This window comes from Lactuca serriola, chromosome 1, assembly GCF_051521515.1.
Source record: "Lactuca serriola cultivar US96UC23 chromosome 1, Lser_US96UC23_V15, whole genome shotgun sequence".
Taxonomy (NCBI): Eukaryota; Viridiplantae; Streptophyta; class Magnoliopsida; order Asterales; family Asteraceae; genus Lactuca; species Lactuca serriola.
The window spans coordinates 240,360,381-240,432,469 of record NC_136408.1 but is presented as its reverse complement, the minus strand read 5'-3'; positions in this window follow the sequence as shown (position 1 = coordinate 240,432,469).

The window sequence follows — 72,089 nt, the reverse complement described above, 5'->3', positions numbered from 1 at the left end:
AGGTCAATAAGTATTGTTTTCTAGAAGTTTAGCTGGTTTCTAAATACATGTCAAAGCTAGTGGGAGCATAAATGTTATGCTGGAATGGACATAATCATCATGTTAGTGGGAGCATGATTATTATTTAAGTATTGCAAGTTGGCAATATTAATTATAGAAAACCAAAAGTTTCACCTTTGCAAAGTTGCACGGGTAGAAAAGTTGTTTTTTCTATAATTAAGGGAGAGAATGTTATACTTCGTTTCCAATATGAATGCTTAGATTGAGAAATTTTAATTGAATTTAGTCAAGGGTATATTAATTATTTGCATTCTCAAAATACGATTATGATTACGACATCCCTCTTCATAGTTTGAATTTTGAGAACACGACAAATAGAAATATTATGACAATATTATAGCAAGAAACTGGTAAAGTATCATGTTTTTCATTATGAATCATATCCCACATGCTTCGGGTATAGGAATGATTGCATATGCTGTAATATTCGACCGTTCTAAAATTTTCCAAATGCCTGGGTCATTTAGATGGAAAAAGGAAATAGAACCAGTTTTGACTAAAATAATTAAACAACTGCCAAGGACAATCTAAGGTTCGCCAAGGATTGGTCACTTGTGGACAGTTGAAAGTATAGTCATGGATGGACCATATTGACTTTTTTATGAATAGATAAGATTGCATTTAGAATGAGTTGTCATATGGAAAATATGGAAATGTTTCTATATTGGGAGTTAGATATCGAGAATAAATGTCTAGATTAGAAACTTTTATGCAGGAAGGATGTTCAAAGGAATGTACTTTGAATGTGAGACTTCATGACTATGGAATTGTCTTGTAACAATATCGAATAGAGCACTTTGTGATTTCATTGGCAAAGTCTTGGTGACTTTGACGTCGTGACATTATGAAAGGACTGTTGCATAAAATGTTAGAATCTAACATATTCTAGTAGTGGCGAGAATTTTGTATTCTTACACTAATGGATTAGGAATTGTGAAATGAGTGTGAATGAAAATGTTATTCAATTATACTATTTCACAAAGTAAGGACCATAGGTAAACATAGTGTGCATGCTAAGAGCATGGGACAATTACTGTTATAATTCAAGTAATAAGTTGATTACCCGAAAGGAGTTTTATTTATACTGGAAAGTTTGGGGCCATATTGGGTTCGATTATTCTGGTGTTTCACTTTGCATGTTTTGGCTTCCTGAATAATAAGATTATTTTAACATTCCACAGTCGCTCATACTTTGGGAGTAGGTATGAAAGAATATTGTCATGAATTGGTTTGTAGATTGCCTAAAGTGTATTAGACATAGCAAATGTTTGCTGCAACGTTCATGAGTGTTTATGAATATGATTTGAGCATTGGATTAAACCCACGCTCACTTGGATCGCTTCATGGATTTTATCACGAGTGATTGGTGAGACGATAATATCTTATACTCTTGAAACCGAGATGTGTAAGTTGTATCTTGCGAGTCGGTTACACATTGATAATATGTAAACGCACTAGTAACTTGGCGTAATAAAACATATTGTTGTGTGTAATTCGGTGAGTGAGTGTAAACAAGCATTGAGTCAAAGTTTATCCGTTCCTTTTACCTAAAGTGGGATAAAAGCAATATTTGCAGGCTCCTCGATAATTTAGTGATGACACCTAAAGTGCTTGGCCAAGCCGGGACTAGGTTGATGTGTTCACTTGTAAGTCTGTTGTTAGTCGTCATAAATCGGAAGTCGGGAAACAATATATGGACAAAGATAAATGATTTAAATCCATGTCTCAGTTCATACGATAGCTAGAATGGAGGAATATACGATCCCTTATCTAAAGGACACACTATATGATAAGATCAGAGTTGACAGTGGCTTTTGAAAGCTACGATTGCGGATCAGGATCTGAAGTCATATGTAGAATAGTTATTAGACTTATGCAAGTGGGAGACTTTTGGATTAGTGTCAAAGTCCATAACTATTTTGGTATGTACTTGACCTTATGGTGCATGGTCCTTTTTTGTTGTCTTCACCAAAGCAAATTGATAGGATGAATTATGGAGAGAGAGGATTAATTATGATTTATTAATATATTATAAGAATAATACATGAAAGGAGAAACCATATTGTTTAATTAATATTAGTAAAGAATTAATAAGAATTAATTTTGTGGCTAAAATACGTTAATTAAATAAAGGGGACCAGAACTGTCAATTGTGTAATAGGTTGATATTGGGCTAATGGACTCCATAAAGGATGGAGTGGATGAAATCTATGGGGAAACCCATGAGAATTCGTCCAAGGCCTCTAAGGAGGGAGCCCGTGGGCTGCTTAGCACCTAAGCAGTCAAATTAGGGTTTCCTTGTTAGATAACACTAATAGCCTCACATATTTAAGGACCCATAGGGCACCAAAAACGTAACTAACTGATTCCTTAGGGTTTCTAGATGGTTTTGGGTGCCTCATCTCTTCTCCTTCTTCATCCTCTTGCTCTTGGTGTTTGTGAGCCATTAGAGGTGTGACATTTGTGACACTAAGCTTTCTAAAGCCATTACAAGGAAGATTTGAGATTTTTATTGCTACATAACAATCAAGGTAAGATCTAAAACCTATTCTTATGTTAATATTGATTCTCACATGCTAGATCTAGGGTTTAAAGTCTTGGATGAATGCATGTACAATAGAGAAACCTAGATCCAAGCATTAGGGTTTACATGAGCACATAGGATGTTCTTATGGATAAAACCCATCAAAAATACTATTCTACCCCTACATGGTCTCCGTATACCCCGTCTTGACCAAACCCTTAAGTCAAATGAAGTCAACACTTGAGTCAACAATGCATCTTGACCTGCCTCATCGAGTTCATCTATGTGACTCGCCGAGTCCCCTCGTTCCTTTAGAAAAGTTTGAAAACCCAACTTAAATCGTTGAGTTATCTCATCAACTTGTTGAGTTACTAATGTCCAGACTCATCGAGGAAAAGCCTAGCTGACTCGTCGAGTTGGCTCATCAACTCATCGAGTCCCTTAAGTCTCTTTTCTTATTCAGACATTTTAAGGTAAATTTACAACCCCAAACTCTATATTTAGCCTCCCAAGGCTGATATACCACATAAAGTTGCAAGCTTTACATCAATGCATGACAATTAGGGCTTGAATTGCCAAAACTGTTGGATTAGATGTCTAAGCCCATAACTATTATTGATATATATTCGACCCGAGAGTAACATGGTCCATTTGGGTTGCACTTCACTGGAACAATTTATATAGATAGTCTTTTTAGAATCGTAAGTTTATGATTTATATTAATACATTATAAGTTCTAATATATTAATATGGAATCATATTATTTAATTAGTATTGATCAAGAATTAATTTAGAATTAATTTAGTGATAAAAAGGAACTAATTAAATATGGACTCTTATATATATATATAACATGGGCCAAGTTCATTTAGGTTGGGCTAAGATTGCATGGATAGTCCATGGAGTTTTAACCCATGGATCCTATGGAAATGAAAGGTAATGGTTATTAGGGTTTACATGAATGTAACATTAATTCTCCATACTATATAAAGATGTCTTTGGCACATGAAATGGCACTAGTGTGTGAGAAAACAAGAGTGAGCCAATTTCTAGTGTGCTTACTATTCTCTCAAGATTTCCAAGGTGTTTTTGGTGATTTGTGATTCCACTTGAGGCTTCCACACTATTGGGGCTAAGCTCTTAAAGTTCAAGACTTCAAGCTTCATCAAAAGGTATGTCATCTAACTAGGCTTTTGTAGTATAGGTGCTTCATGTTATGCTAGTTAGGATGAAACCTTGGAATATTAAATATTTGAATATATAATAGAGAAAATGTAGATCTAAGGTTTATATGGTTGCATGTACACCATAGGAGTGTTAAAATGCTCAAAACCCATTAGTGGTATAAGTGCCTAGGCTTGTTTTCAGTTATACTTGATGCAACTTATCTTCCAAAACCAAGAAACTGTTCAGACTGAAAACTCAACGAGTTCTAGCCAAAAACTCGATGAGTTCATGAGTTATAGCATGAACTCAACGAGTTCCTTATAGAAATCGACGAGTTGGCCTTCCAGTTTGTAGTTTTTCAATGTTTTTGCCTGAAATTGGACTAGAATCATTACCTTAAACTGTTTTGGAGTTATATAACCTGTTTTTGATGTGGTAATGATTATGGTAAACAAATTTCAAGGTTATTATCAAAATTTCATGTTTTGTATGTGTTTATGTAATTCTTGAAATTGTTGATATGATTGTTCATACACTTATGGGTTTTGGTAGATCATAGGAATTATTTGCAAAATAGTTTGTTAGTTAATTCTTGATCTAAACGTATTTTAATGGTGTCCATAATTTGTCCTCAATTTATGGATTACCAAAAGTCATTTCTTTTAAGGATCCATTAAAATTCATAGGTTACACAATTGAAGAGTCTTTTTGTCTTATAAACTCCATAACTTGTCCTCAAGTTATGGATGTTCAAGGGTCTCTTCATTAAAATTTTAAAACCATAATTAAAGTCATAAGTTAAAAAAATCCAAAAGTTTTTGAATACTTCAAAAACTTGCCCTCAAGTTTTGGAAATTGTAAAGTCTCACACACACTTTAATTCCAAACCCTAGAGTTTTAAAAGTTAAAATTCAACATTTATACTTTATAGTATTATAAGTTAATAATATATTAATATATATATATATATATATATATATATATATATATATATATATATATATTGATTCAGTAGCACCAAGTAAATAGATAAGTTCATTAAGGGTCATGTCATAGTTTGTTTCATAGTAGTCCCAACGGAAACTCACTATGTGACTTAGAAAGTGATTGAACAACCAACTTTCTCAAGACTTTGACACTCAACTACCCCGGCTTGTCAATATGTGACTTCATCTCCAAGATGTGAGCACACATATTCCTTGAACTTGTGGGTTACGGAGAATAGTTGGAGGAGGTGGAGGAAATGAAGTATGATTTCCGTGAACCAATCGCGAGAAATCATTTTCGTTAGGAAAGCTTGTTCCAAGAGATTTAGGAAGATCATAGTTGTCTGGACCAGACATCTACAATGGGAGAAATTCATGTTAGTTAATTTAAATCCTTAATATATCACCCAATATGAAATACTAAGGTTAGGACCCAACACAATATTTTATAACTTGGAAGAGGGATGTCGTACTCCAAGCTATAAAATATTTGAAGGTAGGTGAATGACGAGTCACCAATTTCCACCACGAAAAACGAAATAATTTATTAGGTTGTAATTGGATTTGAAACTCCTAGATCTTTTTGAGATTCATTGAACTTTTCAATGGCATGTTTCAATCTCGATTGTGCCCTCTCAACTTTTGTGATTAGGATGCCGACGATCACAAAACAAGGTGTGAATAATCATGCAAATATACTTGGTAGCCTTAATATTTATCATTTAATCGAGGTGTCGGTTAAGCATACACGCTCCACTAACGACTTAAGCAAAGTGCAAAGTGTAATTTCATGGGTTAGCACCAAATTCACATTTTCCTAAAGTAACTAAGATTGGGAATTTATAAAAGGCTTAGTTACTTTATATTTATCATTATACTTATAATGAAAATTATACTCCTTGTCCTACCCGTTCGGCTAAGGACCCTCCACCAGTCAAGGAAGCGGTGGGTGAGAGTGGACACCAGTTAAGCTGTCATTTTATAGGCAACAACCTTATACCCCCCTTATAGACCGGCTTCGTGAATGAGGCCTGCTAACGGTAAGACTGACTTGATCTTATATATATATATATATATATATATATATATATATATATATATATATATATATAATGACAGCTTAATGGGTGTCCACTCTCACCCACCGCTTCCTTGACTGGTGGAGGGTCCTTAGCCGAACGGGTAGGACAAGGAGTATAATTTTCATTATAAGTATAATGATAAATATAAAGTAACTAAGCCTTTTATAAATTCCCAATCTTAGTTACTTTAGGAAAATGTGAATTTGGTGCTAACCCATGAAATTACACTTTGCACTTTGCTTAAGTCGTTAGTGGAGCATGTATGCTTATCCGACACCTCGATTAAATGATAAATATTAAGGCTACCAAGTATATTTGCATGATTATTCACACCTTGTTTTGTGATCGTCGGCATCCTAATCACAAAAGTTGAGAGGGCACAATCGAGATTGAAACATGCCATTGAAAAGTTCAATGAATCTCAAAAAGATCTAGGAGTTTCAAATCCAATTACAACCTAATAAATTATTTCGTTTTTCATGGTGGAAATTGGTGAATCGTCATTCACCTACCTTCAAATATTTTATAGCTTAGAGTACGACATCCCTCTTCCAAGTTATAAAATATTGTGTTGGGTCCTAACCTTAGTATTTCATATTGGGTGATATATTAAGGATTTAAATCAACTAACATGAATTTCTCCCATTGTAGATGTCTGGTCCAGACAACTATGATCTTCATAAATCTCTTGGAACAAGCTTTCCTAATGAAAATGATTTCTCGCGATTGGTTCACGGAAATCATACTTCATTTCCTCCACCTCCTCCAACTATTCTCCGTAACCCACAAGTTCAAGGTCTATGTGTGCTCACATCTTGGAGATGAAGTCACATATTGACAAGCCGGGGTAGTTGAGTGTCAAAGTCTTGAGAAAGTTGGTTGTTCAATCACTTTCTAAGTCACATAGTGAGTTTCCGTTGGGACTACTATGAAACAAACTATGACATGACCCTTAATGAACTTATCTATTTACTTGGTGCTACTGAATCAACAATGATTTGATGCACTGGTAAGCACTGGTAAAGCAAATTTGATTAGAAGATCAATTTCCCAAACTTCCATGAACTTTGACAATGGTAACATTGGATATCCAGAAAAAGCTTTTTCTTCCCAATGGAAAGGGATCGACCATAGTCAACTCGGTTGACCAAATGGTAAAGATAAATAGTACGTCTGAGATAGTCCTATGCACCCTTACCAAAGAGTCCATATGTTTCTATTGGAAGGGGCATTGGTTGCGAAGCTGCTTTAACTACTTAAAGTATCTGAGAGAAGGAAGAATCAAAAAGTTTGACTCTGCTTCAGGATCAAGCAAGGGGAAGGAAGCTTAAAAGAAGAGTATGCTAAATCTGACCGCGAAGATGGATTTCAATCGCATTGTTCGAAGATCAGATTCTTGCGCTACTACTTAGAAGTTATGATAGATTGCTAGGAAATATGTAATAGCATAGTCTTTCATTTAAAGTTGCATTGTAAGGAAAAAGTTTTTCTACATTTATAAATTAATAAAATTTTGTTTTATTTTATTATATCTCCTTGCAATGACATTTATGAAAAATTGATGTTTGTATGTTTCTAGCAATAATGGAAATATGAATTTAATTCTTTCATTTGTGGTAGTGTCTAAATTTACCAAATTAGGAATGATTCTCATCACCCAAGTTTCAATTGGACAGAAACTTCGAATCGTGGAAGTCGTATGATGAATCAGAATTTCCATATTTGGAAAATTAAGACTAATTCCTTGTTCACATGTATGTGTGAGTCAAGTGAAGGACAAAGGAATCGAGTATACATTCTTGTGCACAGGTCAAGTCCACCACAAAAGATCGATAAGAGTATTCGTCATGATTTACTAAAGTTTAGTAAATATGGTTATACTTACAAGTTTAATTATAATTTTTGAAGCATTAGAAAAGTTTTGATGAATGGCAGAACGAATCAGAAGAATCAAATTTGGCAGAAAGATAAAAGTTCTCAAACCTAAAAAGATGGGTGAGTACTTTAGTATAATGTTTTATGATCATCTTAATGATTGTGAGACCATATCACAATTCATCCTCTAGGGAGATCTTAGTGCATTCTTATGGCTAAGAAGAGGAGCCATGCATTACTGAAATAGTTAAATCAAGAAGGTGATACATACTTCGTTCCAAAAACAAGTCTTAGAGTCATACTCCAAGATTGTAATTTGAGTGACACGTCTTAAATAAGGTTTATTAACACTTTTCAAATGTAAAAGTAAAATGTGTCCTACTCTTGTATATTTGAAATTGGTAAGTTGTGATGTTTTAGATAAAACAGAGACCAATATAGGCCAATTGTGTGAAGTGTTTGACTTGATAAGAATCCGCACTATCTCTTGAATATTTGTTTGTCAAGGAATGGGTATTGGCAAGAGAGTCTTATATGTCAAGAGGACAATAGGAATCTGAAAGATATTGAAAGATTATAATCTAGAATAAAACCTTTAGTTTATCACTAGCACAAGACTTGAAGTTTATAACCTATCGTGTTGACATATTCCTATTTCTGTTCCCATTCCAGTTAAAGTTGGCTTTGCATATGAGTTCTGAGAGTTCTCAATTGGTTGCATAGCAACTTGGAAGCAATGGCAAGACCTTGTGCTACCAGGTGGCAAGAAGTTAAGACTACACAAATTCAATCCATACGAGTTTGGATTTGTCACTAACCTTGTCTTGTGATTTTGGTTTTGACAAATTCACATGGATAGGAACACATACACCATAAAATCTAAGTGTCATAAGGTTTCTCTCCGATTCATGAAAATGACGATGACGAAGCACTTTCACTAAGTAGATTTTATGTAGATACCAATTGTGATATTTGCATTCTCAAAGTCTTTAGTGGAGCGCATGTAGTTAACCGACACACTAACATATACTTGTGAGAAATGGAAAAGGTCTAAACAATTGAGACTATGATTATGCCATCCCTTTTCATAGTTCTAAAGTTGTTTAGACACACATGTGAGCTATCTAAGGAAAGGAGTTTGATTTTGATAAAGTTTTATCAAAGAATCTCATATCAGAAATTTGAACTTTGGTAAGAATGTCAATAAAGTATTGATTTCTAGATGTCCAACTGATTTCTGAGTACATGTCAAATCTAGTGGGAGCATAAGTGTTATGCTAATAATCATAATGTTAGTGGGAGCATGATAATTATAATAAGTGTTGCAAGTTAGCAATGTTTATTATAGAAACCAAAAGTTTCAATAGGGAAAAAGTTGTTTTGCTATAATTAAGGGAGATGAAATTGTACTTCATTTCACGTTTAAAAGCTTAGATTGAGATTTAATCATCTTTAGTCAAGGATACATATATGAATTTTGTGTTCGTATGGTTCAACATGAGGAAATTCTATGTAAATTGCATTCTCAAATTCGATTCTGATTACAATATCCCTCTTCATAGTCGAATTATGAAAACATGGCAAATAAAAAAAATTGTAGGAAAAGACTAATCTAGAATCATGTCTTTATGTGAGACATCATGAATCGTGTCCCATATGCTTCGGATATACGATCGATTGCATGTGCTGTAATATTCATACGTTCTAAATTCTTCCATATACCTATGGTATTAAGAGGGAAAAGTACTAGAACTAGATATGACTAATATTATTAAGCAATTGTCGAGGACAATCTAAGGTTTACCAAAGATTGGTTGCTCAGGGACAGTTGGATGTATAGTGTTAATTTTGGAAGGACTATATTGACATGTTTTGATAGGAGGCAACTCTTATTCAGAAGTGATAGTCAAAATGGGAATATGGAAATCTATCTATGGGTGGAAACTATTGAATCTGTGTAAGATTAGAAAACTTAATGCAAGAAGAATGTTCAAAGCAATGTACTTTGAATACGAGACTTCGTTTCCATGGATTGGATCTCCATTGGAATACTTTGTAATGTTTGTTGACAAGTCTTTGTGACTTTGTGCATAATCATTAATGAGGATCAGTGCATATAAGTTTAAAATCTATCAGATTTCGGTAAATAGCAGGAATTTGGAATTCTTGCATTTGCGGTAAGGATTTGGGATTATGAAATGAGAATCATTGGAATTATGTTCAATCGGTCTATTTCACAAAGTAAAGATCATAGAAAAACTTAGTGTGCATACTTGGTGTATGGCATAACTAATGTTTGGACAAACATAATGTGAATACTTGGTGTATGGCACAACTATTGTTTGGATAAACATAGTGTACATGCTTAGAGCATGGCATGACTAGTGTTTTGATTCAAGTATAAACTTGATTAGTTGAAAAATTATATCATGAATAACGTGTAATAAATATTGTGATAGATAAAGGTGTTCTATTTATATTCATAAGTTCTGAGACCATATTGGATTCGATTATTCTTGTGTTTCATTTTGCATGTTTTGACTTCTAGAACAACTAGGTCATTCTTCCCGAAATACTAAGTTATTCAAACCATCCACAGTCGGTCATATTTTGGAAGTAGATATGAATCAAGACTGTCATGAAGTTGGCTTGTAGATGTCTATGATGTTGGACATAGCAAGAGTTGCTAGAACACTCATGAGTGGTCATAAGTTCTGAGTATTGGATTAAACCCACGCTCATTTGACTCACTTCATTGATTTTATCACGAGTGATCTTTAGACGATAATATCTTATATTCTGCAAACCAAGAGATATGAGTTGTTGACTATGAGTTGGTTATATATTGATTGCCTGAAAAGGCATTGGTAACTCGATGTTATAAAACGTGCCTTTGTGTATGATTCGAAAAGTAGTAGAACAAGCATATGAGTCGAAGTTTATCCATTCTTATTAACCTTGGATGGATAAAAGCAATATATGTGGGCCCCTCGATGATTTAGTGATGACACCTCGAAGTGCTTGGCCAAGCCTGGATGTGATTTGATTTGTTCACATAGACGGCCGTCATAAATCGGAAATTGGGAAACAACAAATAGACAGAGTGAATGATTATAATCCATGTCTCAGTCCATATGATATCTAGAATGGAGGAATATATGATCCCTTATCTAATGGACATGTCATTTGACTAGGCTTGAGTTCGGCAGCGGCTTTAAGAGATGCGATTGCTAGTCGAGATCTTGGAGTCATATGCAATAATGGTTTTAGACTTATCCAAGTGGGAGACTGTTGGATTAAATGTCTAAGCCCATAAGTATTATTCGTATGTATTAGACCCGAGAGTAGCATGGTCCATTTGGGTTCCACTTCATCGGAACAATTTATATGGATTATCTTTTGAGAATAGTAAGTTTATGATTTATATTAGTATATTATAAGTTCTCATATATTAATATGGAATCATATTATTTAATTAGTATGGATCAATAATTAATTTAGAATTAGTTTAGTGATCAAAAGGAACTAATTAAATATGGACTCTTATATAAATATGATGGGTTTTGAGCATTCTAACACTCCTAAGTGTACATGCAACCCTAAATACCTTGGATCTATGTTTTCTCTATTATACATGCAAATAAGAACATCCAAGGTATTATCCTAATCTACCATACAAAAACAATGAGTGTAACAAGATAGAATACATACCTCTTTGATGTAGAAAGTCTTCATGAAGCTTGAGTGCCTAGCCCCAATATTGTGGAAGCCTCAAATGGAATCACAATCACCAAAACACTTAGAATAACTTGAGAGAATTCTACAACTCATGAAATCGGCTAGCCCTTTCACTTCACACTCTAGTGAGATCCTAGTTGCCGATTTGGTCAAGAATAAGATGCTTATATAGTTAGGGTTACACCATGTAAACCCTAATTGACATGGCCTTTCATTTCCATGATCGATGGGCACAAATACACCATGGAGCATCCATGGACCATCCTATGGGTTTTAGCCCAACTTGATTATCCATGGAGCATTAGCCCACTATATAAGTATGGATGATTTACACAATCAACCCATATATTTAATTAGTCTTCTTTTGATCACTTAATTAATCCTAGATTAATTCTTGATCAATACTAATTAAATAATCTTATTATTCTTATTATTAATATACTAGTACTTATAATATATTAATAACCATAAGTGTTTTATTTCTCTCATTATAGTCTATCCAAGTGCATGATGGTATGCAACCCAAATGGACCATGCCGGGTCGGGTCAAGTCTTACCAATTATAGTTATGGACTTAGACATTAATCCAACAGTCTCCCACTTGGATAAGTCTAAAACTATTATTGCGTATGACTTCAGGAACCAACTGGCAATCGTAGCTCTCAAAAGCTTCTGTCGAACTCTGACCTTGTAGATGAACTCTGACCTTTGTCAGTGACTTGTCCATTAGATAAGGGATCATATATTCCTCCATTCTAGATATCATATGGACTGAGACATGGATTATAATCATTCTCTCTGTCCATTTGTTGTTTCCCGATTTCCGATTTATGACGACTGACTAATTGAACAAATCAAATCAGTCCTGGCCCGGCCGAGCACTTCCATTTGTCATCATCAAATCATCGAGGGGCCCACAGATATCGCTTTTATCCCGAAGGTAAAAGGAACGGATAAACTTCGACTCATATGGCTTGTTCTACTACTTGTTGAATCATACACAAAGGCACGTTTTATAGCACCGAGTTACCAAATGCGTTTTCGTGCAATCAATGTACTATCAACTCATAGTAACAACTCATATCTCTAGGTTTGAAGAATATAAGATATTATCGTCTCATTATCACTCGTGATAAAATCCATGAAGTGATTCCAATGAGCGCGGGTTGAATCCAATACTCAGAACTTATGAGCACTCATGAGTGTTGTAGCCCTTTGTCCAACACCTTAGACCTCTACAAGCCAACTCATGACAGTCTTAATTCATATCTACTTCCAACATATGACCGACTGTGGATGGTTTGAATAACTTAGTCATTCCGAAAGAATAACCTAGTTTATTCGGGAAGTCAAAACATGCAAAATGAAACACAATAATAATAGAATCCAATATGGTCTCAGAACTTATGAATATAAATAAAACACCTTTTATTTATCACCATATGATTACACATTATTCATTATATACTGTTTCAGCTATCAACTTTATTCTTGAATTTAACACAATAGTTGTCCCATGCTCCAAGCATGTACACTATGTTTTCTTAAACACTAGTCATGCCATACACCAAGTATGCATACTATGTTTGTCTATGATCTTTACTTTGTGAAATAGATCAATTGAACATAACTTCAATGATTCTCTTTTCACACTCCCAAATCCTTACTGCAAATGCAAGAATTCCAAATTCATGCCATTTACTGAAATCTGTTAGATTCTAAACTTATATGCATTGATCCTCTTGTAATGATTATGCACAAAGTCATAAAGACTTGACAACAAACATGACAGATCATTCCAAAGGAGATCAACTCCTTGGAAACATCCTTCTTGCATTAAGTTTCCTTAATCTTACACAGATTAAAAATTCCAACTTTGAAACATTTCCAGATTCCATTTTGACTATCACTTCTGAACAAGAGTTGCCTCCTTACAGAATATGTCAATATGGTCCTTCCAGAATTATCACTATACTTCCAACTGTCCTTGAGCAACCAATCTTTGGTAAAACTTAGATTGTCCTCGACAATTGTTTAATCCTTTTAGTCATATCCAGTTCTAAACCTTTTCCCTTCTTAATGCCCCAGGCATTTGGAAAATTTTAGAACGGATAATTATAGCACATGTAATCGATCCTATATCCGAAGCATATGGGACACGATTCATGATGTCTCACATAAAGACTAAACCAGTCTTTTGCTATAATATGTCCATTTCAATTTGCCAAGTTCTCATAATTCAGATTATGAAAAGGGCAAAAGGGATGCCGTAATCATAATCGAATTTTAGAACGCAAATAATGGACCCATATACAGAATTTCCTTATGTTGAGCCATTCCAACATGAAATTCATATATATATCCTAGACTAAATGATTAAAACCTCATGATCTAAGCTTAAAGATTTGAGACTAAATGATTAAAACCTCACGATCTAAGCTTATAGATTTGAGATGAAGTATAATTTCCTCTCCCTTAATTATAGCAAAACAACTTTTTCCCAATTGAAACTTTTGTTTTCTATAATTAACATTGCTAACTTGCAATACTTATCATAATCATCATGCTCCCACTAACATGATGATTATTAGCATAACACTTATGCTCCCACTAGCTTTGACATGTACTCAGAAATCAGCTAGACTTCTAGAAATCAATTACTTCACTAACTTTCTTACCAAAGTTCAGATTTCTGATACTAGATTGTTTTGATAAAACTTTATCAAAAATCATACACCTTCCCTTAGATAGCACACTTGTGTGTCTAAACAGTTATGAAGAGGTATGCCATAATCATAATGGTTAGACCTTTTTGCCACTTCTCACAAGTCCATATTAGTGTGCCGGTTAACCACACGCGCTCGACTAACGACTTTGAGAATGCAAATATCACAATTGTTATCTAGATAAAATCTACTTAGTGAAAGTGTTTCCTCACCATCATTTTCATGAATCGGAGAGAAACCTTATGACACTTAGATTTATATGGTGTATGAGTTCCTACCCATATGAATTTGTCAAAACCATAATCACAAGCCAAAGATAATGACAAATCCAAACTCATATGGACTGAACTCAATCTTAATTTCTTGCCACCTAGCAGCTCAAGGGCCTGCCATTGCTTCCAAGTTGTTTGTGCAACACTTTGAGGACTCTAAGAACTCATATGCAAAGCCAACTTTAACTGGAATGGGCAAAGATATGTCAACACGATAGGTTATAAACCTCAAGTCGTGTGCTAGTGAAGAACTTCAGGTTCTATTCTTGATTAGTTCTTGAGACTTTCAAGACCTTTAAGACTCCTACTGTCCTCTTGACCTATAAGACACCCTTGTCAAACAACCAAGAGATAGTGTGGATTCTTATCAAGACAAACACTTCACACAATTGGCCTAAGTTGGTCTTTGTTTTATCCAAAACATCACAACTTACCAATTTCAAATGTACAAGAATAGAAAACTTTTACTTTTACATTTGACAAGTGTTTTAAACCTTCTTTAAGACATGTCACTCAAATTACAATCTTGGAATATGACTCTAAGACTTGTATTGAAACGAAGTATGACTCATCTTCTTGATTTAACCATTTCAACAATTCAAGATCCCTCTTCTTAGTCATAAGAATGCACTAAGATTTCCTTAGAGAACTAATTGTGATATGGTTTCTTAATCATTAAGATGATCACAAAACTGATACTAAAGTACTCTCCCATCTTTTCAGATTTGAGAAACTTTTATCCTTCTGCCTAATTTGATTCTTCTTATTCGCTCTGCCTTACATTGGAACCTTTTTTCCAATGTCTCAGAGTTACACTTAAGCATGTAAGTATAATCATATTTACTGAGCTTTAGTAAACTATGACGAATAGTCTTATCAAACTTTTATGGTGGACTTAATCAGTGCACAAGAATGTGTAATCGATCCTTTAGTCCTTTACTTGACTCACACATCCATGTGAACAAGTACTTAGTCTTAATTTTCCAATACTTCAAGGTTCTCATTCATCATGCTATACAACTTGCATGATTCCAAGTTTCAGTCCAATTGAGACTTGGGTGATGAGAATCTTTCCTTTATTTGGTAAATTTAGACATTACCACAAATGAAAGAATCAATTTCATATTTCCACTCTTGCTCTTAATGGAATCATATAACCAACAATTTTTCCTCAAATGCCATTGTAAGGATATTTTAAAATAAATAAAATCAAAAATTTTTCTTTTATTTTAAAACTTTGTGGAAAAACTTATCCTTACAATCCATATGAAAACTTGTTGTTACCTATTCCTAAGCAATATCTCATAACTCCTAAGAAGTAGCTCAAGAATCCGATCTTCAAACTATGCGATAGAAATCCATCTACGCCATCAGATTCAGCATATTCTTTCTTTAAGTTTCTTCACTTTTCTTTGATTCTTAAAACATCACCATGTGACCCAGTCACATCATGTATCAAGAATCTCAGAATAGAAACTTAACAGAGTTAGATAGTGGACTTTACCTGAAGTAGAGTAAAACTTATTGACTTCAACATCCTTAGATAAATTTGGCAGATTCGTAACCAATGTCCCTTCCTTTTGCAATATAAACATATGGACCCTTTGATAATGGTACACGGGACTATCACAGACTTAGTTTTTCTCTTTACCATTTGGTCAACCGAGTTGACTATGGCCGACCCCTTTCCATTGGAAAGAGAATGCTTTTCTGGATTTCCTGTGTCACTAATGTCCATCAAGTTTTAAGGAAGTTGATCTTAACAAATAGATAAGATCATTAAGGGTCTTGTCATAGTCTGTTTCATAGGTGCTCCAAAAGAACTCACTATGCGACTTAGAAAGTAGTTGAACCACCAACTTTCTCAAGACTTTGACACCCAACTCTCCCGGCTTGTCAATATGTGACTACCTCTCCAAGATGTGATCACACCTAGACCTTGCCTTGCCAATAGGGCTTGAGTGACCTTAAACTTTTCAAGAACATGTGGGTTAGGGAGAATAGTTGGAGGAGGTGAAAGATGTATGATTTCCAAGGGACATCATCTTCATTTAGGAAAGCTTGTTTCAAGAGATTTGGGAAGATCATAAATGTCTAAACCAGACATCTTTTGGGAGATATTCAAGATAGTTGATTTAAAGTCCTTAATATGACACCCAATATGAAATATTAAGGCTAGGACCCAACAAACTATTTTATAACTTAGAAGAGGTATGCCGTAATCCAAGCTATAAAATATTTGAAGGTAGGTGAATGACGATTCACCAATTTCCACCAAGATAAACAAAATGTATTATTAGGTTTTAATTGGTTTTGAAACTCCTAGATCTTTGAGATTCATTGAACTGTTCAAAGGCATGTTTCAATCTCGAGTGTGCCCTTCAGGTTTTGTGACTGGGATGCCGAGGATCATAAAACAAGGTGTGAAGTAACAATGCAAATCACTTGGTACCCTTAATAAATTACCCCTCAATCGATGTGCCGGTTAACCACACACGCTCCATCGATACTATGATAAATATTAAGTCACCCTTTACCTACCTTGTTAAGTCCAAGTTAGTGTGCCGGTTAACCACACACGCTCCACTAACGACTTAGACAAAGTCTAAAGTGTAATTTCATGGATTAGCACCTTATTCACATTTTTCCTAAGTAACTAAGATTGGGTATTATTAAGAGTTTAGTTACTTAGTATTATCATTAATACTTTTAATGAAGGGAGAATTCTAGTCTTGTCAAACCTGTCACACCCCAAAACCAAGAATGGCGGAAACGTTCTGGGGCGGAGGACGTCATGTATAGTATCAACAACAATGCAAAGTAGTAAACAAGCAACAACATCATCCATTGCATTAATAAAATAATTATTATACAATTGTATTCTGTCAAATTTTGATAAACACTAAAGCATAAATCAAAATGAAAGATAAGTCTTGAATAAGCTTCATCTTCCTTTCTCCTTGCATCGGTACCTGTCTATGATGACCTGAGGATACAAGTAATTTTGAAAGCGAGTATCAGCTATAAGCTGGTGAGATCATAAGTATTAATGTGTCTTAATTTGTGAAAACTTATAATTTCTAAGACTAGACATTGCTTTGAAAGAAAGCTAGTTTAAGTATGAAAATGTTTGTAACTCAGCTGAAAATTATTGAAAATCCCTAGAAATCCCTATGATTCCTATTAGTAACAAAAGAAGTCTTCTACCAAGACTTAACTATTCTGGGTGTAGTCTTCTACCAAGACCTAACTGTTCTGAATGTAGTCTTCTACCAAGACCCAACTGTTCTGAATATTACCCTTTTGTACTAGGGTAACTATCAATGTTAACTTTAAGCCATCCGTAGATGTACTCTTACCTCTGTTGCAAGCAGCTGGGTATAGGAATAGTCAATCCCTTAATTGTGCACCTGTAATGGTACCAACCGTTTGACATCCGTGGATGTACTTTTACCTCTGTAGCTAACAGAGATTCTAGGAATGGTCAATCCCTCAATACGTATCCTTTGGTACTAGGATAATAATCCATTCTATCTCGTCGATTATGTGATTTTATCACAAGGTAAAGATAAGAACACGGATTCGATAACAGAGTCGATACATATAAAATGTAATAGGACTCCTACTGATATATCAATGCACATGTACCCCTACAAGTATAATAATGTAAATATTATAGTAGAGTCCGGTAAAGTTCTACGTGTACTGGCTAGAATGTGTGTTCTCCCCATCTAGTAAGTATTGTTACGTAAGCGTTCTAGTATATCTGTATATGTATTGTTTCTAGTATATCTGTATATGTATTGTTTCTAGTATATCTGTATATGTATTGTTTCTAGTATATCTGTACGTGTATTGTTTCTAGTATATCTGTATATGTATTGTTTCTAGTATATCTGTACGTGTATTGTTTCTAGTATATCTGTATATGTATTGTTTCTAGTATATCTGTACGTGTATTGTTTCTAGTATATCTGTATATGTATTGTTTCTAGTATATCTGTACGTGTATTGTTTCTATTATATCTGTATATGTATTGTTTCTAGTATATCTGTACGTGTATTGTTTCTAGTATATCTGTATATGTATTGTTTCTAGTATCTTCCTGAACTACCCCTATGGTAGCTTTCTAGTAATCTAAGTGGTATGTATGGACGTGGATGTATACCCTTACTACCCAAGGGCATAGGATGAACTGGAAAGACCCTTTATGACTATATATGTACACATGATATATAACAAATCTTTAAACGACCTTCGGACGAATACCCAATGTCCCACCAGACCACATCTCAAGGCGCGAAAAGGAAATAGGGTGGATAGTCTTCCTAAGTCTTTTAAACATTCCTTATATAACTATACATATAGAGGCATGCAATTTATAATAAAATAAAAGCACAAGTAAGTTTTGTAAAACATTTGAAACAGGAATATTATTTTAAGAGAAGATCGACTTGATGTCAATCCATAAAGCAATTTGAAGGAATAAGTATAATAAAACAGTTTTGAGTATAAAGAACATTTGTTTGATAAAACAGTATAAGTACAAGGAACACTTGTTTGAAAATACAGTTGTAAATGGGTTTGAAATATGATGACAGAGTAAGAAGTACAGTGTAATAAGTAGTTGAAAACATATAAAATGTTTATAAAAATCTTTTGAAGGAAAACTATTTGGTAAAACGGCTAATGAATAGCCAAATCTTTTGAATGCTGTATATTAATCACATGTGATTGATGTAATAAGTAATATAATCCAACTTACTAATCACATGTGATTGACATAATAAGTAGCATGATTCTACTTGTATCCCCCCCCATAAAACATTTGAAATAGTTTAAAACATTAGTTAAGGGGTATGAACGTACCTGCAGTAAGTGACTGGAATTAAACGGGCTGTTATCGTACGGAAGGATCGGACAAGTGCTTGGTGTCAAGTGATGACTTAGACACACACAATGATCCTAATTACATATGAAGACATATGTATATAAATAATTAGTGATTATAACACTAATTATACAAGTAATAACATTTAAGCGCGAGGACAACACTTTTGGTCAAGTGCTAGGAGGCAAATGGGTTGCAATAAAGGAGTGCAATGCCCCTAATGGAAGTTTAAGGTCAAAAGACCATAATCATTAGAGTTTACGGCCCAGGGGAGTAGGCTCCTGGCCGTAAACTCTCAAACAAGTCATGAGATGGTGCATAGAAGTACTACAACTTTAGAGGGGAAATGCTTCAAGGCTAGGCAAGAGTTTAAGGCACCATATTGACTCCTAAGGGGAGTTTACGGCCCAAAGACTCTTTTCCCTTGGAGTTTACGGCCGTAAACTCCCTTGGGAGGGTTCTTGTTGTCTTTTCAAGTGGCTAACAATTCTAGGAACAAGTCTAGGCTTCAATATTTGGATTAAGGGAGGTTTAAGGAACTAAATGGGACCATTTGATGGAGTTTACAGCCATAGAACTCTTTGGGCCGTAAACTCCCTCACACATGAGGTCCTAAGAATTTTAACTAGTCCATATCTCCTCTAAGTACTTGCCCTAAAAGTTTCTTAGCCTATGGAAGTGTTTAGGGTGTCCTTTGACCCCATTTAAGGAGTTTACGGCCCAAGAAATACTCTTGGCCGTAAACTCTCAAACACTTATGCTTTTTATGATTTTCCTTGGTCCTAAACCCATTAAGGTGCATGCTAAAAATGAAGACTAAGCCCTAGGAAGAGTTTGAAGGGGTTTTGGCCCTAAATCTTGGAGTTTACGGCCTAAGGAGCATCTTGGCCGTAAACTCCCTTCCAAAGTGGGTTTCTAATTGTTTTGTTGGTCTAGAACACTTGTTTAAGGCTTCTAGGTTTTGTTCTAAGGCTAAAGGATCACTAGGCACTCATTTGTGCCCTTTACTTGGAGTTTACGGCCCAAGAGGTGGTTCCTTGGCCGTAAACTCCTCAAACTAAGTGATTTTGATTTGCTTCTAGCCTCTAATGATCATTCATAAAGCCCTTAGTTAGTTGCCTAATACGGAAATGGGACTATGTGGCCTTTAGGCTTGATTTTGGAGTTTACTCCCCAAGAACGTTCTTGGGCGGTAAACTCCCGGATCTAGTGTTTTGGACATGTAAACAATGTTATAAAGCATATAACAAGTATTAAAACACATTTAGGGAAGTAGACTCACAATCTGGGATGAAAACCCGAAGATCCGTGAGAGAGTATTTGGCTTTTCTCTAAATGGAAATCAAATAATGAACCAATTTGGTTCAAAATTCTATTTATAGTCCAGAGATTTTTGGCAGAAAATATTTCTATTCTCGGAGTGGATTCTAATGACCTAGAGTAATGGAATTATAGTGTTGCACAAAATCCTAATGCACCCACTCTCCTAATAACTCCTTAGGTGTAAAACCCTAAAACTGCCAAACTTACTCCAAAAGTTTGAATTCTCATTGTAACTGCTCTACTTCTATTGGATTGAAATGGTTTGATTTGAATGGAAAATTTCGGGTTGTCACATCATCCCCCTGTTAAAGGGAATTTCGTCCCGAAATTAGAATTTAGGCATGGAAGTATACACAAATGATCGAGACGTGAGGAGGAAACTTCCTAATCGATTGGTTCTAGCGCACTTAAGTGAAATCGGGCTCTCGGTTGGTATCCCAACGAACCTTCACTAGTTGGCGATGGCGTTGCTTCGTCCACTTGACCTCTCAGTCGAGGGTCACTACGGTTCTGATACAAAGGCGAGGATCTTGACGAGTGGACTTGGAAGAGTTCAAACAGAAAGGTATGGTTTCATGATCGAGATGCGAAAAGTAGAAAGTACGCTACTAAGTTCGCGGAGTAGGTCTAGTTTGTGCGAGGCACAGGACAGATTCTGATAAGAATCCCGGAGGTCCTGTCAAATTGGGATTTTTAGCTTTTCACGCTTTATGCAGCGTATTAAGCCATTCTCAGAGTGAGTTATCCTAAAGAACTTGGTCACTCACTCGGAAACTCAAAGGTTCCATTTCTTGTGTAACTTCCCAGTCAAAGGTCATCCCTTGCTGGGTCAAAGTCGTACGAGTATCTGAAGCTTGCGAGGAGTTCTGAATGAACTAAGGCGGTAGGTCGGTAAGACCTAACATTTGGCGAAAGCTGTCGGCTTCTCTGGTGTCGATGAATACTCAATGTTTTTGGCAAACTGAGAGAGTACCCAAAATTTCCCACATTACTAACAGTGTGTCCTAGAAATTTGACTCTTCAATTTCCAAACCTCGTGCCTAGAGAACTTTGCTAAAAGTTCCTCTGTAGGAAATGTTTTCATCGGTTTTCTTCTTACTACGAGGGTAGATAAGTAAGTCATTTCATGGAGAAATGACGAATCGATCCTAAGTACGAAAGACGTAACCCTATTTATTTAGCTCATGAAAACCATGGGCGTACTGGTCCTATCCGAAAGGTATCACTATGGACTCGAGGCGTCCGCATCGAATTCGGAAGATAGTCTCCCAGACATCCTTCCCTAACACATCGAACTGGTGATTTTCGGATCTTAGGTCCATTCCTGGAAGTAGATTATTTCCTTACGTGTGCTCAACCATTTTGTCTATGTGAGGCAGAGCTAATGATTTCTATAAAAATCTTGACGGATTCCTCGATAACCGAGGCACATACGATGCGATCCATCGATCTCTGGAAGAATCTAACCGGGGTTCTCTAGGGTGAGAAACCTAGTCTTCTAATTCTATTTCTGTGTAATTCGCCAAGTTGTTCGTATTGTTCTTGCATCTCCGTGGGTGTTTAAACTATAGGGTGATCTGTTTTCGGGAGTTGTACTGGGTTCTAAGTTTACTTACATGACGATGTGATTACTCGTATACTTAGGCAGTTTCTCCGTCCTGAAGTCCATTTTAGAATTCATACATGGATTTATGATCACAATTTCGTGTATACGAGTCGTATATAATTAAGATTGAAAAGGTAGTCGAATAACTGATTCTTCCTTACCCTCATATCCCAAGGAGGAAATGAGTTAAGGCGGAATCATCAATTCTAAACCTGTAGAACCTTGATTATATAACACTCGTATGTATACCTTCCTCAGTGATAGATCATCCGCATGAATCCCTGTACTGAACTTTGACGTACTGCACGAGTGGCACTTTGGGGATTTCTTCGAAAAGAAATTTACTAAGAGGTACTCCGGGAATGAGTACTTCGGCATTCTGTTATGACAGCTTCGCTGGAAAAGTGATCTAGAAGTTAGGGACGTACGTATGAAGCTGTTTTCGTGAGGATCAAATTTTAAATCGAGTCGTATGATAATGTCGGAATCATACAGAAACTTTTAAAGACATTAGAATTAACATAAGGCGGTTACAGACAAAACACAACTATGCAACCATGAACAGAGTTACAGTACTTTAGATTTACCACCAGACTATTGCTGCGAATAAGATATACTACAAAAGACAAGTATACGCAGCACGAGAATTCCTATACAGACAGGATCTCGCAAAAGGTAAGACTCTAGTTGCACTAGTTCTAGATAGTTTATAAGTCTGTCACAACGAAACGCGTTAAATATATTAACGTGGTTCCTGAGCAGGCTCTCCTGCGGCTGTGATCCTGAGAATTTTCCCATCTGCGCCAGAATTCTGCGTTATCGGGCAATCCCTCTTGAAGTGCCCTGTCTCACCACATTGGTGACATGACTGGCTAGTACTAGCTTTGGTGACGGGATTTCGGTGCTTAGCTAGTGTTATGTGGACACGAGTGCCTTCCTCGTTACTCCACCTCGAAAATTGCTTCTTGAATCGTTCTGCGTTATAACTCAACTTGTGCGCAGGGTTAGTCTCGATGAAAGGTACTTGAGTGACGGGTCGTTTCGGTGCTCCACAGTCACGAGCATGATGCCCTATATTCAGGCAATTGCAACATTGCATCTCATGGCAAGTCCCATGATGATGGGAACTACACTTCTCACACTTAGGGAGTTTTCCCTCATATGACCTGCGCGGTATGGGAACGACAGGGGTTTCCACTTGCTGTTGTGGTATAGCCAGCTTTTGGGCTCTCTTGCGTTCCTTTCGGGCTTGACGCTTTCGTTTCTTGTTCTCTGCTTTCTGACTTTGCAAGCCCGGAACTGTTACTGTTGGGTGACTTCCTGGATGGATATCACGATTGGGAACTTCATTCCCGTCAGCAGCATTGACCGTGTTGATAGCGCTACGGTGTGTCATGACCGCGGTTACTGCAGCCACTACGGCAGCTGTAAATACCGTTTGAAAGGTAGCGGCGTCCATCGGGAAAGTAGAGGTCTCGTTGCTTGGCTGGTTGTTTCCGGATGACGACATGATTCTGTAACATGAAAGAGTAAAGATTTGTAAGCGATTCTGGTTGACCCTGATGTACTTAGATTGTTCATGAAAAGAGTAAGAGTATGATCTCGAAAGTTCGACCTACATCCCTATGATGCAGTCCTGGTTAAAGAATGAAAGTATGTTCGCGAAGGCTTGACCTACATCCCTATGATGCAGTCCTAGTACGGAATGGGAGTATGTTCGTAGAATGGTCTCAAGACGACTGTCGTTCGAACTGAGGTATCGTGGGTTGGTGAATAACAGGATCCAACCACTGAAAGAGACTTGGAAGTGTCTCTTGGAATAACTCATCACATTCCAATGACTTGACTAAAGTATGATTCAGATAGACTCCAATGAAAGTAAGATAAAAGTACTTGGATGAAGAATGACTCAAAAGTTAGCCGGCTGTCAATACCTTGGATATTCACGATGTAAAGATTCAAGAAAATGACCTTGCAAAGGTCTTACATTATATCCACAGAAGATAGTTCCTGACAGCATAAAGACCTAACTAAAGTACTTACGGAACAAGATAATTTCATAGAAAATGCCACATCGGGCATAGACAGAAAAACATGATTTCCTTTTATAAGGGAAAAAATAAAGTAAAGCGTCTACTACGGCGACGGTCATCCCTCTGTTGAACTCTTAGTTCAACCAATTGACGTTCCACGTCAAGTAGGTGTCTTTCGCACCCCATCTGGCGTACTCGGAGCTCTAAGACTACGGCTCGTGATTCAGCCAGTGTTTGCAACAGGATTTCATGGTTTCTCTCTGATCTCTCGTGAGCATCCTCTAGATGAATGGTGTGGAGGGTATGCATTCCAGCATAGGCGACTACTTCTGTAGTCTGACGTAGGGCTGTCCTGCCTTGAATCTCATTTCTGGCCTCTCTGCGGACCAAGATTGGCAAGACTATATCTGCTAAGCCCTCGTTGCTCAAGTCGTAGAAACTTCGGTCGCCGCCAAATAGCATAAACTGATTTTGTCCTTGGCTCCCTGTTCCCAAGCATTCCACTCGCTCAGGGTCAGGCCATGAAAAGCCGGAAGAGGGTTAGGAATTGAAACGGGAGCTACTCGGGGTAGATTCTCAACCTCTGGCTCGGGGTTAGTATCATACGAAAGGTCTTTGTCATGGTGATCATCCAAGGGGATAGGATGATCATTCTCTGGTTCTTCTCCAAACCAACCAGCTATGACTTCATTCGGAAGATACTGGTTGTCAAGGGGATGGAGTCCAGTTATGATTTCTATGCGAGAATTTAGGGTAAGAAGCTAATTATTAGACGAACTATCTAGATAATTATTTGGGAAACCTTCATTAGTTACAATGCTATTTGTGAAGTGCATACCAGCTATGTGTAATCTAAACAGGATAGACCTTCGAATAAGTGACCTTAATTCCTTATTCACACAGAATAGGGGTAAGGCAAAATTATCACAGATTCTGAGTCTATAACATCCTAATTACATGTAGCCTCAGTGTATCCACTTAGCAACTATTCAATCTAGTAATGAAGATCCCATTTTAATTCTCAAGTATAAAGTACTTATAGTAACACCAAATACTCCTATAGTATTTTAAATTTATTGTTATGTTCTATTGTTCTCATTGTGGTAGGGTTGGTAAGATTTTAGCATTGTTGCAACCACACACTTAAACTTAGGCACATGCTAGTCAACCCTCGGATAATATAGGTGATCAGGCTATATCTTCCCAGTTTTGACCATATGTCTCTAAGCCCACTTGTGTTGCCCAACAATCGTAATTCTTTTGTACTGTCCTAATGACATTGATTTTTGTATGAATGCAGCACGTATACTTACTTAAATATTTTACTATTTAAAGTATAAACTCTTGGTCAGAGTATTTTTAATCCCTTATGTATTTATAGTTAGTATATCTTTTATGGGTTGATATACTTAATTCACTATAAACAATGCTCTGATACCAATCTGTCACACCCCAAAACCAAGAATGGCGGAAACGTTCTGGGGCGGAGGACGTCATGTATAGTATCAACAACAATGCAAAGTAGTAAACAAGCAACAACATCATCCATTGCATTAATAAAATAATTATTATACAATTGTATTCTGTCAAATTTTGATAAACACTAAAGCATAAATCAAAATGAAAGATAAGTCTTGAATAAGCTTCATCTTCCTTTCTCCTTGCATCGGTACCTGTCTATGATGACCTGAGGATACAAGTAATTTTGAAAGCGAGTATCAGCTATAAGCTGGTGAGATCATAAGTATTAATGTGTCTTAATTTGTGAAAACTTATAATTTCTAAGACTAGACATTGCTTTGAAAGAAAGCTAGTTTAAGTATGAAAATGTTTGTAACTCAGCTGAAAATGTTTGAAAATCCCTAGAAATCCCTATGATTCCTATTAGTAACAAAAGGAGTCTTCTACCAAGACTTAACTGTTCTGGGTGTAGTCTTCTACCAAGACCTAACTGTTCTGAATGTAGTCTTCTACCAAGACCCAACTGTTCTGAATATTACCCTTTTGTACTAGGGTAACTATCAATGTTAACTTTAAGCCATCCGTAGATGTACTCTTACCTCTGTTGCGAGCAGCTGGGTATAGGAATAGTCAATCCCTTAATTGTGCACCTGTAATGGTACCAACCGTTTGACATCCGTGGATGTACTTTTACCTCTGTAGCTAACAGAGATTCTAGGAATGGTCAATCCCTCAATACGTATCCTTTGGTACTAGGATAATAATCCATTCTATCTCGTCGATTATGTGATTTTATCACAAGGTAAAGATAAGAACACGGATTCGATAACAGAGTCGATACATATAAAATGTAATAGGACTCCTACTGATATATCAATGCACAAGTACCCCTACAAGTATAATAATGTAAATATTATAGTAGAGTCCGGTAAAGTTCTACGTGTACTGGCTAGAATGTGTGTTCTCCCCATCTAGTAAGTATTGTTACGTAAGCGTTCTAGTATATCTGTATATGTATTGTTTCTAGTATATCTGTATATGTATTGTTTCTAGTATATCTGTATATGTATTGTTTCTAGTATATCTGTACGTGTATTGTTTCTAGTATATCTGTATATGTAGTGTTTCTAGTATATCTGTACGTGTATTGTTTCTAGTATATCTGTATATGTATTGTTTCTAGTATATCTGTACGTGTATTGTTTCTAGTATATCTGTACGTGTATTGTTTCTAGTATATCTGTATATGTATTGTTTCTAGTATATCTGTACGTGTATTGTTTCTAGTATATCTGTATATGTATTGTTTCTAGTGTATATGTACGTGTATTGTTTCTAGTATATCTGTATATGTATTGTTTCTAGTATATCTGTATATGTATTGTTTCTAGTATATCTGTATATGTATTTTTTCTAGTATCTTCCTGAACTACCCCTATGGTAGCTTTCTAGTAATCTAAGTGGTACGTATGGACGTGGATGTATACCCTTACTACCCAAGGGCATAGGATGAACTGGAAAGAACCTTTATGACTATATATGTACACATGATATATAACAAATCTTTAAACGACCTTCGGACGAATACCCAATGTCCCACCAGACCACATCTCAAGGCGCGAAAAGGAAATAGGGTGGATAGTCTTCCTAAGTCTTTTAAACATTCCTTATATAACTATACATATAGAGGCATGCAATTTATAATAAAATAAAAGCACAAGTAAGTTTTGTAAAACATTTGAAACAGGAATATTATTTTAAGAGAAGATCGACTTGATGTCAATCCATAAAGCAATTTGAAGGAATAAGTATAATAAAACAGTTTTGAGTATAAAGAACATTTGTTTGATAAAACAGTATAAGTACAAGGAACACTTGTTTGAAAATACAGTTGTAAATGGGTTTGAAATATGATGACAGAGTAAGAAGTACAGTGTAATAAGTAGTTGAAAACATATAAAATGTTTATAAAAATCTTTTGAAGGAAAACTATTTGGTAAAACGGCTAATGAATAGCCAAATCTTTTGAATGCTATATATTAATCACATGTGATTGATGTAATAAGTAATATAATCCAACTTACTAATCACATGTGATTGACATAATAAGTAGCATGATTCTACTTGTATCCCCCCCATAAAACATTTGAAATAGTTTAAAACATTAGTTAAGGGGTATGAACTCACCTGCAGTAAGTGACTGGAATTAAATGGGCTGTTATCGTACGGAAGGATCGGACAAGTGCTTGGTGTCAAGTGATGACTTAGACACACACAATGATCCTAATTACATATGAAGACATATGTATATAAATAATTAGTGATTATAACACTAATTATACAAGTAATAACATTTAAGCGCGAGGACAACACTTTTGGTCAAGTGCTAGGAGGCAAATGGGTTGCAATAAAGGAGTGCAATGCCCCTAATGGAAGTTTAAGGTCAAAAGACCATAATCATTAGAGTTTACGGCCCAGGGGAGTAGGCTCCTGGCCGTAAACTCTCAAACAAGTCATGAGATGGTGCATAGAAGTACTACAACTTTAGAGGGGAAATGCTTCAAGGCTAGGGAAGAGTTTAAGGCACCATACTGACTCCTAAGGGGAGTTTACGGCCCAAAGACTCTTTTCCCTTGGAGTTTATGGCCGTAAACTCCCTTGGGAGGGTTCTTGTTGTCTTTTCAAGTGGCTAACAATTCTAGGAACAAGTCTAGGCTTCAATATTTGGATTAAGGGAGGTTTAAGGAACTAAATGGGACCATTTGATGGAGTTTACGGCCATAGAACTCTTTGGGTCGTAAACTCCCTCACACATGAGGTCCTAAGAATTTTAACTAGTCCATATCTCCTCTAAGTACTTGCCCTAAAAGTTTCTTAGCCTATGGAAGTGTTTAGGGTGTCCTTTGACCCCATTTAAGGAGTTTACGGCCCAAGAAATACTCTTGGCCGTAAACTCTCAAACACTTATGCTTTTTATGATTTTCCTTGGTCCTAAACCCATTAAGGTGCATGCTAAAAATGAAGACTAAGCCCTAGGAAGAGTTTGAAGGGGTTTTGGCCCTAAATCTTGGAGTTTACGGCCTAAGGAGCATCTTGGCCGTAAACTCCCTTCCAAAGTGGGTTTCTAATTGTTTTGTTGGTCTAGAACACTTGTTTAAGGCTTCTAGGTTTTGTTCTAAGGCTAAAGGATCACTAGGCACTCATTTGTGCCCTTTACTTGGAGTTTACGGCCCAAGAGGTGGTTCCTTGGCCGTAAACTCCTCAAACTAAGTGATTTTGATTTGCTTCTAGCCTCTAATGATCATTCATAAAGCCCTTAGTTAGTTGCCTAATACGGAAATGGGACTATGTGGCCTTTAGGCTTGATTTTGGAGTTTACTCCCCAAGAACGTTCTTGGGCGGTAAACTCCCGGATCTAGTGTTTTGGACATGTAAACAATGTTATAAAGAATATAACAAGTATTAAAACACATTTAGGGAAGTAGACTCACAATCTGGGATGAAAACCCGAAGATCCGTGAGAGAGTATTTGGCTTTTCTCTAAATGGAAATCAAATAATGAACCAATTTGGTTCAGAATTCTATTTATAGTCCAGAGATTTTTGGCAGAAAATATTTCTATTCTCGGAGTGGATTCTAATGACCTAGAGTAATGGAATTATAGTGTTGCACAAAATCCTAATGCACCCACTCTCCTAATAACTCCTTAGGTGTAAAACCCTAAAACTGCCAAACTTACTCCAAAAGTTTGAATTCTCATTGTAACTGCTCTACTTTTATTGGATTGAAATGGTTTGATTTGAATGGAAAATTTCGGGTTGTCACAAAACCCGTTCGGCTAACGACCCTCCACCAGTCAAGCAAGCGGTGGGTGAGAGTGGACACCCATTAAATTGCCATTTTATAGGCAACAACCTTATACCCACCTTATAGACCGGCTTCGTGAATGAGGCGTACTAGCGGTAAGACTGACTTTACTCTTATACATATATATATATATATATATATATATATATATATATTGTTAACTTATAATATTATAAAGTATAAGGGTTGAATTTTAACTTTTAAAATTCTAAGGGCTAACTTGGAATTAAAGTATTCATAAGTGAAAACTTTTCAAATTCCAAAACTTGAGGGCAAGTTTTGAAACTATTCAAAACTAATTAATTCCATAACTTATGTGTTTAAAGTAGTTTTAATCCAAAAACTCTTCAAGTTCCATAACTTGAGGACAAGTTATGGAAGACTTTAAACTAATAAAAGAACTAACTTTTTCTTTATTTTATAACTTATGGATTTAATTATGGTTACATATTTTTCTTTAATGAAGTGACTCTTGAACTTCCATAACTTGAGGACAAGTTATGGAGTCATAAAAAAAATATTCAATGACACAAGACTCTTCATTTTGTAACCATTGCCAACTTTTATGAATTTTATGAGTCTCTAATGTGACTCTTCATGTAACTTGAGGGCAAGTTACACAAACACATTTTATACTCAAATCTTAGATTAAAATGGATTGAAAACAACTATTTCAATTAACTTTTCTATTAATCTAAGCAACTCATAAGAACAAGATAATTCAAATCAAACTTTTTTCACGTAATTAGTCTAAACCTTAATCTAATACAAAACATGAATCTATTGACAATTATCTTTGAAAATGGATTAGCATGAACATTACCACATCAAAAACCAGTTTATAAGTTCAAAAACAACTTAGGGTAATGTTCCTAGTCCATTTCTAGCCAAAAACGTCGAATATATGCTGTCTGGGGCTCCTACTCGGCGAGTGCATGAACCTACTCGGCGAGTAGGATGATTTTACTCATGGACTCGGCGAGTTCATCAGTGGACTCGGCGAGTCCAGTGCCCAGAAAGCCAGAAAATCGAGTTTTTCAGCATTTTTCAGCAATTTGCATCAAGTATAAGAGAAAGCAAGCCTAGGCTCTGATACCACTGATGGGTTTTGAGCATTCTAACACTCCTAAGTGTACATGCAACCCTAAATACCTTGGATCTATGTTTTCTCTATTATACATGCAAATAAGAACATCCAAGGTATTATCCTAATCTAGCATACAAAAACAATGAGTGTAACAAGATAGAATACATACCTCTTTGATGTAGAAAGTCTTCATGAAGCTTGAGTGCCTAGCCCCAATATTGTGGAAGCCTCAAATGGAATCACAATCACCAAAACACTTAGAATAACTTGAGAGAATTCTACAACTCATGAAATCGGCTAGCCCTTTCACTTCACACTCTAGTGAGATCCTGGTTGCCGATTTGGTCAAGAATAAGATGCTTATATAGTTAGGGTTACACCATGTAAACCCTAATTGACATGGCCTTTCATTTCCATGATCCATGGGTACAAATACACCATGGAGCATCCATGGACCATCCTATGGGTTTTAGCCCAACTTGATTATCCATGGAGCATTAGCCCACTATACAAGTATGGATGATTTACACAATCAACCCATATATTTAATTAGTCTTCTTTTGATCACTTAATTAATCCTAGATTAATTCTTGATCAATACTAATTAAATAATCTTATTATTCTTATTATTAATATACTAGAACTTATAATATATTAATAACCATAAGTGTTTTATTTCTCTCATTATAGTCTATCCAAGTGCATGATGGTATGCAACCCAAATGGACCATGCCGGGTCGGGTCAAGTCTTACCAATTATAGTTATGGACTTAGACATTAATCCAACAATATATACAACATGGGCCAAGTTCATTTAGTTTGGGCTCAGCTTGCATGGATTGTCCATGGAGTTTTAACCCATGGATCCTATGGAAATGAAAGGTCATGGGTATTAGGGTTTACATGAATGTAACCCTAATTCTCCATACTATATAAAGAGGTCTTTGGCACATGAAATGGCACTAGTGTGTGAGAAAACAAGAGTTGGCCAATTTCTATTGTGCTTACTATTCTCTCAAGATTTCCAAGTTGTTTTTGGTGATTTTTGATTCCACTTGAGGCTTCCACACTGTTGGGGCTAAGCTCTTAAAGTTCAAGACTTCAATATTCATCAAAAGGTATGTCATCTAACTAGGCTTTTGTAGTATAGGTGCTTCATATTATGCTAGTTAGGATGAAACCTTGGAATATTCAATATTTGTATGTATAATAGAGAAAACATTGATCCAAGGTTTATAGGGTTGCATGTACACCATAGAAGTGTTAGAATGCTCAAAACCCTTCAAAAAAAACTTCCATTTAGGCTCATAATCATGAAAGCTCTTCTATTAGCTGGAGAAAGCTGGAACCTTTGGGCTCTAGGGACCTCACAATGTCCAGATCTGAAGTCTCAATCACTTGATAAGCTCAACACACTCAAAGCCTCAAGGATAGATGGAATAAGCCCTAAAACTCCATAAAATTAGATATAACCAAACTAGTGAGCAAGGTGGAGACCTTTTACCTTCAACAAAAGCTCTAGATGAATTAACACCAGATCCAACAGTCTCTTCTCGATCCTTGCTTTGATACTCCACTCTTCTCTTCAAAAAGTGCACTAAAGTGCCTAAAGATTAGCTTTTTTTCTCTCTCTCTCTCTCTCTCTCTCTCTCTCTTTCTTTCTCTCTCTCCCTCTCTCTCTCTCTTAGCTTAATATAGCTGATTAGAGTTTCACACAGGGGAGTAACGTAGCTGGTGAGGCGGAAATGAGGGCTTAAGGTCCTTAAAATAGGACCGAACCCTGGAGAATTAGGGTTTCCTCTCACAACGCCAAGTCGCCGAATTGGTCTCTCCGACTCGTCGAGTTGGTCATAAAACCCACATGGTCAATGCGCCTCTACTTGATGAGTTGGGGCATCCAACTCGTCGAGTTGCTCAAACTACTGAAAAAAATGTATAAATATTGTACCTGGGAGTCGGGATGTTACATGTTTCAAGAAGTTTCTTATTTCGGGATTATAGACAATAAATAGATCAAGTAAAGGCCTTGCGCTTAAAAAATAGGGTTTAGACCCTATTCAATGCTGATAATATTTGTTATGTAATCTAAGCCCTTGTTTTGTGTTTTAGAGTCGAAGGGTAAAATGGGAAAGTTGATGTTTCAGACTTCATTCATTAGTTAAGGATATTAGTTCGGTGTGTTTTAATTCAAAAGTAATTAGATATAGTTATGGAGTCATTAATACCTTTCTGTGGATATAAAGACCTCCAAAAATGGAGTTGCAATGCATAAACTTCTGGTTGTTTGAAACTGAAATGGATATGGGCGGAAAATCGTTGTTACGGAATGGGTATCAGAGCCCACGACGTGGCAGTCACCATGTCATGTCGAAGCGTGGCCATGAAACGGAGATCAGTCATGCGCAAACCCATGATTTTTTAGGGTTTTCAAAGTATTTAAGCATAAGGATCCGACTTTTTATCCATTTAATCAGCGTCCATCACCCCCAGAACCCCTTCACAGACACCTTAGCCTCTACCTTTAAGATTTGAGCTTCAGCTCTCTTGTCTCTCCTATTTTGGGTGCTTTTTATGGTATTTTAATGAAGTTTAAAGATTAAGAAGGTATTTTTGGTTGCAAGAAATGATGTGTAATGCACGGTTCCCAGGTAAATTACTTAAATTTCTAAGTGATAAATTATTTTGAACGGTGGCATGTTATGAGGGGCGTAGCTTGTTAAAACATAGACATAGAGTATTGAGCCTATTTAAGAACTTTTAACCTCATGCCCTCTTCTATCATCAGTCTCCAGACGTTCCCTGGAAACCCTAGCCCCTTTTAAGGAGTATTGAGTCTTTTATGTGTTTTGGTGTGTTTTTTTTCTATATCTTGAAGAAAGAAGAACTGTAACACCGTAAATTTCAAGACAAAATTTTCATTTTAAATAATCATTTTATTCTTAGAACACTTGTTAAAAATCTCATTGATAATCAAATTACAAAACATAGCTCCATTTTCACTTGCATAGAAAACCAGGATCCTCCAAAATATGACTCTTGCTCTGGTGTGTACAATCAAGCCGGTGCCGTACCGTGATACTGAAAGAAACCTGAAAACAACATAACACAAAACACTGTAGGCACAAAGCTTAGTGAGTTCCCCAAAATACCACACACATAACACATATAAGCCACTCAAGGCTATAACTCTATGGGTTCGTGCACCCAAAATCTGTGAACCCTCAGGTTCTAACTCTGTGAACCTTCCGGTTCTAACTCTAGGAACCCTTCGGTTCCAACTCTGCAAACATGCACAGCATAAATCACATAGAAATAATGCAGTACAACACATAACATACATAGCATACAAATACTCTGTCACATAACTCTGGTTACCTACTCAAGGTAAAGTATAATGAGAAGACTCACCTGGCAAGCAAAAAGCAGATATCTCCATACTCGGATCTTGAACTCGCCACCGCCTAACACGTAAGGCAAAACTCTCATGACTATAACTCTCGAGACTAGAATCAATCCTCTCAATGCACCCTCTTAAGGGTAAAAGACTATTTTACCCCTCTCTTGGCCCAAAGGCCACATCGCTGACCAAACCCTAAAAGTCAACGGTCAACCCTTGGTCAAAATCAAAGTCCTCAGTAAAAGTCAACCCCTGACTGACCCTACTCGCCGAGTCAACTCTATGACTCGCCGAGTTTCTATAATCAGAACTTCACTCAATCTGTGACCTAACTCGCCGAGTCACTCCGAGACATGCTGAGTCCAACAACTCTGAGTCCACTCGCACACAACTCACCGAGTCATCCCTTGACTCACCGATTCTCGACTCCACTAGGGAATATCGGGACTCTTCGACAAGACTCGCCGAGTCCAAGACTATCATCAACCTACTCGCCGAGTTGTTCATACAACTCGCCGAGTTCCAGGCCATCTTCATCCAACTCGTCGAGTACATCCATGTGACTCGCCGAGTACCACCGGTCTGAATCCATTCAGAAGCATTCTAGGCCATGCAATTGCTCCAAAACATAGATCTAGCCTCCTACCACTCATCCATCACGTAAAGTGGCAAACTTTACGTGAATCCAAAGAGATCTAGGCCATTTGCACATTGGGCTAGGGTTTGGGACATGAAAGCTTCACTAAACACTCCAACACAGGGACTTTCATGCTCTCTGATTCTTCTCCCTTCCAGATCTGAGGTAGCAACCTTAGATCTAACCTCTAGACTTCCCATTACATCTATAGACAAGTTCCCACAAACCCCAAAATGAAGAAACACATAATAACAGCCCAATAACGAGATATTACCTCCAAGAGATGCCCCAACTGCAATGTAATTCGAATCCAAGCAAAGCCCCTTGCTCCAAGCCTTCAATCTCCCAAAATTCCTTCAACAATTACTTCTCCAAGCTCCAATCCACTGAACAATGGTGCTCAACCCCGAGAATTAGGGTTTTCTCCAATCAGCGCCTACTCGCCGAGTCCTCCTCACTGACTCGCCGAGTCGGCTACTTAGCACGCGACCCAGTCGCGACTCTATTCGCCGAGTCCATCCATGGACTCGCCGAGTCACTCTTTCACAACTTACTCTTTTAGCCCTTCAACTCTACTCTTGATATTTCAGGATGTTACAATTCTCCCCCACTTAAATTAGGCTTCGTCCTCGAAGCCTATGGCAACTCAACTCCAAAATACTCCCACGACGCGCCACCTGGCCCTAACTGGACCAGATTCCTCAAAGCATAACCATCGAACTCGAACTCACTTCCTCTTTCCTTGCGGTGTCCTGACCACCGTCTCAAACCGGGCACCGGCTGTACCCTCTGATAATCACACTCAACAATCGAGAATTACCCGAGATGTATCACTGCTCCAAATCTCAACAACCGCTCGACCCATAAGGGCTAGAAAGCCATGAACCATCGGATCCCCGATCCTCATCCCACTTTATCCATTCCGTGCTGACAGAAAGACCCACTCTTCAATCTCAGAGCAACTCCCACGAGTTCTCCTCTTGCAATCACATACGCATGCTGAACTTGACCAGTACCCTCGGGTTGGGAAAAACCCGATGCACTGATGATATCCTCCAACATCCCCCCAGGATGAACCACTAGTACATATCCAATACCCTGATCAGAATCAAGCTGGGAGTCCCCGACTCCCTCCCTGCATTCATCCTGAGACTCTTGGCCCTACTCTCGCGGAACCCCTTCCGCATCCTCAGCAGACATCCCAACATGATGTCATTCCATACCACTGTCACAGACACAATGTTCAACCACCATACTCAAAATCATCCACTCTCACTACTACTTTCACTTCCGTGAACCAACACTCCCCCCCTCCCCCCCCGGGGGTTACATACCTTTCTCTTCCCTTACCCAGGGAAACCACTAGCCAACCTTGCCACTACTCCATGTATCACACATGCTCTGGATCTGCTCACAAGGGCCCTCGGGTCCATGCGCTACCTCTCCCCAAAAAATGAGGGTCCGACACCTCCTCCCATACAACAGCTCAAAGGGTGGCATACAAATGCACTAATGATGGCTGTTGATATAGGACAACACAACCATAGATAAATACGTGTCGCAACTCCCTCCGAGATCTAATACACATGCCCGAAGCATGTCTTCGAGTGTCTGAATCGCTCGTTCGCTCTGAAGTGTCCTCAGACATCATCATGATCCAAATAACCCACTAACTTCCTCCCCGTGACCACTATCCCGGCCCAGGGACGCGCAAGTCACAAAATTCTCTTTTCCTAATGCGAGAAAATACAATCCAACCGAGGATCGCCTAAACTCTGATCTCTGGTTTCTGTTGCGCATCTCACCGCATCTCCCGACAGAGACGGTGACCCCAGTCTCGCCCCCGGTTCCACACCCAGGCTCCAGAACTCAATACTAGGGATACTCAAGCCCAAAACTCTTCCACATCATACACTGATCGGAGATCATTACATCATCACATTCTCTTGCCATCTAGTGAGTACTACGGCTCCCCGCAATATCACAACACCCTCTGACTAGTGAGTACTACGGCTCCCCACAGTATCACAACACCCTCTGACTAGTGAGTACTATGGCTCCCCGCAATATCACAACACTCTCTGACTAGTGAGTACTACGGCTCCCCGCAGTATCACAACACTCTCTGACTAGTGAGTACTACGGCTCCCCGCAGTATCACAACACTCTCTGACTAGTGAGTACTACGGCTCCCCGCAGTATCACAACACCCTCTGACTCCACTAGCTCATGCTCCGCAGACTATCACAGGCAGCTACCCATACTCGGCTCGAATACACATTCCAGACTCTGGAAGCAATCGACATATCAAAATGCCCACCCTTGCGAAGTTCCATTCTCTTAATAATCTCCCTGGATGCCCATACTCGAAGGGCTCCCACTAGATCCGTAGATACCTGATACACCACAAATCGTTTCAACTCAAGATTTACGAGTAACTCCGAAATAAAGGTATCATACCCGGATACCTCAGAATATCCCAACAGAACATCACAAGATCCTGCCACAACCACTGATTCCCTTACTCCCAATACCATACACTCACGACAATACATTTCCCTTGAATCCCATAATAATTTCTGATATCACACGATGCGCAACTTCAGTGCATCCAAACACTCAATTGGAATACAAGGAATGCGCTAACCCTTCAGAACACACTGATGATCCTCCGAAACCCTTTCCACTACCACTCAAAATTCAAGCAAGAATACACATCCTAGCCCGAGAATTGGCTACTCGATAATCGGCTACCCATATCTCAACCCAGAAGTTGTCAACAGCCCATACCATCATTACGAGCCTTCCACTCGAGACGACTCTGACCACCATCAGATTCCTGATCATTGAACACCCGCCGTGGAGACACCCATCCTTCTCTTAGACATATATCACATGCATTATCTCGCCCTGCACCTTCCTTAATCACCCATGACCCTGATCTCATGAATTCAAGCCGCAGGTTCTGCATCCAACCCCTAACCGCTCTTGCACTAATCTATGGTTCTCTCAATAAACCACCCAGTTCTCCCCCACTTAGGGTTCGAACCATCAATATCTGACACATCAACAACCTCACGAACTATTTCCACCAGCAATAACGCACCTGCCCCTGGAAAGTGCTACGCAACACCCGATAATCCCCTTTAAGGAAATTAATCGATCTCATAACTCTGATCCTTAGATGAACTCCTCAAGAACTTTTCGCCACGACTGCCTCTAGTCGTTCCAAATCTCGTACCAATCAAGTACCAAACAACTCAACTGCTCAATAACATCCCTGGCTCATAGACCGAACCACAAAATCATCGTACCCCTCACCTCAACTCATCAAACGTCGCTCCAACACCGGGATCATCCCAAGAATAGGGACCCACTCCCATTTTCAACACCCAACATAGATAGAAAACTCTCTACACTGCTAAAATCGACTGAACTCCCCACTGATACCACTATAACACATCCTACTATACTCAAATAGGTGTGGTGTGGTCCTCGACTATCTCAGTCCCAACTGACTATCTGCTCATGACAAATCACTGCCTCGCGGCACACATGCTACCTGATACTCTGGAAGAAATCATCATCAATAACGACCTGCAGGGTTTACCCCCAAACCCAAAACTAAAACATCAGGCCTTTCATGTTCCGCACACGAACATAAATAGCACCACTCACATAGAAGGTGACCTCTCCTCTATCGACTGATTGCTCAACTCAGACCGAAATTCTCCTCTCCCTCTAACTCCTCACCAAAATACTCTGATAGGCTCTCGACTTCCCTCTCGAGGGACGCCTCTCCAAATTCAATCATGGCCTACAGGCCTAAAACCCATAGCGTCCAATCTCTACCTCATCAATCATGACCGGATAACCAGAGAATCACAAGCATCATTCACTACGAACCATGGTACTCATCCCATGACATCTCTTCTCAATATGCTCCGGTGTATGGTACCCAAACCATAGCATCACTACTCCATCTGCTCCGATGTATGATACTCGAACCATAACATCACTCCTCAATCTGCTTCGATGTATGGTACTCAACCATATCATCACTCCTCAATCTGCTCCGATGTATGGTACTCAACCATAACATCACTCTTCAATCCGCTCCAATGTATGGTACTTGAACCATAACATCACTCCTCAATCTGCTCTGATGTATGGTACTCGAACCATACATCACTCCTTAATACGCTCATTAGAATCTTCAGAATACTCCCTGTATCAAGTATGGGTCCTCTGCTTTCAGTAGTACGGGCCCATACTACCTGCCACATCTACCCATACTTTCCACACGGACTATCCCGGGGCTCCTAAGTAGCTGCTCGACCTTCTCGTTCACCAATTCCATCGCGCGCTCGCTCCCCAGCGAAATTCTCTACCCTGCCAGTGCACTCATCTGGCTAAGGTTACTCCCTAGGCTCTTCTCAGATTCCCACACTTCTCTGCCATCAGCTGCTGAAGAGCTCCTAATGATGCCAGCCATCTACCTCCTGAATATCGTCATATTCACTTGGTAGCTGACTCCCATCATCGAGAGTTCCACAAAGCACGAAGCAAGCAGCATTCGAGCATCGAAGAATATATATGACTCACTCTGGGTGATAACTCCGCTTGCTCTGCTCATCCTCGGAAGTACCACCGAACTCTGCAACTCTTCCCCTCGCGGGCTCTAACTATTCTTTCTCTAAGTACTACAGTACTCATCTAGGGATCTTCCCTAGATTACTCCTCTACTCAAATCCCCTAAAGGATTCCAATCAAATATTCTCACCCATCACATACTCAAAAGCACGACGCATATCACAGCAATTCCTAGGCTAAGGCATCACAAATCAGGCCACTCTAGTCCTAATATATGGAATACCTAGCCTGTCTCTAGCATGCAATAATATCTCATAAAGTGCATCATAAATATCTCATAACACAAAAGTAAGGGTATTTTGGGAAATCACCGTTCGGGCTCTGGCTGATTGTACACACTGCTCTTTCTCGTTTTCTCTTTGAACTCTTATTCGCTTTAGAAAATTATTTCTTTGAAAACTTTTCTTACTTCCTCAGTTTGAGTCCAGAATTACCCGAAGGCGCATCCGAATCCCTCAAACCAAGGCTCTGATACCAACTTGTAACACCGTAAATTTCAAGACAAAATTTTCATTTTAAATAATCATTTTATTCTTAGAACACTTGTTAAAAATCTCATTCATAATCAAATTACAAAACATAGCTCCATTTTCACTTGCATAGAAAACCAGGATCCTCCAAAATATGACTCTTGCTCTGGTGTGTACAATCAAGTCGGTGCCGTACCGTGATACTGAAAGAAACCTGAAAACAACATAACACAAAACACTGTAAGCACGAAGCTTAGTGAGTTCCCCAAAATACCACACACATAACACATATAAGCCACTCGAGGCTATAACTCTATGGGTCCGTGCACCCAAACTCTGTGAACCCTCAGGTTCTAACTCTGTGAACCTTCCGGTTCTAACTCTAGGAACCCTTCGGTTCCAACTCTGCAAACATGCACATCATAAATCACATAGAAATAATGCAGTACAACACATAACATACATAGCATACAAATACTCTGTCACATAACTCTGGTTACCTACTCAAGGTAAAGTATAGTGAGAAGACTCACCTGGCAAGCAAAAAGCAGATATCTCCATACTCGGATCTCGAACTCGCCACCGCCTAACACGTAAGGAAAAACTCTCATGACTATAACTCTCGAGATTAGAATCAATCCTCTCAATGCACCCTCTTAAGGGTAAAAGACTATTTTACCCCTCTCTTGGCCCAAAGGCCACATCGCTGACCAAACCCTCAAAGTCAACGGTCAACCCTTGGTCAAAATCAAAGTCCTCAGTCAAAGTCAACCCCTGACTGACCCTACTCGCCGAGTCAACTCTATGACTCGCCGAGTTTCTATAATCAGAACTTCACTCAATCCGCGACCTAACTCGCCGAGTCACTCCGAGACTCGCCGAGTCCAACAACTCTGAGTCCACTCGCACACAACTCACCGAGTCATCCCTTGACTCACCGATTCTCCACTCCACTAGGGACTATCGGGACTCTTCGACAAGACTCGCTGAGTCCAAGAACAGACTCGCCGAGTCCAAGACTATCATCAACCTACTCGCCGAGTTGTTCATATAACTCGCCGAGTTCCAGGCCATCTTCATCCAACTCGTCGAGTACACCCATGTGACTCGCCGAGTACCACCGGTCTGAATCCATTCAGAAGCATTCCAGGCCATGCAATTGCTCCAAAACAGAGATCTAGCCTCCTACCACTCATCCATCACGTAAAGTGGCAAACTTTACGTGAATCCAAAGAGATCTAGACCATTTGCACATTGGGCTAGGGTTTGGGACATGAAAGCTTCACTAAACACTCGAACACAGGGACTTTCATGCTCTTTGATTCTTCTCCCTTCCAGATCTGAGGTAGCAACCTCAGATCTAACCTCTAGACTTCCCATTACATCCATAGACAAGTTCCCAAAAACCCCAAAATGAAGAAACACATAATAACAGCCCAAGAACGAGATATTACCTCCAAGAGATGCCCCAACTGCAATGTAATTCGAATCCAAGCAAAGCCCCTTGCTCCAAGCCTTCAATCTCCCAAAATTCCTTAAACAATTACTTCTCTAAGCTCCAATCCACTCAACAATGGTGCTTCAGCGCGATTTAGGGTTTTCTGGGGCTCAAGGGGTGATAAGGAGGCTGGGAGGAAAACATAATGTTCTTTATATAGGGCTCAACCCCGAGAATTAGGGTTTTCTCCAATCAGCGCCTACTCGCCGAGTCCTCCTCACTGACTCGCCGAGTCGGCTACTTAGCACGCGACCCAGTCACGACTCTACTCGCCGAGTCCATCCATGGACTCGCCGAGTCACTCTTTCACAACTTACTCTTTTATCCCTTCAACTCTACTCTTGATATTTCGGGATGTTACAAGAACCCTTTGGAGAAGCACTTGTTGATTCGAAGCTCGTGGATCCAGAATCTACTCACCTTGATCATCCTCTTGGAGGTATAAAGTCTCAACCTTGCTGATTCATCTGTTAGATCTAGATAGTTAGTGTTTTGGGGTATTTTGGTCCCTTGATTTGATTTATGTGAGTATAAGCTACTCCAAAAGCATAGGATAGTAGATTGTGATGTTTTTTGAAGTCCCTAATGCATAAAAATGGCATTATGATGGCTTTAACTCAACCATGCATGAGTGGATGTTCATATTGTGAAGTTAGAAGGTTAGAAATTAGTTTTGGGCCTCTTTGAGCCATTCAAAGCTATCAAGTTGATGGATTTATCATTTAAGGTGTTTCCCAAGAGTAAGATCTGTGATTTTAACATTTGGACTTAAGGCATTTAGTTATTAATGTGATTTTTGGCCATCAGGGGAGTACACAGGGCGTAAATATGCGTACGCCCATCGTACTGTGTTCCAAGCCGTTTTTTCCCTTATTGTTAAAGCTTATACACGGAGCATAAAAGGTTGTACGCTTAACGTACTCGCATAAGGAGCTTTCGGTTATTATCTGGGCCTTGGGGTTAGTTTGGGTCATTATTTGGGCCTTAGGTTTAGATTTGACAATTTTGGGCCTTGGGGTTGGTTTGGGCCATTATGGGCCTTTGCTTGTTGCACCTAGTGTATGAAGGGTAAAAGGCTCTTTTACCCTTTATAAGAGGGATTACATTTTGGGCTATTGGTTGCGGTTTATTACCCTAAATAGTGAGTAGAGTTGGTTTGAGTATTTTCAGTGTGAGGAGCCGTTGTAGCAGTAGGTTGCGCGTGATTGCTTATCGTTAGATTAAGGTGAGTCTTCTCATAGTGTTTTGGCGAGTTAAAGCCCCCAATGCTTTCCCATTGATTATTGTTATTAGAATGCTAGTTGTTTGTGTGACTCTTGCATGTATTATGTGTATTTGTATGTATATTGGGAGGGGCCTGATGCCAGGCGAGGCCTAATGAGTGTATTGAGTGCGGCCCATCGCATGTTATAGACAACTTTGTACTGGGCGGGGCCCAATGCCAGGAGAGACCCGATGGATAATGGGTGAGGCACGTTGTATGTATGGTATGTGGTATTTTGGGGAAACTCACTAAGCTTTGTTCCTACGGTTGAAGTATATGGTTTAAGTACTTCTAGTTTGAAGGGGAAGGGCCCGGCCTGATCGTAGCACATCCACCCATGTTTTGCATATTTATGATTTTGGGATTGTACTCTGATAACTATTTTCAAATTAGCATACCTTTTTATGCTTGATATGAATTTTTGATGGATTTTGGTTGACATAATAATGAAAATTTTATTCATGTTTTTTGGGATGTTACAAGTTGGTATCAGAGACTTGGTTTGAGGGATTCAGACACACTCTCAGGGGTCTCTAAACTCAAACTAAGAATTTGGTAAAATTTTAGTAAAATGAAATTATTTATGAAAAAGATTTCTACTAGAAAGAAGGGGTGTGATTCATGCAATAAGTCGTGCTCAAGTAAGTTTTCTTATAAAAGCCATACATTTTTGTTTGACTCAGTACACAAATATATGAATATCATGCTAGATTAGGGTTAAGGATCTGCTCAGGATTTTATGATAGGAGAGATGCATTGTATGGTTACTATATAAGCCCCTAGATCTACATGCTAGTGTGGATTACGAATGATATGTTAGGATAGCTTGTTAGGCAGTGCTCTAGTTAGAACTCGACGCTCGAATGCTACTTGCTTTGTTATTTTAAGAACAACTACTAATACTAGTTAACTATTAAACGAATATGCTAGTTACATATTGCAGAAATTAAATAATTTTAGAAGGTTAGGTTTAACTCTATTGCACAAATCTTGTTTGAGTCCAACAGTTGTAGTGTAAGACCTTGCATTCAAAGAACTATCTAGTGTCTGTGGCATGTAATCATATTCGTAAGGTACTTAGCGGGTGTTAGTCGGGGTTTCTTCTTTAGCTGATGGCCGAAAGTGGTGGGAAGGGAATCCTAAGAGAACCTAGGGAGCATGTTAGCATTAGCAAATGCGTTGTTTAGGGAACTACTTAGGGGAATCAGGAAGACACTTGAGTAATGTAAGGATAGGTGTGGAAGGTAGTATTGGGCCCATACTTCCGGACTAGCTTCTACCCCAAGGGGTCGAAGGTCAGATTTGCATCCTATCTTCTTGTGGACAGAGCCCACAATTGGCTGGAGGAGGTGAACTTTGCTTTAATAGGCGAGGCAGTTGAGACGATGTCTTAGGATGAATTTTTTATGAGATTCACAGCTGATTTTATGCCCATGATTAAGGTTTAACAACTAGAGATGGAGTTTTAGGACCTTTTCCAGACTACCGAGACCATAACAGAGATTACCACCATATTTCGTGAGAGGGACTTATTGGTTCTGCAGTATGTGGCCGACGAGGAGATGAAGAAGGCTCGGTGCCACGATATGTTGAAGGATGAGATATGAGATTTTGTATGTATGTCTAGATACAACACATTGGATAACATGATAGCTTGGGCTCACGAGCGGAAGATTCACCTAGAGACTGTGTGGAAGAGAAAGTCAGTTAAAATGCAGGTATCTGAGGAATTTGGGAAGAAGCCCAAGGTTATGTATTCGAAATCAAGTGGTCAGAATAGCAGAGTCGATGCGGCCGGACTTACAAGGGAGCTTGTAGGGTGGGTGGTTCTGGATGCTTCAAGTGTGGCAATACTGGTCACTTCAGCAGGGATTATACTGCCACTACCACCACCCAGAGATCAGGTTTGATTTGCTTTCATTGCAATCTGAGCGGCCACAAGATGGCCGATTTTCTGATTTTAGCACTAGGGGGAGCGGTGGTAGAACCCTATTTGGTGACATTGAGGATCACCGATGACCGCCAGGGCAAGGTAGAGGCGCTAGTGATGAGCAGGAGAGCGTTTTAGCTGACGGCCGAGGAGGCTCGCGCAACACCAGATATGATGACGGGTATGTATTTATTCCATATTTCATTAATTTATTTGATGTTTATGCTTATTATGTATTGTTGAAATATATAAAGTGAACCTCTAGCAATCACAAGTAATAAAGATCCGAAGTCAGCAGTTTCCGAGATTGGTTATGTCCGAGATAGAGATGGAGTACGAGATGAAGATCATTCCGAGACGGAGTAAAGATCCGAGATTAGCTATCTATTCAAACATTTAATGTTACTTGTCTTATTAGTGATGTAACATTTCATAGGACTATTCCTTTTTGTATCTTTTAGATAATCAGTTGTTAGTGACCGGTTATTAACCAGTCGTAGGAATGTTTCCAAGGTTGTACGATTTTCCTCTTTAGTCTATTTAAGGAGTGTTTTGAATTATAATAAATACATGCATTGTTACACCAAAGATAGCAAAAATTCTATTTAATTCTCTTTCACTTTTCTCTCAGTCAAGATCTTTCATAACATTCTTGTTGCTCATTAAATGCCTTTACATTGCTAATACTCCTGGTTTACATCATTTAATATTGATTACTTTGTTGAATATTTATTTAAAGTCGTGACCAGTATTACCAGAATCGAATGAAACCTTTAATTAAGAGCAGACATTGATCTTAAAGATTAACTCAAGGTTTGAGTTTTCTAACCTTGTACTTGTGCATTGATTTTATTACACACAATTGGTATCAGAGCTTGAGTGGTTGTCCTTTGAATCCATAAGAATAGATTATAGTTTATTAGAAATTACCTTGTTATTTCAATCATTTTTGTGTTTAGGATAAAAGTTCTTCTCTATACCACTTCTGCTCTAATATCTTAACATTAATGGCTGCTCCTAATTTTCAACAAATGTATTCAATGCAAATAGAAAATAGCATAGGTTGCCCTTCTCGTTTCCCATTGCTAGTTGTTGAAGAGTATGATCACTGGAAAGTCAGAATGGAAAGGTTCTAACTTCATAAATAAAAAGGTGAAGCTATCTGGAGATCCGTAAAAGAAGACACAAATGTTCCAGTAAGACAAAATGTAATGCCTGGATCCTGGTATGTATTTAAATTACTATTTATTCAAATTATAAGAGCAACTCGACGAGTTGGAAGCCCCAAACTCGTCGAGTAGAGATCATATGGGCCGCGTGATTTAAGTAACCTACTTGAAGAGTTAGGAGGCCTCAACTCGATGAGTAGGCCGGCAGGGATGTAACCCTAATTTCCAGGGTTATGAACCAATTTAAAGGACTTAATCTTTCCCCTCCAGCCCTCATCAGCCTCCTTAAAAACCCTAAATTGTATTGTGAGATCCTTGTTGAGAAACTAGAGGTTTTGAATGGAATTTAGTGTGTTCTTATGCATGGTAAAGGACTTGGAAGAACTAGAAGGTCATTGACGTTTAAGAGAAGCGCTAGATCTAGGATCTCGTCCGTCTCTGGCAACTTTCTAAGGTAAAATGCCTCAAAATTGATGCTTAATGGCTTAGATGTCTCTTAGTATTGTTTTACGGATCTTTTTGACCCCCATTGTTGGAGCATGATAAACCTTCATAGTCCTAAAGCTAAAGACTTCCATTCTTAGTATTACTTGGTCCTTAGATTCATAAAAATGGTCCTAAACCCGTTCTTGGCCAAGAAAAGACCATATCCATAGAAGTAGGTTGATATATCTCGAGATTGGGTCCATTTGTGGCATGTAAATCCATCATGTTGTCGACTTTATAGATGTATACCATGGAAACAATGTAGATCTATTTTATTGAATCTTAGATTTGAGGAAAGGGCTTAATAGTCTAAGAACTATGAGTAACTCGACGAGTTAGATCGCGATTTAACGATTTTGTGATTCATGACGAGTTGAGTCAATTCGGAGTGTTGACTTGATGTTTACTTTGACTTTAACCATAGTTGACCCTAAGGGCTTATGTGTATGCAATAGTTTCTAAGGGGTTGTGTTGATTTAGGGAGTGAGTAGAGCTGATTCCAGAGTAGAGATGTTTTAACTAGCATCCGACATTTGTGGTGAGTTTCCTCGTATATGAACGGGTCGAAGGCACCAATGTCGGCCTGTATATGTATGTTAGTATGTTCCAGGTTAAGGTCCGATGTCGGGCAATGCACGATGTAGATTTTTATGTTTCCGAGTTTCGACCTGATGTCGGGTGGTGCCCAACGAATATTTGTATGGTTGATGTCTTTGTGATTCTGGCATGTGTATTTTTTTTATATTTCCGAATTACGGTCCGATGCCGGGAAATGCCTGAGGAATTTTTGTATGCTTCCGGATTTCGGTCCGATGCTGCGTAGGGCCCGAGGAATGTTTATATGTTTATGTCATGTGATTATTTATGTGAAATTGTTGATATGTTTATATGTATAGTGATATTTTCTCGATGCCAGGCGAGGCCCAATGCCGGACTTGTCGAATGTCAGGCGAGGCTCGATACCGGACATTATCTGATGCCGTGCGGGGCATGATAAAGCGGGTGGGGACCATGATATGTTATTATGTGATTATGTGTTTATGTGTATAGTATGTGGTAGTTTGGGGAGACTCACTAATCTTTGTGCTTACAATTTTCAGTTTTGGATTTAGGTACTTCCGATAGCAAGAGGAAGAGCTCGGGATGACTGTATTGCACACACCATTATGTTTAGCCTGGTATTTTTTACTTTGATATACTGACATGTGATTTTGATATGATGTTTGAGATACTATGATTTACATTTTTATGAGAAGATTTTGATAACTATGGTTTTATTTAATAATTTAAAAATGAAACTTTTGATCTTGAATTTTGGGATGTTACAAGTTGGTATCATAGCATTGGTTTGAGGGATTTAGGACACTTTTGGGTGTGTCTGAACTTAAACTGAGAACTCAGTATAAATATTTTCAAAAGAAAGACTTTTTTTTAAAAAGGATTTTGAAAAGAGAAAAGGGTGTGGTGCATGCAATCATCAGAGCTCAAGTAAGTTCTCCCAAATTACCCATACATGTTTGTTATTATATGATACGATTATGACAACTGCATGATTACGGCTAAGGATCTAGGAAGCATAACGTGTATGCCTGTTATATGTGTATGAGAACTACAAGCTAGATTAGGGCTAAGGATCTAGGAAGGATGCCTTGTATGCCTACTATGTGAGCTTATTGAATTGCATGGTAGTACTGATTAGTTAGTGATATGATGGTCTGATTAGGATATGCTTGGTTTTGATAACTCAAAGCTTGAATGCTGCTTGCTTTGTGCTTTTAGGAGTTCTAGCTATTTTTAACTAACTAGTAAATGAATACACTAAGTTACATATTATGAGGACTAAATAATTTCAGAAGGTTCGGTTTAGCCTTATTTCGCAACACTTGTCTGAGTCCAACCGTTGTAGGGAGAGACCTCTCATTGAAAGAATTATCTAGTCATAGTAATATGTAATGGTATTCACGAGCTAGTTAGTGGGAGATATCAGGGAATTCTTATGTAGCTGATGGCGGAGAGTGGGTTGGATATTACCCTAGGGTAAGCCTAGGATGAGATTAGCTTGTGAAGCAGTAGTAGTGAAATGAAACTTTGTGGAGTCAAGGCAATTTCTTAGGAAAGTACAGATAGATGTGGAAGGTAGTATGGAGCAGTAGTACTCAAAACAAAGAATCCGTACTCGAATCAATGAAGGCTAAGATGAACCCAAGGAACTTGTAGTATGTAAGATCCATCGAGTTGTGATGAGTATTCTGATGATTTTTATGGTGTATTTTCAGTATGGTGATTCTACGCATTAGTCCGGTTGGCAGTTATGGCACAGCCGAGGGATCAGGATCAGGCTCTGGAGTCGAGCAGCTCGATGATCGGATGATAGAGTTCATTTCATCTAAGATCACATGCAGTATCATTGACCAGACTCCTGTGATCTTCAGTATGGTCAAGGAGGGCATTTTGGAGATTCTTGACGTGAGGCCGGTGCATTCCGTACTGAGATGGCGACTATATTAGGGGCACGCACGATGACGTTTAGGGAGTTCCAGGCATGCAGAGTTCCAAACTACCATGGGGCTAGGGACTCCATTGCTAGCAGCAGGTGGTTGGTGGATGTCCCCAACGCATTTTGCACCAGCCGCTGTCTCGAGGGGGGGACAAGGTTCGACTTGCTTCTTGCTTCCTGAAGGACAGGGCACGAGATTGGTGGGAGGAGGTTGGACGATCTATTGGGGATGATGTCGCTATCCATACGATGACCTGGAGTGATTTTCCGATCAGGTTCAGGGCCAAGTTCGCACCTATGATAGAGGTGCAGTAGCTTGCGATGGAGTTCCAGGATCTTCAGCAGATGACTTAGACAGTGGCTGAGATCACCGCCATGTTTAGGGAGAGGGACCTTCTTGTTCTGCAGTTTGTGGTAGTCGAGGAGATGAAAAAGGATCGATACTATGAGATGTTGAGGAGCTATATTTGACAGTTTGTGAGCCTATCAAGCTGCAAGACGCTGGAGGATATAATAGCGAGAGCTCGTGAGAGGGAGATGGATTTGGAGATGGAGAGGAAGAGGAAACCAAATAGGGTTCAGACAGGGAGTTCGGGCCAAAAGCCCAAGGTATCAGATCACAGATCGAGGAGCCAGCAGGGCCACAACCGTTGTTGTAAGAGCGGCAAGATGCACAAGGGGACATGCAGGGCGGGTAGTTTGGGTTGTTTTAACTGCGGACAAACTAGTCATGTCAGCAGGGATTGTGCTACTACCACCACCACCACCACATTACCATATTTGCTTTACTTCCACTGAAATAAGAGGGGACACAAGAGGTCCTAATGGCTGAGTTTAGCTGCAGCAGGATAGGTGGTGGAACCCGGTCCTGCTACACTGAGGATTACCAATGGCCAGCAGAGCCAGACGGAGGCGCCTATGGAGAAGATCAGGGCCTTTCAGCTGACAGCAGAGGAGGCACGTGCAACTCCAGATGTTGTGATAGGATTGTTCCTTGTGAATAGTATATCCACTGTGGTATTACTTGATTTGGGGGCTACCCAATCGTTTGTATCGCTCATGCTCAACAAGTGATTTATTAGAGCTCCAGGAGAGCTGGACTGTCCACTAAATGTAGAGATATAAGATGATAGGATCATGCGGGTTTTTAGGGTTCATCAGGGATGTACACTACAGTTGTTTGATGAGTAGCTTTCGATGGATTTAGTCCCCACTCCCCGGCTAGGGAATAAAGTTATCGTGGGTATGGAATAGTTGAGCACCAATGGGGCAGTGTTCTAATGTGAGAAGTAGATTATGCGAGTTTGGAGCCCAAGTGGGGGAGGTTTTGTGATTCACGGCAAGAGGTCGTAGTGTGGGCTGACTTTGTGTTCGGGGACATACACTACAGTTGTTTGATGTACCGGTCGGATTGGAGCACACAAATGTATTTCCGGAGGATTTGGCTTGGATACCTCCGGAGAGGCAAGTGGAGTTTTGGATCGACCTATTTCCTGGTGTGGCTTCGATAGCCAAGGAACCTTATTGGTTGGCTCCTCCTGAGTTGCAGTAGTTGTCTACACAGCTGCAGGAGCTGTTAAACAAGGGATTTATCAGGCCAAGCATTTCACCATGGGGAGGCTCGATCTTGTTTCTGAAGAAAATGGATGGGGTCACATCGAATGTGTATAGATTACCGGGAGCTGAATAAGGTAATAGTGAAGAACCGTGTGACAACCCGAAATTTATTTCGTCAATTTTAACCCCTCCTTCCGTTAATAAGCCTCGCTTTATTAATTGTCCGTTAACCTTTTGGAAGAGATTAATTAATTTGGGAATTTTATAAGGACTTTGTAAGGGTTGAAACAAATTAGAAACACCCCAATATTCCCTTGAAATTTTTTTAGTTTCAACCAAGTCAAAATACGACCATTTGATCTGGTGCGACCAAAAGCCCCGTTTAACGGCAGTATCGAGTAGATTTCCACTGAGCCCCAACTCAAACCCCTATATAAGGGGGAGTGGACTCCATAGAAACCTTTCCACTCTCTCTATTCACTCTCTCTCTACAACTTGTTTTCGAGCCAAAAACTCCCGTTTCGATCCCCAAACTAGTAAGTAATATATCCTAACTTGTTGTGTAGCTTAGTTAACATGCAAATTTGTGTTTAAGACATCAAATAGGGCAAAATTCATGTATTTACGGCCTAAGAACACTCTTGGACCGTGAACACCCTTAAGTGGGGTTTTGAAGCCCCAAAACCCCTCTAAAATACTCCTAAGGCTTAGATATGACTTGTGGACTTACACCTTCGAGCTTAGTACACCAAAACCTTATTATGTGGAGATTAAACTTGAGTTTACGGCCCAAGAAGATTCTTGGACCGTAAACCCCTCTTCAAGGGCCGTGAACACCTATAAATGTGTTAGAATTGCCCTTAAACACCTCTTATGGCCTGGGAAAATGTCTAGAAACAAACACCATTAAAGTAAAGGCATTAAACATCAATTAAACCAAGGACATAGGATTTTACAGCCGTAAACCCCCTAGAATTGGTCCATGGGCCGTAAACTCCCAAAAAAGTGCCCAAATGATGCCCTAACTTCTCCACTTGGCTTGGAAAAATGCATAGAACTTTATTCTCTACCATTTAAGACCTTAATACACCAAAGAAATTAGCACATAGGAGCTTACAGCCGTAAACTCCTTGTTTAGGGTCGTAAACTCCTCAAATCGTCCATTTTGAGGCCTTAAACCCTTCATAAACCCTAGATTTGAGCCAAGCATAATTCCAAAAGTGATATAACACCTTGAAGCATCCTAGAAGACACCACCCATGATTTTACGACCGTAAAATCATGGGGATATGATCTTAGGGCCGTAAACTCTATAAAGAGTTTACTCTTGAATAGTAAACTCCCTAACTAGGCCATACACACCCTTAGATACTACCCGGGACACCCCTAGCACTTAACCAAAATGTTTTTCACACTTTAGGAAGTGTATACGTGTTTAATTAGTATTATATTTACTAATTGTATGTAAACATATTTCATCCTATGTTAATAGGTCACTAAGTGTGTTCAAGTCTTTCTTTGACACCGAGCACCCAACCAGCACCTTCACCCGATCCACTTACAACAGTTGAGTTCATACCCCTCAATTAACCTTTTAAATGTTTCTACATGCTTTTATGGGGGGAATACAAGTTAAAACATGCCAGTTATCGTATCAATCATATGTGATTAATAACCCGCATGCACAAGGATTTATCACACTTTCAGTTGTTTTACCAAGTATAATACTGTAGATGGTTTTCCAAAACGTTTTTACTTGTTTAAATCTTTTCTCAAATTATCTCTCGTGTTGTATGCTTTACTTCTAAACAATTTAGAGCAATGTTTTAAACAAAGGTTTTCGTTACTTATATTGTGTTATCAAATTATAAACGTGTTTATGAACGGTTTTCAAAGCTTGTTTTACATAACTATATCAAGTCGTAAATTCTTATTTTAAAGGTTTTCCAAAAGGTTTTACCAAAGTTTTCTTCTGTCCTTCTATACTTCTATACTTTTGTTTCGTTAAATTGATGCCTGTACTTGTATAGTTATATAAATAATGTTTAAAAGACTTAGGAAGGCTAGTTCGCCCAATTTCCTTTTCCTCGTTGGGATGTGGTCTGGTGGGTATCGGATATCTGTCCGAAGGTCGTTTAAACATTAATTATATATCATGTATACACGTATAGACATAAAGGTTTACATCGACCAGTTCATTTCCCTTGGGTAGCAAGGGCATTCTTTCATTCATCATTCATAGATCAGAGACACTATTAACTATTATAGGAATAGTTAGGAGGTTCTATTCACTCTTTCTAGTATGAGAATTCCACAGGAATCAGTTCATACGCGATTCTATATCATTTCTCCAGCGCCTCTAATAGAATTCAGATTACGAGATGCATCTTCAAGACACGGATCTCCCCGTCGTCGAGTTGGTAACCAGAGTCTCCTGTAGGGATTGCGGGCAATGTGTGTATAGATCTATACGGGACTGACACTCCCGTACCCTGACTGCTAGCTACAGTCCACGGCCTACCAAGCCAAAGGGTGACAAATGTCATGATTATTCTGACGCTTGCAGGGCGTCAGGTACTCTAGTGTCGATCAGTATGGTTACGAGTATCTCCGTGTTTACCTTATAATTCATGGCCTTAAGGTAACGAGAATTAACACTGTATTCTGAAACCACACTCTTAGGATCACTCTTTGTTTTAGACCTTGCTAGCTGTATCTTTCATTTGATACTGTATGGGGTCTGTGTTTTCTTTGTTTTAGACCTTGCTAGCTGTATCGTACATTTGATACCGTATGGGGTCTGTGTTTCCTTTTGTTAGACTGAGCCAGGTGTGTCGTTCATTTGATACTCTCCTGGAGTCTATGATTTCTTTTGCCTTAGTCAGCAGTATTTTCCGCTGAGGCATATGTTATTTTCTCCTAGTATTTTTACTAGTGATTTCTCCTACTTTCTTTAAAGTCGATTATCGTATTTTGCGTAATGATAGTATTTCAGGGAAAATTACTCTTTAAAACATAACACTATCGAGTCTTGGTAGAAGACTGCTTTTAATTAGAAAATATAGGATTTTATGGAAAGGACTCTAATACATTGTTGATTCTAAACTACTACTTTTTATAAAGTTATCTTGGATAAAATGCTTACTTACACAAACAACGCTAAATACTTATGAACTCACGAGCATTTATAAAAATGTTGATACTTGCTTTCAAATTAACTTGTATTCTCAGGTTAGTATTAGACAGGTACATCCCAGGAGCTTTTGTGGAGACAGCCTAGTATCGAGCTTCACCTATATTATTACTTGTAATACTTTAATGTCTCTATGTAATGTAACTTATGTGAAACTGTTACTATTAATGCAGTGGTTGTTGTACTTTGATTACTATATTGCATATGTTGTGATACTTGACATGACGTCATCCACCCCAGAACGTTTCCGCCATTCCGGTTTTGGGGTGTGACAAACCGTTATCCCGTCCCGAGGATTGATGACTTATTTGACCAGGTTCAGGGTGGATCTTGGTTCTCCGAGATTGATCTGTGATCAGGTTCTCACATGATACGAGTCAGGGACAACGAAGTGTAGACGACAACCTTTCAGACTCGCTATGGTCACTATGAGTTCGTGGTGATGCCGTTTGGGCTCACCAATGTGTTGGGTTTTGAGCATTCTAACACTCCTATGGTGTACATGAAACCCTATAAACCTTGAATCTATTTTTTCCCTATTATACATGCAACTAAGAACTTTCCAAGGCTTAAAGCCTAAGTAGCAAATAATGAAGCTCTTATACTACAAAGTACTAGTTAGATGACATACCTTTTGATGTAGCTTGATGTCTTCAAGCTTTAAGAGCTTAGCCCCAATAGTGTGGAAGCCTCAAGTGGAATCATAAATCACCAAAACACCTTGGAAGACTTGAGAGAATATGGATACTTGGTTCTCTGTAGTGAAATCGGCTAGCCCTCTTAGTGTACCCACACTAGTGCCAATTTCACCAACCAAGGATATCTTTATATAGTATGGAGACTAGGGTTAAACCCATGATCTTTCATTTCATATGATCCATGGGTTAAACAATCCATGGACTATCCATGAAACCTTAGCCCAACCTAAATGAACTTGGCCCATTCCATATATATATGTATATATATATATATATATATATATATATATATATATATATATATATATGTATATATATATATATATATATATATATATATATATATATATATATAAGAGTCCATATTTAATTAGTTCAGTTTGATCACTTAATTAATTCTAAATTAATTGTTGATCAATACTAATTGAATAATATGATTCCATATTAATATATTAGAACTTATAATATATTAATATTAATCATAAATATATTATTCTCAAAAGATAATCCATATAAATTATGTCGGTGAAGTGCAACCCAAATGGACCATGCCGGGTCGGGTCAAGTACATACCAAAAATAGTTATGCACTTAGACATTAATCCAACAGTCTCCTTCTTCGATAAGTCTAAAACTATTATTGAGTATGACTTCAAAACCTAACTGGCAATCGTAGCTCTTAAAGCTGCTGTCGAACTCTGATCTTGTCAATGACTTGTCCATTAGATAAGGGATCATATATTCCTCCATTCCAGATATCATATGGACTGAGACATGGATTATAATCATTCTCGCTGTCCATTTGTTGTTTCCCGATTTCCGATTCATGACGACTGACTGATTGAACAAATCAAATCAGTCCTGGCTTGGCCAAGCACTCACATGTGTGATCATTAAATCGTCGAGGGCCCCACATATATCGCTTTTATCCCAAAGGTAAAAGGAATGGATAAACTTCGACTCATATGGCTTGTTCTACTACTTGTTGAATCATACACAAAGGAACGTTTTATAACACCGAGTTACCGAATGCATTTTCGTGCAATCAATGTACAACCAACTCATTGTAACAACTCATATCTCTAGGTTTGAAGAATATAAGATATTATCGTCTCATGATCACTCGTGATAAAATCCATGAAGTGATTCCAATGAGCGCGGGTTGAATCCAATACTCCAAACTTATGAGCACTCATGAATGTTGTAGCCTTTTTTCCACCAACTTGGACCTCTACAAGCCAACTCATGACAGTCTTGATTCATATCTACTTCAATATATGACCGACTGTGGATGGTTTGAATAACTTAGTCATTCCAGACGAATAACCTAGTTTATTCTGGAAGTCAAAACATGCAAAGTGAAACACAAGAATAAATGAATCAAATATGGTGTCAAACCCTATGGATATAAATAAACACTTTTATTTATCACCATACTGATTACTCATTATTCATTGTTTCGGTTTTATCAACTTTATACTTGAAATAAAAACACTAGTTGTCCCATTCTCCAGGCATGTACACTATGTATCTCTTAAACAATAGTTTTGCCATACACCAAGTATGCACTCTATGTTTGTCTATGAGCCTTACTTTTGTAAAATAAACCAATTGACCAAACTTTCAATGATTCTAATTTCACACTCCCAAATCGAAATCTGTTAGATTTTAAACTTTAAATGCACTACCCTCTTGCAATGAATGTGTACAAAGTCAAAAAGACTTGTAAACAGCCATTACAGGGTATTCCAATGAAGACCTACTCCATGGACACAAAGCCTTGTTCAAAGTATGCATTGCTTTGAACATGCTTCTTGCACTAAGTTTTTTTCTAATCTTACACAGATTGCTTCCATCTATGGAGACAACTCTATATTCCCATTTTGACTACCACTTCTGAACAAGAGTTGCCTCTTTTCAGACTATGTCAATATGGTCCTTCCAATGTTAACAGTATACTTCCAACTATCCTTGAGCTCCCAATCTTTGGTAAACCTTATATTGTCCTCGACAATTGCTTAATCACTTTATTCATATCCAATTCTAGACACTGTTCCCATTAATGCCCCAATGACATTTGGAAAATTCAGAAAGGATAAATATTATAGCACATGTAATCGATCTTGTACCCAAGGTAAATGGGACACAATTCATGATGTTTCACATAAAGACATGGTTCTAGACCAATCTTTTTCCATAATAATTTTTGTTTTCCATATTCTCAAAATTTGACTATGAAAAGGGATGCCGTAATCATAACCGAATTTGGAGAACGCAATATATAGAATTTCCTTAAGTTGAGCCAATCCAACATGAAATTCATATATATATATATATATATATATATATATATATATATATATATATATATATATATTATATTCTTGACTAAAATGATTAAAATCTCAATCTAAGACTTTTATAATTGAAATGAAGTATAATTTCCTCTCCCTTAATTATAGCAAAACAACCTTTTTAACCCTTGCAACCTCACGAGTTGAACTTTTGTTTTCTATAACTAACATTGCTAACTTGCAATACTTATTATCTTTATCATTCTCCCACTAACATGATGATTATTAGCATAACACTTATGCTTCCACTAGCTTTGACATGTACTTAGAAATCAGTTGGACTTCTAGAAATCAATACTTTATTGACCTTCTTACCAAAGTGCAGATTTCTGATAATAGATTTCTTTGATAAGACTTTATCAAAATCATACACCTCTCTTAGATAGCTCACGGGTGTGTCTAAATAATTATGCAGAGGGATGTCGTAATCATAATGTTTAGACATTTTGTCATTCCCACAATTGCTATCTACTCAAAATCTACTTAGTGAAAGAGTTTCCTTACCATCATTTTCATGAATCAAAGAGAACCTTATGACACTTAGATTTTATGGTGTAAGTGTTCTTATCCATGCGAATTTGTCAAACCATAATCACAAGACTAGGTTAGTGACAAATCCTAACTCATATGGATTGAACTTGTGCAATCTTAACTTCTTGCCATAATCACACAATTGAGAACATATAGAACTCAAATGTATAGCCAACTTAACTGGAATGGGCACAGAAATGTCATAACGATATGTTATAAACTTCTAGTTGTGTGCTAGTGATGAAATACAAGTTTTATTCTTGATTACTTCTTGAAATCCTTTCAGGATCTTTTAGACTCCCACTGTCTCCTTGACCTATAAGACTTTATTGCCAAATATTCAAGAGATAGTGTGGATTCAAATCAAGACATACACTTAACACAATTAGCCTTAGTTGGTCTTTGTTTTATCCAAAACATCACAAATTAGCAATTTCAAATGTATAAGAGTAGAAAACTTTTACTCTTACATTTGACAAGTGTTTTAAACCTTCTTTAAAACATGTCACTCAAGTTACAATCTTAGAGTATAACTCTAAGAATTGTTTTTGGAACGAAGTATGAATCATCTTCTTGATTTAACCACTTCAACAATTCATAACTCCTTTTCTTAACTATCATAATGCACTTAGAGGATGAATTTTGATAAGGTCTCAAAATCATTAAGATGATCTTAAAACATGATACTAAAGTACTCTCCCATCTTTTCAGATTTGAGAAACTTGTATCCTTCTGCCTAATTTTATTCTTCTTATTCGTTCTTTCATACATTGAAAATTTCCAATGCTTCAAAATTATACTTAAGCTTGTAATTATAATCATATTTACTAAACCTTAGTAAATCATGACGAATAGTCTTATCCATCTTTTGTGGTGGACTTTGAAAAGTGCACAAGAAAGTGTACTTGATCCCTTAGCCCTTCTCTTGACTCACACATCTATGTGAACAAGTAGTTAGTCTTAATTTTCCAATGCTCGAAAGTTCTCATTCATCATACTATACAACTTGCATGATTCCAAGTTTCTATCCAACTGAAACTTGGGTGCTGAGAATATTTCCTTATTTGGTAAATTTAGACACTACCACAAATGAAAGAATCAAATTCATATTTCCAATATTTCTATCAATGAAATCACATAAGCAACATCTTTTTTTCCCAAATGCCATTGTAAGGATACTTAAAATAAATGAAATCAAATATTTTTCCTGTTAATTTAAAACTTTGCAGAAAAACTTATCCTTACGGCGCAAATGAAAACCTTGTTGTTATCTATTCCTAAGCAATATGTCATAACACCTAAGTAACAGCTCAAAATTCTGATGCGATCGAAATCCATCTTGCGATCAGAATCAACATATACTTCCTTTAAGTTTCTTTACTTTTCTTTGATTCTTAAAACATCAACATGTGACCCAGCCACATCATGTAATAAGAATCTCCAAGTAGGAACTTAATAGAGTTAGACAATGGACTTTACCTGAAATAAAGTCAAACTTATTGACTTTACCATCCTTAGGTATGTTTGGTAGCTTCGTAACCAAAGCCCCTTCCTTTGGAAATAGAAACATATGGACCCTTAGGTAATAGTACATGGCTATTTACCATTTGGCCAACCAAGTTGACTATGGCCAATCCCTTTCCATTAGGAAGAGAATGCATTTCTGGATTTCCTGTGTCACTATTGTCCATGTCCATAAAGTTTTGGGAAGTTGATCTCCTAATCAAATTTGCTTTACTAGTACAATAAATCATTTCTGATTTAGCAGCACCAACCAAATAGATAAGATCATTAAGGGTCTTGTCTTAGTGTATTTCATAGGAGTCCCAAAGGAACTCACTATGTGACTTAGAATGTGATTGAGCCACTAACTTTCTCAAGACTTTGACACCTAACTCTCCTGGCTTTTCAGTATGTGACTTCATCTCCAAGATGTGATCACACCTATACTTTGACTTGCCAATAGGGCATGGGTGACCTTGAACTTGTGGGTTAGGGAGAATAATTGGACAAGGTGGAGGAAGTGAAGTTCCAAGATATTTGGAAAGATCATAGATGTCTGAACAAGACATCTTTCGGGAGATATTCAAGATAGTTGATTTAAATTCCTTAATATAACACCCAATATGAAATTTAAGGCTAGGACACAACAACCTATTTTATAACTTGGAAGAGGGATGTCGTAATCCAAGCTATAGAATATTTGAAGGTTGGTGAATGACAATTCACCAATTTCCACCATGAAAAACGAAATAAGTTATTAGGTTTTAATTGGATTTTAAACTCCTAGATCTTTGAGAATCATTGAACTTTCAATGGCATGTTTCAATCTTGAGTGTGCCCTTCAGGTTTTGTGACTGGAATGCGGAGGATCACAAAACAATGTGTGAAGTAACCATGCAAATTACTTGGTACCCTTAAGTGTTTACCCCTCAATCGATGTGTCGGTTAACCACACACGCTCCATCGATACTATGATAAACATTAAGTTACCCTTTTCCTGCCTTGTTAAATACGAGTTAGTGTGCCAGTTAACCATACATGCTCCACTAACCGACTTAAACAAAGTGCAAAGTGTAATTTCATGGATTAGCACCTTATTCACATTTTCCTAAGTAACTAAGATTGGGTATTTATAAAAGGTTTAGTTACTTAGTATTTATCATTAATACTTTTAATGAAGGGAGAATTATAGTCCTTGTCTTACACATTCGGCTAACGGCCCTCCACCGGTCAAGGAAGCAGTGGGTGAGAGTGGACACCCATTAAATTGCCATTCTATAGGCAGTAACCTTGTACCCCCTTATAGACCGGCTTCGTGAATGAGGCCTACTAACGGTAAGACTGACTTGCTCTTATACATATATATATATATATATATATATATATATATATATATATATATATATATATATGTATATATTATTAACTTATAATATTATAAAGTATAAGGGTTGAATTTTAACTTTTTTAAAATTCTAAGGGCTAAACTTGGAATTAAAGTATTCATAAGAGAAAACTTTTCAAATTCCAAAACTTGAGGGCAAGTTTTGTAACGTTAAAAACTTTTCTATTCCATAACTTATGTGTTAAAATTAGTTTTAGTTTAAAACTCTTCAAGTTCCATAACTTGAGGACAAGTTATGGAAGACTTTAAACTAATTAAGAAAGTGACTCCTCGTAATTCATAACTTATGGAAGCTTTATGAGATTAACTAAGGTTACACATATTTTATTTAATGAAGAGACTCTTGAACCTCCACAACTTGAAGACAAGTTATGGAGTCATAAAACCATTTAATGAGAACAAGACTCTTCATTTTGTAACCTATGACAATTTTTATGGGTTTTATGAAACTTAAATGTGACTTTTCATATAACTTGAGGACAAGTTACAAAAACACATTTTAGAATCAACTCTTAGATTAAAATGGATTGAAATCACATAATCAATTAACTTTTCTATTAATCTAAGCAACTCATAAGAACAAGATAATTCAAATCAAACTTTTTCATGTAATTAGCCTAAGCTTTAAACTAATACAAAACATGAATCTATTAACAATTATGTTTGAAATTGGATTAATATGAACATTACCACATCAAAAAGAAGTTTATAAGTACAAAAACAGCTTAGGGTAATCTTCCTAGTCCATTTCTAGCCAAAAAATCGAATATATGATGTCTGGGGGTCCAACTCGTCGAGTGCACGAACCAACTCGGCGAGTTGGACGCATTTTGTCTTTGACTCGGCGAGTTCATCAATGGACTCGACGAGTCCAGTGCCCAGAAAGCCAGAAAATCGATTTTTTCAGTATTTTTCAGCAATTTTTTTTTGGAAAGGGAACTTCCGTAACGAGGGTTTCCGGGCTAGCTTTCACGCACCGACTAATCCCCCGCTGCAGACATCAGGCTTTGCCTCATGCCCTGGAGTCACTGCAGGCGAACCTCCATGGCCACGAGGATTTGAACATGCATTTTTTAGCAATTTGCATCAAGTATAATTGAAAACAAACCAGGCTTTGATAACATTTTTGGGTTTTGAGCATTCTAACACTCCTATGGTGTACATGCAACCCTATAAACTATGGATTTATGCTTTCCCTATTATACACGCAAATAAGAACTTTCCAAGGCTTAAAGCCTAACTAGCATTTTATGAAGCTCTTATACTACAAAGTACTAGTTAGATGACATACCTTTTGATGTAGCTTGATGTCTTCAAGCTTTAAGAGCTTAACTCCAATAGTGTGGAAGCCTCAAGTGGAATCACAAATCACCAAAACACCTTGGAAGAGATTAGAGAATATGGATACTTGATTCTCTCTAGTGAAATCGTCTAGCCCTCTTAGTGTACCCACACTAGTGCCAATTTCACCAACCAAGGACATCTTTATATAGTATGGAGACTAGGGTTAAACCCATGACCTTTCATTTCATATGATCCATAGGTTAAACACTCCATGGACTATCCATGCAAGCTTAGCCCAACCTAAATGAACTTGGCCCATTCCATATATATATAAGAGTCCATATTTAATTATTTCATTTTGATCACTTAATTAATTCTAAATTAATTCTTGATCAATACTAATTAAATAATATGATTCCATATTAATATATTAGAACTTATAATATATTAATATTAATCATAAATATACTATTCTCAAAAGATTATCCATATAAATTGTGTTGGTGAAGTGCAACCCAAATGGACCATGCCGGGTCGGGTCAAGTAATTAACAAATATAGTTATGGACTTAAACATTAATCCAACATAATGCTTCTGCAACGTTCATGGACCTCAGGAACCACGTGTACAAACCAATGCTGGATCGGTTTGTGATAGTTTTTATTGATGACGTCTTTGTTTATTCTAACACTCAAGAGCAACAGGAGGAGCACCTGAGGGAGGTGCTACAGACACTGAGGAGGCAAAGACTTTTTGTAAAGTTCTCCAAGTGTGATTTGTAGTTGCGCAAGGTGCAGTTTCTGGGGCACCTTGTCAACCAGAAGGGTATTCTGGTAAATCCATCCAAGATAGAGCACGGGATGCAGTGGAACGTTCTGAGGTCTCCATCTAAGATTCGAAGTTTTCTTGGCCTGGCGGGTTATTATCGGAGATTCATCCAGGTTTTCTCCAATATTGTTGTTCCCTTAACCCGACAAACCAATAATTCGGTGACATTCCGCTGGGGGCATGAGTAGCAGGCAGCTTTCGAGACTCTCAGGCAGCGGTTGTGCCAGGCACCAATTCTGACTTTGTCGGAGGGTGTCGATGATTTTATGGTTTACTGTGATGCTTCGATCACTGGTATAGGCACCATGCTGATGCAGTGGGGGCACGTGATAGCGTACACATCGAGGTAGTTGAAGCCTCATGAGGCGAACTACCCGACGCATGATTTGGAGCTAGGGGCCATGGTTTTTTCCCTCGAGATTTGGCAACACTACCTCGATAGGGTTCATTGTATGATTTACACGGACGATAAGAGCCTGAGGTATCTAATGGACCAGTCTAATATGAACATGAGGCAACGTTAGCGGTTAGATGTGGTGAAGGACTACGACTGTGAGATCTTTTACCACCATGGGAAGGCCAATATGGTGGCCGATGCTCTTAGTCGTAAGGCACCGGTACGAGACATATGCCTGAGGATGACAGTGGTTACTCCTTTGCTGGAATGGATTCGGGAGGTGCATGTAGAGGGAATGATGGTGTAGCGCCGAAAGTGTGAATGAATCATAGGACATGTGGCCTCAATCGATTATCACAGTCTTGGGTTTGTTGACCCTGTATCGGAGGGTCTGGGTTCGTCACTGGGGCTGGGTGCGCCAGGTCCTAATGGAGGAAGCCCATAATTCTAGGTTCTCCATCCATCCTAGGGCGACGAAGATGTATCTGGATCTTCGCCCTGATTATTTGTGGCTTGCATGAAGCGGGAAAATGCATGGTATGTGGAGCGGTGATTGACTTGCAGGAAAGTCAAGGTCAAACACCAGCGACCTCATGGCAATATGCAGTTGTTGGATATTCCCGTGTGGAAATGGGAAGATATCAATACGGATTTCATCCTGATGTTTCTGAGGACTGCCCGTGGAGTAGATTCAATTTTGGTCATTGTGGATTGGTTGACCAAGAGTGATCATTTCATCCCGATCCAAGAGAGTATATTGGATGTGAAGCTAGCCGAGATTTGTGTTCGCAAGGTAGTGGCACGTCATGGAGTGCTGGTGTCGGTTCTGTCAGACCAAGATGCTCGCGTCACTTCCAGGTTTTGTAAGCAGTTTCATGACAAGATGGGTACTCGTATTCACTCCAACAAATCTTTTAACCCTCAGAATGATGTGCAGAGTAAGAGGACGATCTAGACTCTCGAGGATATGCCGCTAATAGATACCAATCTGTTGGGCCGAGGTTAGGCAAAGAGTCATGGGGAGTACCTAGGTGGTGCTCAAGACCACATAGAAGATGCAACATGTCCGGAGCAGGCTACAGATTGCTCAGAGTCGGTAGAAAAGCTATGCCGACAAGCACCATTTAGACCTAGAGTTTCAGGTCGGGTTATGGTCTTCCTGAAGGTGTCACCTTGGAAAGGTGTCATCCGGTTCAGGAAGCGGGGCATGATGGGCCCCCGGTAGATCGGTCCTTTTAGAGTTTTAGGTCAAGTGGGTTGTGTGGCCTATCATTTGGATCTTCCAACAGAGCTCAACCAGATCAACATCACTTTTAATGTCTCCCAGTTATGGAAGTGCTTAGTGGATGACTCCGAAGTTGTGCCTTTAGAGGATATCCATGTGGATGACATCGTGAACTACATTGTGAGGCCAGTGGAAATTCTGGATTGCAAGATAAAAACCTTGAGGAACAAGGTTGTACAGTTAGTGAAGGTGTAATGGATGCACCGCAAGGGGTTGGAGTGGACTTGGGAGCCCGAGGAGGAGATGAGAGAGCATTACCCAAAGTTATTTGAGACAACAAACTTCGAGGACGAAGTATGAGACAAGTGGGGGAGAATTGTATTGCCTAGATCCTGGTATTTGTTTAAATTACTATTTATTAAAATTATAAGAGCAACTAGATGATTCGAAGCCCTAAACTCATCGAGTAGAGATCATATGGGTTGCATGATTTCAGTAACCTACTCGACAAGTTGGGAGGACTCAACTCGACGAGTAGGCCGGCAGGGATGAAACCCTAATTTCCAGGGTTCTGCACCATATTTAAAGGACTTAATCTTTCTTCATAAACCTCCCTAAAACCCTAAATCGTATTGTGAGCTCCTTGCTGAGAAACTAGAGGTTTTGAGTGGATTTTTGTGTGTTCTTGTGGTTGGTGAAGAACTTGGAAGAACTAAAAGCTCATTAAGCTTAAGGAGAAGCACTAGATCTAGGATCTCGTCCATCTTTGGCAACTTTCTGAGGTAAAAAGTCTCAAACTTGATGATTAATGTCTTAGATCTCTCTTAGTCTAGTTTTATGGATCTTTTTGACCCCTATTGATGCAGCGTCATAAACCTTTATAATCATGATGATAAAGACTTCCATTATTAGTGTTACTTGGTCCTTAGATTCATAAAAAGGTTCCTAAACCCGTTCTTGACCAAGTAAAGACCATATCCATAGAAGTAGGTTGCTATATCTCGAGATTGGGTCCATTTGAGGCATGTAAAGCCATCAAGTTGTCGACTTTACATATGTATACCATGGAAACAATGTAGATCTGTATTGTGGAACCTTAGTTATGAGTTAAGGGCTTAATAAAGTAAGAACTATGAGGAAATCGGCGAGTTCATGGAGGAACACGACGATTTTGGTCGAACGTTCCTGATTCGGTTGAAAGAACTCGGCGAGTCCACAAGGAACTCGACGAGTTGTACTGGTAAAGTCGCATGTCTGTTGAGAATGAGAAACTCGACTTGTTGGGGGAAAAATCGATGAGTTATATCTCGATTTCACAATTCTGTGATTCACGGGAACTCGAAAAGTTGAAGGGTAAACTTGACGAGTTGATTCAACTCGGAGCATTTACTTGACGTCGACTTTGACTTTGAGCATAGTTGACCCTAAGGGGTTATGGGTATGAAATGGTATCTAAGGGGTTGTGTTGATTCAGGGAGTGAGTAGAGTTGATTCTGGAGCAGAGACGTTTCAATTAGCATCTGATATTTAAGGCGATTTTCCTCCTGTATGAATGGGTCAAAGGCATCAATGTCGTCCCATATATGTATGCTAGTATGCTCTGGGTTAAGGTCCAATGTCGGGATATGCCCAATGTAGATTTATATATTTTCGGTTTTCGATCCGATGTCGAGCGGTGCCCGAGGAATGTTCATATGCTTGATGTCTTCATGATTCTTGCATTTGTTAGTTTTGTATGCTTCCGGATTATGGTCTGATGCCAGACAATGCCCGAGGAATATTTTTATGCTTCCGGATTTCAGTCTGATGATGGGCGAGGCCCGTGGAATGTTTATATGTTTATTTCATGGGATTATTTATGGGTAATTGTTGATATTTTTATATTTATATCGAGCTTTGCTAATTGTCGGGTGGGGCCCGATGCCAGACTTGTCTGATGTCGGGCGGGGCCCAATGTCGGACATTTTACGATGCCGGGCGGGGCCAATGATATGTTATTATGTGATTATGTGTTTATGTGTATGGTATGTTGTAGTTTGGGGAGACTCATTAAGCTTCGTGCTTATAGTTTTCAGTTTTGGTGTCAGGTACTTCCGATAGCAAGAGGAAGAGCTCGGGATGCCTGCGTTGCACACACCATTATGTTTAGCCTGGGATGTTTTACTCTGATATATTGACATGTGTTTTTGATATGATGTTTGAGATACTATGATTTCCATTTTTATGAGAAGATTTTGATAACTATTGTTTTATTTAATAATTAAAAAATGAAATTGTTGGTCTTGAATTTCAGTCGTTACACAAACTGTGAGAGATGTTGGTGCAACTCTCATGGGACAGGAAGAACATCGTCAAGAACCTCTCACTGCTGATGACATCAAAAAAGCTCATGCACATTAAATTGCATTTTCCGAAACGGTGTTCGGTGTTCCTCCTTCTCTCTTTGAGAACATAAAGTTGTGTAAATTTGCTAAAGAGATTTGGGACACACTCCAAGACCTGTTCGGCGGATCAGAAAACATGAAGGATAAGCACTTGATTTCCATCATCAGTGAGTTCGATACTTTCAACACAATTACCAGTGAATCAGCTGCCTCGGCCGCTAATAGATACCGAATCTTCGTCAACAACAAGAAAACTCATTGGATTGTTCGAACACCACTAGGGTACAATCTCAAGTTCATCAATAGTCTTGGTAAAGGATGGGGAAGCGTAAATTTGTGTCTTCAGAGTATTAGATCTTTGAAGAAGCTGAAGCTTTACCAACTATTTGATGAGATTCTAGGTCACGAATCAAATGTTGCACAAACTTTAAGAGAACTCTCAGGTGGTCTTCTTGCTCTTATTAGTTCTTTCGATCCTCCTGTCTCAAACCCCTCTATTTCAGACCCATTCAAAGCTGTTATTCCATATATCCCACCTGTCCAACCCTCTCAACCAACTTTACCTGCTGTTGCTAATTCCAACTTTCAGTTCGATAGAGACCTCAACCCTGAAGCAATGGAATGCAAACTACACTTTCAACATGAGTTTGCTTTACTTTCCATGAAATATAAGAGTCCTTTCAACTCCACTCACGAACCATATAACAATATTTTCCAAGCTCCTCATAAAAGTAATCCCCAACCTTTTCCAAAAACCTTCAGAAAATCACCTATTTATAAACCCAACATCTCTACACCAAATCATCCCTCGGAATCCAAGGAGACTCCAAAGTCAGATAAACCAAATATAGTTTGTCACAAGTATGGTCATGCAAATCACAATACCAAAGACTTCTTGGCTGAAGTGCCAAAATAACTCAAGCTCAAGGACTCTGCATACTATGCACGCCGAGCCCAAGAAATGGATGCTAGTGAGAAAGCATTCGTTATCACTGTGTCGAGAGATGTGGAAGGATGTTGGTGATCTGGAGATGAATATGATGTGAGTAGTGGTAGAAACATGTGTCTGATGGCGAGACAAATAATCGAATGTGAGGAAGCCTACTCGTCATCTGCATCAGAGGAAGATTATGATGATGCTAAACCAAACTTCTGCTACATGGCGACCAACGACCATCCCGATCGAAACAAAGTTCAACAGGTAAAATCTATGATTAATGCTAATAATTTTGATTTATCTCTTTGTGAACCATATCTAACCCAGATCCAATCAGATATGAACATCATTTATAAAGCTGTGAGTTTGCGATCAAAGCTAGTGAGAAGATGGAGAGTGAACTAAGTCGTCTTAGATTACGTTTAGAGGATAAGAAACTTAAGATAGAGTCTTTAGAACATGAGATTGTAATGTGAAAGATGAATGTATCATTCTCAAGGACAAATGTGAAATCACTTATTCTGAAATAAATGTTTTAATTACTGATAAAAAAACATCTCAATGAAGAAGTAGATGCTTTGCATAATGCCATAGATATTCTTGAAGAAAATGAACGGACGACTCATAATTTTCGTCATCCTTGGTCCAAAACACCAGGTCTCGGAAGCGAGCTTCCGAAACCGATTGCTTGTCCCTTGAAGGTGTGACATCCCAAAAATTTCAATCCAGTAAAGTCAATCAATCCAATAAAATATAAAACTTGTTTCTGCTATCTTATAGCATTGTTAGGGGTCTGTTTGAGGGTTCTAAGCCTAGTACACTTAAGGATTGGGTGTAGGGTTATGACAACTTAAGTTCATTGGTTTGCAATCGAGCCGGAAACTCCATCATAAGGAGTTTATGGCCGCAAAATAGGAGTGTACAGCCGTAAACTTTTCCTATATACATGATATTCCTTCATTTTTCACCACTTCTCAAATTTCGAAGTCTAGAAAATCGATTCTCTCTCAAGTATCATCGAGTTCTTCATCCTAGATCTTCAAACACGTAAGTGATTCTTCCATCCTTGAGTTGTTATCCTTCTTAATTATGTATCACCCTCTGATTTCATCCATGAAAATCATCTTTTTGTGTAGATCTTCAAGATCTTCATCTTTCACCAAGAACACCAAGAACACAAACTTGTTCTTGGTGGCCGTGAACCCCCTTTGAGCCTCCAAAACGTAAGTATCCTTTCCCTTTGCTTAGTATATGTTATAAACTCTTGTTAAACCCCTTAGAATCGACCATTTAGCTAGAATAAAAGGAGTGTACGTCCGTACACCGTTGCATGGCCGTACACACCTAAAAGCACCCCAAAAGAGCCTCCAAAGTGAGAATCTGGTTAATATTCTTGATGAGCAATCGACCCACTAGCTTTCCAATTGTTCAAAGACCCTCTTATGCATATCTGACCGTGTGTGTATGTCCATATGCAAAATGGGCATAAACCCATGGCCGTACACACCAAGTTGTGGTCGTATACACCCTTTTGATGAATCACATGTGATTCTAACACTTCGTCCAAGTGGTTCTTAGTCCCTAAGGGTGTTTGCTTTCATGATAGTCGCTTTAAACACTAAATTCATGCCAATATACGCCATTATATGTCATTAGGACTCGTTTGTGCCCCGGGACTTCATTCGTGGAACTTGTCATCCTTACGCACATATTCGATGGAATAACCCACATAAGGTGAGTTCCCTATAATCAATCTTTTAAACTGTTTTAAATGCTTTTAGGGGGGGGGGAATACAAGTTGGACACAATGATAATTGTGTAAATATTTTGTTATAAACATCTATTAAAGGATTCGTTATGTATTTATAAGTGATCAAAACATTTCAAAAACTCTTTTAAAGCTAGCTTAATTTATAGTTTACAAAAATCCGTTTTTTTAAAGTACAATCATAACATAGTAGATAAATTGAGTCTTTTCTTCAAGTTAGTATCAGTTCAAGTAAACATACTAGTAAACACTAATAGGTATAGTTTAAGGGTTCAGTTCACACTAGAACATAGAGAACATGCTATAAATAGAAACACGGAAGAAGATACAATACATGATAACAGAGAGAACATAATAAATACTAGAACAGAAGAACAAATTATGATTTACAACATTATACCAATGATCACTAACAGATTGTCCTAAACAAAAGGTGATAATAAATGTGGTATACAAGATAACTTTAAGGGAGCTGATCCGTACACAACAATTTTTCTCCGTACACAACAATCGGTGCTTTAAAATCTTGTATAGTACAACTAGATAATGCATGAATTGTTGTGTATGGCAAAAAAATTGTTGTGTACGAATCACTTCCCTTTAATGTAAGACTACTTCACGTCTTGGCAATTTGTTTGTTGAATTCGCATTTTGTAACCAGAGTCTGTTGCAGGGAGAGCGTATAGTATGGGTACAACCACATCATATTATAACGTTAATAGAACAAACTAGTTTTATGGTAGACAATACTTCAGTTGTGTCAATTTAAAAGACAACTTAAAACTTACATAAATTCAAGCGACAAGCAGAACAATCGAGTCATGGTACATTCAGCAGAAAGGGCCTATAATGCTAACTTTATGATTCTTTAGTTTATACATCAGGAATATATACTAATCGGATCCGACAGGTAGTAGGATATGTGCTTTCCGCTCCATTTCATGTTCCTTGTTTGGTTATGGGCTTAGAGCAGATTCACCCAACCTATTATCTACCCGATCTTTGCTATGTATATATTCCGTATACGCCAAATAATCATAAGGTGTACCGGGTATGGGCCACATCTGTAAGGTCCAAATATGGATCTTTACCAGTAGTTAAGCAACAATAAATCACACAAGAAGAATAAGATGAGAAGAAACCAAGCTTGCACACGATTATATTTCAATAAATCGTCAAGTACAAGTTGATGGACTCTGTGTAAACACAATGGCATCAACAACCTACAAATGACCTACACCTACACTATATATACACGACCAAACCGTAAACTAGGTTTGCTACCGTAAACAGGGTTTACGGCCATAAACTAGTTTACGGCCGTAAACACAGTTTACGGTCTTAAACACACAGAAATTCCAAAATGCATACACAACTCATAAACAGTATTACAGACTCTATCCAAAACAGTATATACTGAAAGCCTAGACCAAACCATTAACTGGACCATTCAATCTCCCCCTTGGTTTGGTGCTAGCTTGAATTCAGTCTTTGTCAACCACCAACACATCAGATCTTCCCATTGCTCCATTCCATATTCTCTTGTCAATGATCGTAACCACCATCCGCGTGTATTCTTTTGCAGCAGGCTCAAAAACTTCTTCAGCTACCACTATCTGATGATTTGCAAGTTGATGTGTGTCCCGCTCTCGAAATTGAAGCAAATCCCTTTTGTCATACAAGCGGATACAATCTACCGTGAGCTTGATAACAGCAGCATCTGATGAATCATCATACACCCAATATTGCATGGATTGAAGAGACCCATCAGGATAATTTAGAAGAACGGGGATATGTTTGACTTGAGCAGTAGCAGGCCACATCACTGTACGAAGAGGCTGACTTGTCTTGGGATCAATGACACGCTTGTGAACTTCAACAAAAAATTCCGCAGTCTTCATTGATGGAAAGCCTTTGGCCACTTGATCATCCAAGAAAGATTTGAACTGACTAGCTCTGGGATTTCCTGATGGATTTGAGAAGTGATATTTGGATAGCTCGATAAGGTCAACCTTAGTAAAGGAGTGAAAATCATGAGCATCCTTGTATAGTTCCTTATTCCCGCTCTTGCTTCTCACCATAAACATGTCCATGGTGTCATGGAATCCCCACGAAACAATTCCTGACCTATCACCATAGGTATCCCTGAAAGTATGAGTGCTCAGACCAGTGAAGGTGATTTGGGGCTTATCCTAAGGTTCCCTATGATCCACACTTCTCTTAAATAGCCATTTGCCTTTCTTAGCCAATTTTTCAGCAACCTTCTTCTTTTTAGCACCCTTTGATGCTGCTGCCCTTGAAGCTTGTTCCGGATCTTTTTCAAAACGATCCACGATGATGGTGGATCTGATTGGTTGAGAAACAACGGGAGCGTCAACACTTGGAGCATCTTGAATGGGAGGATTGATTTGTGTTTCATCAACAGGTGACTTGAATTCATCACCAAATTTATCTTCTAGTTTCTTCTTCAAATCGAGGAAGTTTGCGGTTAAGAGGCCAAATTGTGTCTGAAGATCAGCAATTTGCTTCGTCTTCAGAGCATTGTCTTCGCTATGCTCGGCCACTTGAATACTGAGATCTGTATTTTCAGTTTAAAGGTCAGCGACCTTGATGACTAGCTCAATATTCCTTTGATCAAGATCAACATTCTTCTGATTTTGAACGTCAACCTGATTCCGGAGGCCACAAAGTAAAGGAGATTCTTCTCTCGAACCGTCACCCCCGATAAAAATTCCTTTGCTGCGAGAGGGTGGCGTAGAAAATTGTTCCTCATCCAAGAGCCTGGCAAGCCTAACCAATGTTCATCGTTATCTGGCCTGGGAGGAGAGAGATTTGCTTGGAATAAAGAGCCACTGGCTTCAAATACGGTACTAGGGCCTTCACTGAACGGTTCAGCTGAAACATAAACAGGTGTGATTGTTGGAGGAGCTGTAACGTTTTGAGTTGTAGCACTCTAAGTTGCCAATCTCAGAACGACTCTGCGTCTTTTGCTTGGTGGAGGAGAGGCTTGTGTGTTGGTGTAATCACTTTCCATTGGCGTAGATGTAGGTAAAACGACATCAAGGGGAGGAATCCCTGACACCGTCACCATAGGAGTTGCTATTTCCGCCATTGGATTGGAAACAGGAGGTGCAGCTATGAAAACGTCTCCTTTTTCCCTTGTCTCTGTTATCGTATGAGCAACTTCATCGACATCTTCAAGCAAGTTATCAAGGTTTTCTCCAGTCATAAAATCATCATTACTACCGAAGTTCAACGGAATATCATATTTATCGAATCCCGTGAGGGCGACATCCTCGTACACTTCTTTCTCGTTCCCCGATCCC